At 42.6% G+C, this 55,837-nt stretch overlaps 2 protein-coding genes across 3 annotated transcripts; both read left to right on the top strand.

The window, feature by feature from the left end:
• The first annotated feature begins 7,465 nt into the window (after window positions 1-7,465).
• On the top strand, window positions 7,466-26,908 carry Cpa2 (carboxypeptidase A2). The gene is made up of 11 exons (XM_047561990.1): window positions 7,466-7,530; window positions 9,905-9,986; window positions 10,664-10,798; window positions 11,398-11,493; window positions 13,080-13,181; window positions 15,056-15,154; window positions 16,487-16,597; window positions 17,654-17,744; window positions 19,319-19,518; window positions 21,890-21,974; window positions 26,721-26,908. Exons 1-11 carry the CDS (start codon window positions 7,466-7,468, stop codon window positions 26,906-26,908), a joined length of 1,254 nt encoding a protein of 417 aa, XP_047417946.1.
• A 3,116-nt stretch (window positions 26,909-30,024) lies between these two features.
• On the top strand, window positions 30,025-54,190 carry Cpa4 (carboxypeptidase A4). 2 transcript variants are annotated; one of them, XM_047561524.1, is made up of 11 exons: window positions 30,025-30,095; window positions 35,075-35,156; window positions 35,575-35,709; window positions 37,125-37,223; window positions 39,926-40,027; window positions 41,256-41,357; window positions 42,091-42,201; window positions 43,273-43,363; window positions 45,094-45,293; window positions 46,334-46,418; window positions 52,703-54,190. In XM_047561524.1, the coding sequence occupies exons 1-11, from the start codon at window positions 30,028-30,030 to the stop codon at window positions 52,888-52,890; spliced, it is 1,263 nt and encodes a 420-aa protein (XP_047417480.1). In that variant the 5' UTR covers window positions 30,025-30,027; the 3' UTR covers window positions 52,891-54,190. The 2 variants fall into 2 exon arrangements, with proteins under 2 accessions (XP_047417480.1, XP_047417478.1); XM_047561522.1 differs by having other exon boundaries at window positions 45,091-45,293.
• The last annotated feature ends 1,647 nt before the right edge of the window (window positions 54,191-55,837 follow it).

The following is a 55,837-nucleotide window of genomic DNA, read 5'->3' as shown; positions in this document are numbered from 1 at the left end:
ATCAAACAACATTACCCTATGTAAATGTATGATTACACAAATGGTATGCCTCTACTCCATGTAAACAGAGAAACAACATGTATCCCATTTGTTTACAATAAAAATAAATTAAAGAAAAAAAGAAGGCCAAGCTGTGAACTGAAAAAAAAAAAAAAAAAGCAGTAGGATCTTCTTTATCATGGTGGCTTAGGTTGACTGGGTGCCTTCATACTGGTGGTCATGTATTTCCTTTTTTTTTTTTCTTTCTTTAAACTGACTTTCCTAAGTTGAGTTTGATTACATGGCACCTGGCATTAGTGACTCCATTCTGGTTTGGTCTGCTCTGTTGAGGACTGGTATGGGAGCTCAGTCCAAAGTAATGACTTCCCATAAATTTTATTTAGCAGTATGTACCCAAATATATACTGTTGAAATAGTGAAAAATCAGATGCCGTAAATAGGGAATTGGTTAAGTAAATTACAGTATATTCATATAATGGAATATAATTCAGCTTTCCTCAAAATACAGTATAATATCACACTTAGAAAAATAACCTTTTCTATAGATCAAACTGTTTATTAACTCTAGGGATATCTTATCTTTCTGAATTACTTTTGAGTTGCTTTAGTCATTAATAAGCAGCATGAATTACTTTTGAAATTGGGATAAAGGTTATTATTTAATGCAGGTTGAATTTTTTTTTTTTTTTTTTGTAGCTCTTGAGAAGCTACCTCACCCTATTATATCAGGTAAGTATACTGGTCAATTTTTATGCTTTAGACTTTGCTACACATTTCCAGGAACTTATTATGTATGATGTTAGGAGACTGTTTATTTAGACGTAATTTTTCTCCCTCTAGACTAGGGCTGTCCAATAGTGATGTATTGCAAGTCACGTGTGTAATTTAAAAATTTCTAGTAACTGGGTTGGGGAGATAGCTCAGCTGGTAGAGTGCTTGCCTTGCAAGCACAAGGCCCTGAGTTCGATCCCCAGTCCCGCAAAAAAAAAAAAAAAAAAAAAAAGAAGGAAATGAAAATTTCTAGTAACTATATTAAAGAAGGCAAAATTAACAGGTGTTAATAATAATATTTTTATTAACCCAGTATGTCCCAAATATTGTCATTTCTGCATGAAATGGATCCAAGAATTATTAAACTATTTCACATCTAATTTCCATACTAAGTACTTAAAATCTGGTGTGTATTTTCCATGTACAACATACTTCAATTTGAATGCTAAATTTTTAACAGTTAAAATGTTCGTTGCCCTGCCAAAACAATAAAGTGTGTTTAAAGGAAAGATATTTTACACTGTTTAAATTTTGAAACTTAAAATTAGTTAAGATCAAATTTTTAAAAAAATTAGTTGCTCAATCAGACTGGTCACAGTTTACGAACTCAATAGCCACACATGGTATAGAACATTTGCATTGAACAGTGCTGGTCTAGACATTAAGCTATAGGCAGAAAAAAATCTGTCTTAGTTCTCTTTGGAGCTCTGGGATTCTTACTGTCACACAGTAGGAATTTCACAAATGAGGACTGTATTCATGAGTCCTGAACAGGAGTCATCAAGAATGAGAAACTGATGAAGAAAGAGAAGGATGAAAAGATAGATCTTCACGACAGGGTATTGGGTGACCTTGTTTACCTCCTCCTAGGGTAGAACAAATGGTTACTTGTACATAAAGGTCTTTTGAGTTGGTCATTGCAAACAGCAAATGAGCAAATGATTTGTGGAAGGAATCTATTTGTTCTTCCCAACTGATTTAATATAAAAAAGAATTTGCATAATGGACTTTCCCCCCCATTTTATCTTTAATAACGTGGCAATAATTCAAAATATGAAAAAACGTGTTCCTTTTAAAGAGGATGCCACCATGATGGCCTCATACAAGCATGATCAAAGACAATGAGGAGACTGGATTCCAAAGGGCAAGGGTGGTAGGAAGGCTTCATGGCTCACAGATTGACGCGTTTGGTTACGGATTCTCCAAAACGGAGCAGGCGACAGAATAGACTTGAAATTTAAGGGACCCTCAGAGAACCGGGAGTGGTTGCTGGTCATGAGCACCTTGAAGCGTTTCGTGATGGATTCGGTATCGCCAGTATTTGTCGTCTGGGGAGAACATAGCAGGATGGGCTGAGCAGGTCTGTTGTCCCAGAAGGTCAAATTTCTTCAGTGTATACACCCGATCTCCCTGATCGTTGAGGTGACACCTGGGAAACATGATCATGCTCAAGCCCAAGGCTCCAATCCGTTGTAACTCGTTTTTGTCAATTTCCTTCCTGTGATGGACTTTTAAGTTTAAGCAATGACAAAGGTTGTCTTCAGAAGGCGAGAGCCCAGTGTAAACTGGGACCTCATGGATTGACAGTGGTTGTCTGCTGGTGGCAGAAGGGGGCAGCAGAGAGCTGCTAGGGTGGTAAACTCTGGGAGCCCCAAAGAATGGGTGGGTGGAAAAAGAGCCTTAGTGGGAACCCAAAGTAGGAACTCGGGGGTCAAAAGGAAAGCCAGGCTAGAAAGCACGATGTTAAAAGAGAAGCCTAACCAGGATAGGATCAAGGTCTAGGGAAGATGCTGAAATCTGTGGTTTCCAAATCACATCAGTAGAGGATCGCGTCTTTTTAATTTTTCTTTCTACTTAGATTATAAGCAAAATAAGAAAATGAAAATTATTGTTCACTACGTAGAAGTTTTGGAAATTTATGTAGCTGAATCACTGTGTTAATTTTTTAGTGTATTTCTTTCCAATATAATCATCATTTTGAATTCCTGTTTTGTAATGTAAGATGCTTTTAAAAAATCTTAATATTCTGTGAACCTTTTTGTGTGTCTTGATATTTTTATATACATCTTTATTTCTTTTGGTGCTGGAGATTGAATCCAGGGCCTCGAGCATGCTAAGCATATGTTCTATTCCTAAGCTATATCACCAGCCTGCATACATCATTTTTAATGGTCGTTTGGTTTTTGATTGGTGTGGATTTGCTCTGCCTGGTTTGTGCCATTTAGAAGACGCTGGGGTTTTTCTATTTTTTCATCATATTAAATAATAAAAATCCTAGATAAATCTTTATGTGTATCCATGATGATTTCCTTAAAATGAATTTCTGAAAAGTAGAATAGTGTCTGTAAATTTTTGGATTTGAATTGCCAAATGTCATTCTTTGAAGGGTTGTAACAATGTACGCTTTTCCCACAGAGCTCATTTTCTTAACTTTCACTGGGTAATATTTTATTTTTATTTTTAATTAATTTTTTTTTTTTTTCTCGGCACGGGATGTTGAACTCAGGGTTTTGTACATTCTAGGTAAGCGCTCTACCACCAAGTTACATCCCTAGGCCTGGGTAGTATTTTTTTAAGAAACCAAGTTATCACAGCAAAAAAATAAAAATAAAAATAAAACCAAACCAAACAAAACCCAATAACTTTGTTGATCTAATTGGTTAAAAAAAAAAAAAAGCATCTCATTTTAAAAAATAGGATTTGTTTGATTATTGTGGTTATTGACTTTTAAAATTTTTCTTTCTTTTTTCGTATATGCTGGGGATGTAACCCAGGACCTCATGCATGCCAGGTAAGCACTCTACCACTGAGCTACTCCCCTAGTCTCAAACTTATTTATTTTTTTTAAAGTTTGGTCCTATCTATGTGGGTATGTGGGTGTGTCCTGCCTATTTTCGCTATTATCCATTTTCTGCAAGGTGTTTTTCTATAGAGTTAGTGAGTACTCTTTACATAGTAAGGATATTAACTCTTTACCCATGCTGCAATTATTTCCCCTGTACATTGTTTGCCTTTTCATTGATTTTTGCAGGTGGTTTCCCAGAAAGTTTCATCCTTTTTAAATAAACTTTCTATTTGGGGTTCATATTTGAAATAATTTGAGATTTACAGAAAAGTTGCCAAGATAGTAGAGTCCTGCTGTATACCCATATACCTCACCCAGATTCTCCTGACATTAACAGCTTATGCAACCATGGTACATTTGTCGAAACCAAGAAATGCCATAAGGGTTTAAAGGTGTCTTGTTTTAAAGGTGCTGCAGAAAATCAAGCAATTTTGATAAAATCTTCATCTTCCTGTGATGGAAATTTTGCTTAGCGATTGGTTGATTGAAATTTGGAGCACACTTTCTCCCATCTCAGAAACCATGATTTTGTGTATTTCCCAGTCAAAGCACCAAAGTCTGTTTAATTCATAATGTTCTGAAAAGTCTCATTAATAATTTATTAACTGTGCTGTAGAATTCATTTTGCTATGAATAACCATGTTTCTGCAGGCAAAGACATCCATGGTTTTGGTTTTGAAGAGCTTTGGGGTCTGGAAGCTGTGCTGAAGGATTTAATTTAGAGTCATGTTGCCTCCAGTCCCATACAGCATCATTCTGGCCCTGCTGTTAGGCTATCTCACCTTCTGGGGTTAAAGGGCAAAAACCAAGAAGTGTGCCTAACATCATCCTCATAGGGAGTAACATGCCATTAGAGCACTTTTCCAAAGAGAGCTATCATCTTTCTCTTTCTAAATTACAGCTTCCCCAGAGACAGGTTGATAAAGAAGCATTTGGTCTAAAATGGTCTTTTCCTAGAGCCGAGTAGAATTACCTGGACTAATTGGGCACTGTAGAGTGTCAGCCGTCAGAGCCGGAACTAGGGTCTGAGGATGGAGCTCCTGGTGCCTGCTCTACCTCAGAACAGCCCTGGGGCTTTGTGTAAGCCCCTTGCCTCTTGGGGCCTCATTTCCTCATCTGCAATGCAAGGGCCCTTCAGTGATCCCTTTCCGGCTGGAGAGTGTCTCAGTGATTTTCAAAAACAGATTTTATTGGAAATGATGGATATGTGATATGTGATATTGATTGGGGTGATGGTTTCATCATGGGTGTATTACCTATGTCAAAACCTATCAAATTGCATATTTAAAATACATGCAGTTTATTATATATCACGTATGGCTCAATACAGTTGTTTAAAAAATAGATTTTACCCAACTTCTAGAATGATGAGAAGGTAAAAAGGACAATGCCCTTTTGTGCTATGGATCAGTTTATGTAGTCAGAAATAACAGTGCTTTCTGGAGAGTTCCCTACAACCTCCTCCGAAGGCTGTGCTTATTCAGCCACCAACTTCTTCTATTTATTTTTTAAATGACTGTTTTCATCCATTCTAGGGAATGCTCACTTTCCTCACTCTGCCTTACCCTCAGTGTTCTCTCCCCTTTGGACTCAGGAGTGAGGTGGGAGGGGTAAGGCTTGTAGGGCTAGGCCTGTCCCCACTATCCCTTCCAGAAAGAAGAGAGCTATCATGTCTCTAATACTTTTGAATTCATGTAGTAGATCAAATTCATTGGGTTGTTTGTGTCAGCAACACTTTCCCTTTGAAACACCAGTAGGAAAGATAATCAAAACAAATTCTTATAATGGAAACTCACATTGTGTGATAATTGGGTAGGGAGACGTTGCCGGGGGCAACTGATAAGAACATCCTTGGAAAACCAATAGCCAATAGCCCTTTCCGTTAGCATCCTTCTCAAAAGTAACCTTTCCCTGGCTTCTCCTATACTTAGCCAGGTACCAGTTACTCACCATGGGCTCAAAATTGTCCACTGAAAAACCTTTCTGAGCCCATCTTATCCAGCCCTGTTGCCACCACCCATTCCAAACACATCATCTTAAATCTGGATTTCTCTAGGAGGCTCCTTCTTGGCTCCCTGCTTAGAGGACCTCTGCCACAAGGGTCACCCATTCTCGGTGCTGCTCCCATCAATCACTTACCTCTCAGAACCCTTGCAAGGCTCTTGCTCCATCTGCTTATTTCATCAGGTGCAAGCTGCCCTCCTTGGACTGTGAGGCCCTCCACCACCTGGCTCCACCCTCTTGTATATTACCCTCCCCACCACTCCCAGGGACCAACCAGTTTTTGCTTCAGTGGAACAAGTTTCCTCCTTAACTCAGTGAAGTGCCTGGGTTTTCCCAGTTCTCCATCTAACTTGCTTTCTTTACCACCAGCAACCCAGCCCTTCTCATGCTTATTTTGGAAAATCCTTCCTGCCCTAATACCCAGCTTGATCTCCATCTTTTCCAGGAAACTTTGACTGGTTTTCCAAGTGTTTGCATATCAATTTATTGAGCTACTATTTATTGGACTGATTTTCCAAGTATTTTCATTTCAATTTATTGAGCCATTATTTATTTGATACTTGCTGGGGACATGAGGATGAATTATGGCCTCTACCTCTTGGCTTTAGTCTTCTCTCCAATTCTTAAGAGAAAGAAAACTCAAGCTAATCTGGTGATTTCTTCACCCGGAACCATGATATACAGACCTTTCCCCTTCAAGCAGTTACTTTGAGAATTCAAACCAGGGATTTAAAGTTTGTGCAGATGAAGAACTTGACACACAGAGAACACATGAAAATTTCTTTGCAGCTGTTTGTTTTTGCTAAACTGAGTAGAATGTGTGTCAACGACTCAAATGCAAGAAATTCTGGTTTCTAAAAGAAAATAGGTGTATTCTTATGCAATAAGAAACAGAGTCAGATTATTGTAGATCTATATTTGGGACAAGGAAGGAAAGATCACTTTTGTTTAAAATAAACTTTTGTTTAAGAAACAGTGTATGTGATACAGGCTAATCTTTAAGAAAAACCTCTAAAACAGCTAAATAAATTTAGAAAGATAGACACCAAATGGTCTTTTTTTTTTTTTTTTTTTTTTTTTTTCTTTTTTTTGGGTGGAAGAATTACGGGTGATTAAACAAAACACTTCCTTTTAATCAAAACTTTCTATAACAAGCAACTTCATTGTCATAATCAGAAAGACATTTTCATTTTGGGAAAAAGCACGGAAATAGGGATATCAATTTGGTGCAAATGTAGATGGATCACTTCAGAGACAGTGCAAGATTGAATATTAAAAGGCATTCTGTTTTGCTTTAATATAGAGTGAGGACTGAAATGGGCCACATCTACAGGGACCTTCAGCAGATGTGGACCTAGTGATTGCAGTGTTTCAGGGTAAACGTTGTAAAAATAAACAAATGAGCAAACTAATGGAATGTGATAGACAGGATGCCTGAGTAATTACTATAAATGCTCTGCCCTTTTTTTTTTTTTTCTTTTGTCGGAGACCCAGAAAGGACTTTAACCTCTAGGTCTATTAATCTGGCTTCTATCACTGGGCAGAGCAAATGGCACTTTATGTTCTAAATCATAAATGTATGATTTGCCCTTGGTATGCTCTGGCAATTTTGTTTTCTTTCCATCGAAGTTTGTTATCTCATGCCAGGAATGGAAAATATACAGATTGGTGATATCATACTGGTGGGTATCTACAACCTTGAAGATTTCACATGCAGGTGGGAATTTTACCATGTGGGAATTCACTTGTGTTCTCAGAGGGCCAACGGATCAGCCTCAGCTGTGCTCCCTATAAATAAAGTTCAGGAAGGACTCTGAATTCTGGACTCTGGGAAAAGCCTTGACCATGAGGTTGATCCTGTTATTTGGTGCCCTTTTTGGGCACATCTACTGTCAAGAAACATTTGTGGGGTAAGTTTTGTTTTCTGGTGCTTGTTTGAATTTTATTTACCTGATTCATGGAGTCTCTCATTGGATGATTACAGAATAATGGGTGTACATGTTCAGTGTTTCCAGAGTTCTCTTAGATCAGGGTGGGAGGGTAAGGGGGAAAAATAGGAGAGGGTGATAAAAAAAAAAAACCAAAAAACAGATGAATGACATGAAAAGAAAAACAGCAAGTGAAAACTGTCAAGGTCAAACAAAAATAATAGAGATGCATCTCCAATAAAGGAACTTTTATTCGAGAATAAATAAAAGCACTGAAATCCAGGACATGAATGCACAGCCCAAGGTGGTATAGTGTGTCTAGAGAACAAAGGAAAGGTCCAGGGATTTATTAGGATGGAGAAACCTGTGCAAATGATTTTGAATGAAAGTTCATTGGTAGTCTTGGTGCTTGTGGGAGCAGGCAAGTTCTGATTGGCAAGTAGGGGAAGTTAATACATAAAGTTAGTCTTCAGATCACAGTTGACAGTTCTTTCATAATTGGCTAAGTAAAAATAGTCTTCAAGATAGGGCAGCCTGTCTCATTGGATTGGTTCTGTGAGAGACATTCTGGAGCACGTGTCTGAGGCCTGTTTCCTTTCTTTCCAGTGTCCCCAACTCTGTTTTATGGGGTCATTTTGTGTGACAGGAATGGCTCCATTTTGTATAATAATATTTCACAAAATGGAACACAAATAACCCTCTTTCTCTCTGTCCTTACTCCTTTTCCCTTCCAATGATCAGAATGTGGGGATGACAGACAGCAGGAGAGATCAGGCCTGATTTGTCTCAGGTCACAATAAGTGTCAAGGTTACTCTCCTCTTTCCTTCCCATCTCTCTGAGCTTCATTCTCCATCAGCTCTTGTCCTCTCCTATCTTCATATTGAGAGTCTGGGTGCTGGAACCTCAGGAAGTGGAAGGCCAGGCCTGTTGTCTTCAGCCCAGCTCCTCTGTAGCTGTCAGACTCACCCTTGCTCTGAAGTGCTTTGGTTCTACAACTCAATGAAGGACTTTGGGCAGCATCTTTGGAGAGTGTTCCAGGGAAGTAAGGAAGCTGTCAAAAAAATTTGGTCTAAAAAAGTAGGTGGTCAAATAAATTTGGGAATCAGAGGGTTAAGTATAAAATTTCCAGGAACTTTGACTAAATTAGTGTGTATTATAAATCTTTAAGAGGGGATCAAGGTTGCAGCATGGAACCCAATTTTTTAAAAAAAGTCATCAACCTCCTCCCCCTTTATTTTTTTTTCGGAGTAACTCAAAGGACTACTGTTCCTTAGAACACACACCAGGAAATGTTAGCCTAATGTATTACTTTTCCAAGAGCCTTCTCAAATGAATGGAGGGCTCCTGAGAGTCCATGCATGAACCCGAAGTAATGAGATTCAAATGGAAGAATTTTCAGACCATTTGTGGCAGATGGATACTTGGAGGGAAAAGAGCCTTGAAGAGCATGTATTCTGTTGCTCGTGTATTCCACTTGAGTTTGTTGGAAATTGTGTGGGGTTTGGTTTCAGAACTGGATTCTGGTTCCTCTCTGTGGCTCATTGTATCTCATTGAATCTTCCCCACAGGATGGAAAGTCAGCCGGCTCACAGAAAGGGTTAAAAGAGGAAAAGGCTCTATCCCCATGGAAAACCTAAAAGAATCCAGCACATTTACCCAAACTCTTCTCTAAGAAGTTTTCTTGCTTTGGGGTTTCTCTTTTCTGACACAGTATCCCTGATATCCTTTATTTGCCATTAAAAGGGCTTTGTAAGTGGGTAAAGAAAGACACCGTGATTTGTTTGGGTTCCAGTTTTCCCTAACGATTTCCGGCTTTAGACCACATGAATGAGGTCTGGAGATGGAACCCTGAAACATTTTCCATTGCAAAAACAAAAACAAACAAACAAAAAGCAACCCCCTACCCAAACCCAGAAAACATTAGGTCTACCCAGATGTGAATCTGATTCCTCTGACAAGCACTTGATTAATCACCCCAGATTTTTTTGTTTAACTTTTTTTTCTAAGAAAACAGGGACACAAAAATTAAAAGCCAATGCTTTATGAGCAATAGGTGTTATTTGACAAATCCTCATTAGCTAAAGGAAAGATAACGTTAATAGCAAGCTTCATGGTAGGAGCAGGTACCCCTTTTAATTATTATTTAGATAACAGTTCCTTGGAGGAAATAAAGCCATTCTACCTCCTTCTTATTCTGGGTATGAGTCAGTATACTATTTATTAGTTTCTGGGTTGGTAGAGCGTTTATCGACTCTTGCATTCATCTCTTAGGTGAAGAGGCTGACAGGAGCTGAAAGCAACAGGAAGCAGTGTTCAAACCACTTTTAAGTTTATGTCTATGTTAATACTATTTAGAGACCAAGTTCTGGAGATTGTCCCAAGCAATGAAGAACAAATTAAAAATTTGGTGCAATTGGAGACCGAAGAACATCTCCAGGTACTTGTTCTAGTGAGGGCTTTTGTTTATCAGAATGAATACTCTACAGTCAGATACAATGATTGACATATATTTTGGACTGTATTTTGACTCTTCTGATATAATGTGGGATACTAACTCATGAAGCTGGAATTCCAAAAACTTGGGTACTAGTCGCAAGTACATGACATTAGACAAGTCACCTTCCTTTCCTGTGACTTATTTTACCATTCAGAAAAATGGGCATAAACATACCATTCTTCTATTCTTACAGGTATATTATAAGAATGAAAAAATAAAATCTGAAAATAAAAACTTTGGAAAAGTTATTAAACACTTTAAATGCATTAGTTCCCTTCTAAAATGATTTGTAGTATTGTGAAATGAATTGGATCACTTGAATGCCAGGTTGTTTAAAAAAAAAAAGAAACTGCCATAGTTTTAAATAATCTTTTCCTCTGCCAATTTTATTATCTGGCCATGTAGGGGAGGTGGACAATATAACACGTTTGCTGATGCTTGCATATTTAAAAACTCTTGTTGTCTTCTCATAGTGATTACAAAGTAATTCAGATTTTGTGGGTTCAAGATAAACTAGGCAACCCATTGACTGCTTGAAATTTATCAATGCTGAACTGTCCATTTTCCCCCCAGAATAACCCACTCATTTCCTTGGCTTGTCCTTTTATCCATTCTAGCTTGATTTTTGGAAATCACCCACCGCCCCAGGAGAGACAGCCCACATCCGAGTTCCCTTTGTCAGCATACCTGCAGTCAAAGTTTTCTTGGAGTCCCAGGGAATTACTTATTCCATCATGATTGAAGATGTTCAGGTACTTATGCTATAGAAGAGCTTTCCAGAGGCTTCCTGGTTCACATGAACTGAACACCCACATTCTTTTATCCTTGAGCCCTCTGGGCCAGGGAAGGCACCTGTGGGTTTTACTAGGATCTTCCAGCCATATGCAATACCCCTGCAGGTTGGGTAGGGAGGCATTGTCTCTTTCTTTTTTGCCTCTGGCACAAATGGAATATGATAACAAAGAATTAAAGGGTAAGGGCCAAAGACAGAGGAAGTATAAATATGAAGGGTGTCAATAAAATAGGGAAAAGCAAGCTGCTAGTCAATTAGCTTGTAATTAGAGGTTAACTCAGAAAGGCAGGGTGAGGCTTAAGACTACACCTCTGTGCTCTCCACATACCATTATCCTGTCTGTATCTGCAGGGTTAGGCTAGCCACTGTCTTGGTAATGTCCCATCCCCTTTCTGAGTGCTGCCAGAATAGGAGAAAGAAATGAACCAGAGAGATCATGTCCTGTAGAGGACAGGAAGAGGAAAGCTTGGCACTGGGAACTGAGAGTCATCATTTCCGTTACAATTATAAACTGAAATGCATCGCTATTAACTAAATCATAAAACTGGTTTATCTTAGGTTCTGTTGGACCAAGAGAAAGAAGAAATGCTGTTTAATCAGAGAAGAGAACGAAATGGTAACTTCAACTTTGGGGCCTACCACACCTTGGAAGAGGTACATGTTTCAAAATGTATATCCGAGTAATGGGCCACCCTCTTCTCTGATGAGGCCACTCATTCCATGTGGTGATACAATGACCTAGAAATTATTCTATGATTTTCTATCTTCTCCAAGTTTCCCTAGGATTGTATCAGTGTCACTGACTTAATGCAGGACCTGAATCCCACCTGCTCATCCCAACAACCACATAGTTATTTTGGAAGTGTTCAGAGTGTCTTAAGTGAGCTCACAAATAGCTCTCTTCCATGATTTTCCCCTCAACAGATTTTTGCCAATTTCGGACCCACTGAACCACTGGAGAGTTGTGCTTCCTTGCTGCCGTCATTGATAGAATCAGGAGACATTGACTCTTGATTTCCAGGCGAGGGCGGGGTCTCTCATTTTGTTCAGGGTTCCAAGACTGCATAGTTTGAACCTCTATGTAGTCTCTGAGGTTTTTTGAGTTTAGTTAGTCCCTTTCTCCATTTGGGTCGCATGCTATGTACCTGGGCAAGCTGCACTTATCTCTGTGACACAGAGCTCTTCTTGGGGCCCACAGGGATTTATCTGCACTGACTGACTTGGGAGTACTTGTTGGTAGAGGAGATGGCGGTTGCAGGGTTAAGGGATGAGGCGGAGAGTAGAAAAGATCCAGAGGAAGAGGTCTGAGTCTCCAAATTAATTTTAAAATGCAAACAGCTCTGAAAAATTTTTTTCCCTAATTTATTTCGTGGTAAATCTGACCTAAACTTAGTTGAGGGCGAAATGTAACCTGAACTCACTTGCTTTGTTTCAGTGACAGAATTATTAATGCACTCGAATATGGCGCGACGTCACAAGCGTGATATACAATCTATGCTTGCTATTACCTTTCTAACGTTCTCCCTCTCAAGGAAAAAAAAAAAAAAAAAAAGACTGATCTAGATATATAGCTGTATCTTAGTTTGATGTGAAGAAGAAAAGGAGTGGCAGCAACAAGATGTCTCTTCCCCGCTTTCTGGTGCCTGCAAACAACTGCTGGAGGGACCGTTTTCATTCCAGTAACCCCTGGACGCACAGGTCTCAGTCCCAGCAATGAATGCAGCCGGCTGCATGGAGAATGCATAGAATTTCAATGAACCCTGAAAACAGGGGCTGGAGTGGCCGGTGGCTTGAGCCGGTCTGCGGGTCGCGCCCCATTGTCCCCGGGCCTGCACTAGCCCGGCTGCCTTTTGTAGCACCAGCCTCCACATCCATCCCTTTGGATGCCACTATCATTTGTGTTTTTCTGCTAGTGAAGGCGAGAAGCTTCCTGGCCGGAAAATCTGCACCAGAGAGCTGGGTGGAGGAAACCTACAGGCAAACCAGACAAGGGCCATTTTGTTTTGCACAAAACTGGAAGGAGCCGGCTCTGCTGTGGCAAAATGGTTTCTCTTTTTCGAGAATGACTCATCATCCCTGAGCTAGGATTCAAACGCCCCCGATACCTCGGCGCGGTGGGCTGCGCTGCCCTCTCCATTTTGCCCCAGGGGATGGGCAGAGGGGGGAGAGAAAAGCCACTAATAGATGCATCCCAACATTCATTTACAAGTGTCTTTATTTATTCATTTGAAATATTTCAGATTTCCCAAGAAATGGATAACCTCGTGGGTGAGCACCCTGATCTGGTGAGGAAAGTGAATATCGGCTCTTCTTTTGAAAACCGGCCCATGAACGTGCTCAAGGTACACCGGGACGGCAGCGGTTTTTGCTCCCGATGCTTCTAGAATCCTGCCCCTCCCAAATCGGCCCGCAGAGCAGGTCTCTTTTTTTCCTCCTAACCGGTCCTTGCTGGTTTTGAGCATCCACCCTCCACCCTCCTCAGCCCCCCTTTCTTTTTCTTTTCCTGCGCAAGCTGACGCAGGTCTGCAGGAGAGAATTAATGCTCCTGTCGGGGTAGATGCGCTCGCGGGGAAGCGGGCGGCGCGCGCCAATAGGAACCGAGGAGGGGGAGGTGGCGGCGCGGGGGACAAGGAGGGGGCTGGGGAGCATTCTGTAATTAATCAAGGTGGGAGTTCTTTGCCCCTTTCTTCTTTTTCTTTCTTTCTTTTTTCTTTTCCTTTTCTTTTTTAAGCCAGTTTTTCCTTTTTTAAACACTAATTGCCTGAACCGCATAAAAACAAAAACACAAAAACCAAAACAGGAATTCCGCAGTATGCAGAAAGATGACAGAATTAAATCTCAAAGGCGAAAGCCCTGAAACAGCCATTTTTTTTTTTTTTTTTTTAGATGATAGCTGACAAATGTTCAGGTTTTACTGCAACTTGTTACTCCTGGAAGTCTTCGTACTGAGAGTTTGAAGCTTTTGCACCTTGCCCTGAAAAAGAGTGAAAATTATTTCCCCAGACTTCCTAGAAAGAGTTGCTTGGGTGGAAGGGGGTAAATGTCACAACTCCCTGCTAAATTTGGAAACATTATGGCTGGGAACCAATTGACTAACTGGGGCAGATGGAGTTCCCCAGAGCGGTTTTCCCAAAGCAGGCCTGGGAGGAGTGATTGCCTATTTTATGACACAGGGTACTGTTGCTAAAGTTTACTCTAACCCTCCTTTCTTTTTCGTTTTTCTACTCTGTTTCTTCAACTGGGTCAGGAAACCCCAGATTCTCTTCTGCCTTGGATTTTCTTGATCTTCCTTTTTCCAGGTGGTCCTGTTATGCCTTTTTGAAAGTTTACATTTGAGCCCTTTGAAAAAAAAGTCACAGAACACTTTCAGCTAAAACTCTGGAAACCTGTGAAATGTAATTTTTTAAAGCAAGGATTTGCATTTCTCATTTACCTTATCTGCTATGTTTAGGATGCTGCACAGAGATAGAAGTTGATGGTGCAAAAATAATCTTTTCCTTCCCATTTACTGATCCAATTGGCAAAGCCACTGTTCCAAATAAAACTAAGTCACTTAGATCATAAAATTTAAACTCTGGAAAGCACCTACAGAACCTGCCATCCTGATTTTATGAAGGACTCAAAAGGTTATCATGAGCATTTTCATAATACAATCCCTGCATATATTTGGAAAATACACACAAAAGGAAAAAAAAAATCCCTGTAATTCTACTTTCACAACTATGGAATTATGACTATAAACATTTTTTTCTATTTTTTTCCTTTCTTTTCTTTCCCTTTTTCTCTCCCTCTCCCCTCTTTTTTTTTCTCCTATGCATGTGTATGCACACATATTTATATGAACTAGTCTTTTTAAAAATAGAAATGATATACTATTGTGTAACCTGCTTTTTCCAATTTGCCACATATGAACCCATTTTCACATCATTATCTGCAACTACTTTTTTTACAAACATCAAGGGAGGAAGTCTAGAGCCCTCTTTTTAGCCTGCATTTAAGCTTATATCAAAAGAAGGGGACCAAAAAACCAAAACCAAACAAAAAAACCTTAAATGAGAAGAATTAATCCTCAGCGCACCATCTGCATCTCCTCCTCCTCTCTCTAGCACATCAATAACATCAAGGGGACAGAGAAGGAGGAGGCTGCAGGGGGAGCAGAGGGAATGAGGTGCCCAGAGCCGCAGAGCCATTCACATTGGCCACTCTTGTTTTGCAGTTCAGCACCGGAGGAGACAAGCCAGCCATCTGGCTAGACGCTGGAATCCATGCTCGAGAGTGGGTTACACAAGCTACTGCACTGTGGGTAGCAAATAAGGTCATTTTGCCTAAAATTCCTCACGTATTTTGATTTTCTGGGGTCAGGCCCACAAGCCAGTACACAACAGTCTCTGTGGTCCCTGCTTGTGCTCTCCTCGAGCCCTTCTCTTGCCACATGGACAGGAAACAGACCCATCCAACCTTTTTTGGGTATTATCCCATCCAGGGCCATAGCACCGTGTCCCCTGGGCCTACCATTATGCCCTCCTTAAAAGATACCGCAAACCAGAGGGAATCTAAGGGGTGGCCTGTAAGGGCTGGAGTTAGGTTTCAGCAAAAGAACAGATTAGAGAAAAATCGCTTTGCTGCTTCTTAAGGCTGAGGCTAGATGTGCTGGGGATGTTTAAAATCGTGAAAGGGGCTCAGACAGAAAATAGAAACAGGTGTAAGAAGAGTTGACTTTGACTTAGAGATCCAAATTGAAATTAGTTAAGCGTGTTTGCATTTGTTCTGAAAATTTCCCAAATCTGATTTTGAAGCCAGGATGTAGCAATATCTCTCTTCCACATGTTTGTTGGCATGAGAGTCAGGACTTGGGGCTGGGTGTGACCTAGTCTGGTATTTCTTAAGTAATTCAAAAATGACATGCTATAAATCAGAATGTTAATTCATGAGCAAAGGAAATCAATCCACATCAGATCATTCGAGCATGTGCAACCACGTGCATACCAATTGATACATTTTTCCCTTCAATTAAAATGCGGTTACCTTTAGGGTATTATGAAATGGATATTTAACAGTTGAATAATAATGCCTTAGGATGGCTGAGCACAGGAAATGAATAAATTTTAATCCCGCAGAAACTTCAACTCTACTGCAATTGATTGCAAGTAAAAATGTAATTCCCCAAATGAAATTTAACCGGTTCTCTGGATCTTTAACAAAGTTCCCACATATTTAAGTAATCTGATGTTGGTCCTGAGTTCTTTTGGAACGCTATACTGTGTGAGGACTAAGGAATATTTAAAATTTTTTCTTTGGTTCTTATCCACATAAGCCACATTTACCATTGCTAACTGTTGTAACATGCCTCACCAGAATTCATAGGAAGAACACTACTGCTTTTGAGGGAGAATGAACACATGATAACTGATTTTTACTTAATACAAGTAAATCATTCTGACCACAAATGAAAGTATAGACATGGGCATATTAAAACATATTAACACTGCAGGAAACTGGGCTGCAGTAGACTTGGGAAAATTCTCATTGGTCCACAGTGGTCCATAGGTCACATTTGGAAAAAAACATTGCCTTAATAGTCTGTCCCAAGGTCCCTGATCAAAAGGAAGGGACTGTGAGATTGACATGATACTTGTTCTCTGTTCAGATTGCCTCTGATTATGGAAATGATCCTTCCATCACCTCCATTTTGGACACCATGGACATCTTCCTGCTGCCAGTCACAAACCCGGATGGATATGTGTTCTCTCAAACCCAAGTAAGCCAGGACTTTTTATTCTTCTTCCACAAAGACTTTAAGGAGATGTGTAGGAACTTCGAAAAACCAAATAAAAATAATCTTTCTGTTCTTGATTTACTCCAAACAGAATGCCTAATCTCTCAGTAGTGGCCCTGAAAGGAGCACGGAAAAGTGTTTATAATCACTTCTTATTCCAACACATGATGTCTTCACTTGTCGCCTCAGCCAGAGCCCATTTCAGCCGTTAGCCTGGGCTATTAGAGCTCAGTGTTCGCCGTGAGTCACCTAGGAGATTTGTTCCAATTATCTCTGCGTTTTTTGTGGTGGGATTGATAGAAAAGAGAAGGCGGATGTTACCTGCTGACAATTAGATTGCCGTAAGATTTAGGTAGAAGTACAATGCATCCTAGCATTTTACTTACCATCTGTGGCAGAAATCCTCTGTAATATCACTAAAAGGAGTTTTGTAGGTTTTTTTCCCCTTGAAAATCTCATTACAAAACACCATTGTGGCAGTCGTGACCCCAGATACATTCAAAATGAATCAGAGCTTCCAGTTTATTCTTGTAGCGAGCTGATGACGGTGGTAGCGCTTTCAAAGAAACTCATCCTAGCAACTGGTACTCATCCCATGAGATATTGCAAGAATAAAGGGTTCCATGGGCTCGTCTAGGAAATACCGCCCACTATATCCTTTTCAGTGGTGCATATAAAACATTAAAGCATTAAAAACTCTTACAAGTTCTGAAGTAAATTTATTAACTTAGCCCCATCTTTTCCCCAAATATTTGATCACAGAACTCTCCTACCCTTGCTTTTTGTTATAGTGGTTGTTGCATTGAATAGAACTGGTGTTTTAGGAATGTGGTTTGGCAGATGTTTATTTGAGGACATGGGGGACTATCCAGAGTGGAACTATTCCCAACACCTCTGGGGCAAGAGAAATGAGAGCGTTTGCCCAGGGGCCTCCTGGGAGGGCGCAGTAGGAAAGAACTGCATTCTGAAGGGACCTTCTTATCTGGGTAAATGATCGGTTTTTCTTTTTTCTGTATCTTTTTTGGTCGGATTTTAAAGAATCGGATGTGGCGAAAGACCCGGTCCAAGGTCTCTGGAAGCCTCTGTGTCGGTGTAGATCCTAACCGGAACTGGGATGCAGGTTTTGGAGGTGAGCGCAGGGACTTGCCCCCAGGGATGGTCAGACTGCTGTCTGGCTAACTAGCTGGTTCGCAGGGCTCTGCAGTGCGTCAGCCTGCTACGCCCATTTAGGATTCAAGCCATTTAAAAACCTCTTCGAAAAACACTTTACTAAATTCCCTTCACAGGAGCGCAGTGCTGTCGCAGAGCTCTGAGCGGCATTTAATATATTTTGCCTCACATCTCGGTTTTCCCACAAGCTGTAGCCGGGTTCAGCTTCTGAGCTGCCAGAGCAAGACTTTGCACAATGGCGGGAGCTCAGGAAGCCCTGAACCAACCACTAGAGGGGGTTAGGATCTATTCCGAAGAGAAGCATTACATCATCTATGGATGCTTCGAGAAGGAAAACTTAAAAAGAAGTACAAATAGGATTAAGACATTGATTTTCAAAATAGATTCAAAGTAAAATATTAGCTTGTTGCTGGCTTGCAGCTCTTATGTTTTGGAGCTCAGTGGCAGGCTAGTTGGGGGCTCCTTTCTGCTTTCCAGCACTAGCTAAATCTCCTTATGTTTTTACTAATCACAGAATTGAAATTTGTTTGGTTTCTCCTCACTAGCCCACAGTAACAGTGAAGTTAGGAGCGCTGTCTCTTTCTCAGTAGTATTCCTAACACCTAGCACAGAGCTTGCCACATGGAAGGCAGTCGTTAAATATTTGTAAAAACAAATGAATTAATGAGAGTTATGGAAGCGAGACAGGACCCGCTAGGGGATTGTGACAGCATATGGATGAGTTGCAACTTCATTCATTGCTTTTACAATTTATTTATTCTTTTTTTTTTTTTTTTTTTGCATAGGGGGAAAATAATCAAAGCACCAGACCCAAAATATTGAACAATTCCCAGCAATCCAATGCCAGTTTTTTCCCCTGAAATGTTATTCTTATTAATAATTTTAACTCAAGATGACAGAGGTTATGTTTACGTTTTGTCCATATCACTTAACCTGGGGAATCTCAACCCTTACCTGCTCTCTGAGAGATTCTTTAGCATTTAGAGCCCCTGCTGGGCCTGCCATAACCACACCTCAGTGGGCTTGAGCAACACTGATTGCTGAGGGAGTTAAGGCCAAAGGTGGCCATGTTGTCAAATGTAGTTGTGATTTCCTCATGGCAGAAAGGGTGTCAGAGGTTTTTTGCATTTGTGGCTTTGTAACTTAGAAGTACAGATGCATAGAATCTTCTGCTCTTGGATTCTACAAATTGGAAAAGATCCCAGAAAAAGAACTTGCTAAAACTCCCACTCAATGCAGGAATTCCATCTATAATATTAAATCGAGCTTTTCTTCCAACAACTCCCACAGAGAGGAGATGATCTAATTTGATAGTTCTTTCTGCCATATAGAGGAGCCATATTTTTTAAAGAAGAGATACATGCAGTATCACCTCAGCTGGGCTTCCTGTCTATGCCCTTAGGAAGCGTCTTGATCAAACATAATGATTCTGGTTTCCAGAGGAGAAACTTAGTGATGTGCGTGGTCCCTTCCTCCCTGTGGTGTCTTCTTAAAGCTTGCTGTCCTCACTGGGCTTCTCCTACATCCCACCAGGACCTGGAGCCAGTAGCAATCCTTGCTCTGATTCATACCATGGACCCAGGGCCAACTCTGAAGTTGAAGTGAAATCCATAGTGGACTTCATCAAGAGTCATGGGGAATTTAAGGCCTTCATTACCCTCCACAGCTATTCCCAGCTGCTCATGTACCCTTATGGGTATAAATGTACCAAGTCAGATAACTTTGATGAGCTGGTGAGTTTTTTCAACTTCATTTTAGCTCAGCTACAACATCCGTTGTGTGGACAAATCAGTGTCAGTCATGAAGTGAGGCACTAAGGTGGAGGTGTACTAATGACAGGTTACAAAGATGATAGATGTAAATCCAGGCACTAAGAAGATTGTGATGCAACCAAAGGTTTAGCTTCCTAAACTAAGTTTCCTTGGAAAATAGAATTCGTGAAAATATTGTTGCCTTCATCTAGATGAACCAGAGCCTCATTTGACCATAGTTTGTGAGGATGTGCTTTCTATTGTTAAAAAACACTTGGAGTTATTATTTAAAAAATATTTTCTTTAGTTTTAGATGGACACAATATCTTTATTTTATTTATTTTTATATAGTGCTGAGAATTGAACCCAGTGCCTCACACATGCTAGGCGAGTACTGTACCACTGAGCCCCAGCCCCAGCCCTGGAGTTATTATTTATTTAATTTAGTACTGGACACTGAATCCAGGGATGCTTTACCGCTGAGTTACATCCCCAGTCCTTTTTATTTTATTTTTTACCTTGAGACAGGGTCTCACTAAGTTGCTGAAGACCTTGGCAAATTGCTGAGACTGGCCTTTGAACTTGGAATCCTCCTGCCTCAGCTTCCTGAGTTGCTGTGATTATAGGCATTCACCTTTGTGCCTGGCCAAAACCCACTTGAATTTAGATCTGAGGCTCTTGGACTGGTGAACAGATGCTCTGTGCTGAGCAATCTTGCTCCCCGAAACTGACCTCATATTTTCCTGGGGCCTTTGACTTTGTGAACTACCATGATGATGCACTGAGTTTAAAACATTCAATCCCTAACTTGATTCCTTCTGTCATCTTTCCTGTTTCAGGAATAAGCAAATTGGCGGCAGCCTTAGGTCAGATGCTGACATCTCAGGAGACTGTTTGCAATTGAGCAACAACTATCCCATGCTGAAGAGAATGTGCAGATATTTCCAATTTGGCTTTTAGACTTGGTTTTTGAAACCCATATGTTAGGGATAAGTCCAGAATTTGGACCTTTTGGACAAATTACCTTCAAATAGATTATTGTCAGCAACCCCAGGCAGAAATGGGATAGAGTCTTCCAATTCAGATGTATCTTTCATCTCATCAGTTGGATTTTAACTCTGTCAGGATTTTGATGGCGACTCTTACCATTCAAAATCATATCAGGGAAAAAGAATGTCGAGGTTGGAAGGAATCTAAAATGTACTTTTAATAGACCTAGATAACCTTAAATTATCCAAACCTGGCCCTCAAATCTCTACCAGATAGTCAGCTAGCCTAAACTTGGATGACTTCTTGCCTCCAAGGGAGCTGATTCCATGTTGGAAGCAGGTTTGATTGTTAAAGTTTTTCCTCATAGGGAAGGAAAACCTTCCTCTGTTTTCCCCCTACCAGCCCTGGTTTATCACTTGGCTTTATTGAGCAAGTTTATTTCCCTTTGGGAGGTGAATCCATTAATTACTTCAAGACCACTCTCCTCCTTTCTCTTAGGTCTGTAAGGTAGGGATAACCTCTGAAATAATTTCAGTTCTGTTAAGCACTCACAGTATGAGTGCCCTCATGTTTTCTGAACATGCTTTGGTTTGTCTGTGTTCTTCAAGGATAGCTCCTAGAAGTGAACTTGGGTTGCAGGTTAACCAGTGTGGAGCAGAGCATGGCCGGAACTGCTGTCATCTGGACCGTGCACTTCTGCTAATGCAGTTGAGGGTCACATTAGTTTTTTGGCAGTAACACTATGCAGTTGACTCATGTTGGGCTCTTTGACAGCTGAAACCCCCAGGCTCTCCCAGGCTTCAGCTGAGCCAGGTTTCCCCCATCTGGTAATTGTACAGTTGTTTTCCTGGACCCAAGTTCAAGACCTTACATTTATCCTTAGCAAGGACAGTAAAGCCTCAATCAGTCAAAATTGGAACCCTCAAGTAACGGAAAATATTTTGCTGAGCTCTACTTCTTGGAAAAAGAGACAATCACAGGGAAGTAAGCCAATGTAGAGATCCAGTAAGAAAAAAATCAACTTCCTGGGTACATTCTGGGGTCAGTATGCATTTTCTTTAGTCCCCTTACATGTACCTTATTTCCATATACACTCCTGAACGGGGTGAACTAGTGGCAAAATAATGAACCCTGGAGAATCGCAAAAACCTGTGTGACCAAGTAAACAATGAAGGTCTTCATGTTGCATTTCAAAGCCAACAGAAATACACTTGTGCTCACTTCTCAATGAAAACGGTCGAAGCAAAAAGGGCCTTTGCTTCTGCCTCAGTTAACCAGACCTCCCTGGTCTATTGGGCAACCAGTTTCCAAGAATGCAAGTGTTAGCCATTCACCTTTATTTGGTTCTATCTCTATGATGTAGGATGAACTGGCCCAAAGGGCTGCCCAGTCTGTGACAAGCCTGCATGGCACCAAGTACAAAGTGGGACCAATATGCTCAGTTATCTGTAAGTATCTGTTGTGCTGGAAGTTTATAAAAATGACCCACTAAGAGGGCAGGCACCATGTGAACTTGGGCCAAAGCTTTTAAATGCCTTAATGGGAAGGGGATAGGACTTCATGCATGGAACCCAACCATATCCAGTTTCCCTCAGTATGTCTGGTCTCCCCCAGACATACTATGAGATTCTTACTATGTGATATCTAGAATGGAGAACTCTCTAAGCATCTAAGTTTTTTTTGTCCCCTCCTACACTTGTCCAGTTCCTTACAGTTCAGTCTCATGCAGAATGAGGTGGAACACAGCAGCAATGTGGAGACCAGAGTGATGGTGAACCAAAACTAGGGAGGTCTCCTAGGGGGAGCAGGAGGAGTTCCTGAACTGGAGCCATTCTGCTGAGGATGGACAGGATTTGGGACAGGATCTTGTTGCTTATTGAATGTGGAGAGTTTCTCACTGAAGGTCATTGAGTGGCATCCAGGAGGGTGAAAGGGGGTGGGATGGGGCTAGAAAGATCATATGTTCAATTGTAGACATGTCAAGCTTAACATAGTTGTAGGTGATTCAGGTGGAGCTGTCCTGAGCAACATGGCCCGTGATTCTTCAGAGAGAGATTGGGGGAGGGGGCGGGATTGATTGATTTAGGAAGGGTTGACATAGAAAGGGTGGTTGGAAGAGGAAAATGGAGATGCTTAGAATGGGAAGAGAGCTGAGAGAAGGGGGAACAAGGTGTTAGCAGGAGGGCTAGGCAGAGAGGTTGAGAATCCTAGATTTCAGAAGCCAGGGAAGGAGCAAGAAAAGGAGGCAGTGGTTAAAATGAAAAAGGCCATGAAAAGGTCAATTCAGATGAGGACAGAACATTTTCCATTGGATTTTCATCACTAGTTTATTGGTGACCTTAACCAGAGCAATCTCAGAAGAATGGATGAGAAGGGAGGGGGGTGCGGAGAGAGAGAAGAATGGAAGGCTTCAGAAGCCTTTTTTTTTTTTCCTCCTCAGACAAGAAGTGTATTTATTGACTGTGGGGAAAGAACCAGTAAAGCAAGAGAGGTGGAAGACACAGGAGGGAGAAGAAATGACCTAGGCAGAATGGTTGCGTGAAGGGGCAAGCAGGGGACCAGCAGAGGCGCCCGGTGGTTGAGCAGGCTGGAGCAAGGGGAATAGTTGTAGTCATAGGGAGGGGTGGGGATCTGCAGGAATGCCCATTGCTACTTGTGAGTTTTTAAATTTTGTTTTTTTAAAAATTTTTTGTGGGACCCGGGCCTCGCACATGCTAGGCAAGTGCTCTACCCCTCAGCTACATCCCTAGTCCAGTCATGGTTCTTTTAATAGGAGTCTTGGAGAACAAAAGAGTCATATCATATTTATTAGATCCAGAGCCCTTCATGGAAATACAGAAACTACTGATTTGATAATATTACATGTCATGAAAGTTTCTCTCTCTCTCTCTCTCTCTCTCTCTCTCTCTCTCTCTCTCTTTTGGTACTAGGGATGGAATCCAGGGGCACTTTACCACTGAGCTACATCCCTAGCCCTTTTTATGTTTTATTTTGAGACAGCGTCTTGCTAAGTTGCTTAGGGCCTTGCTAAGTTGCTGAGGCTGGCTTTGAACTTGCAATCTTCCTGCCTCAGCCTCCAGAGTCCCTGGAATTACAGGCATGTACCACCATGCCTGGAGAAAGCTTCTCTTTTTTGAGTACTGTGAGTTTTTTTGTGTGTGTGGTTTATGATACATTTAAAAAAACTTTAATGGTTTTTTTTTTTTTTGGTCAACAAGCACAGATATATCTATCTAGTTGGAATCCATGTCTGCTGTATTTTGTGTTCAACTATTTAAAGTTAGCATTATTTCCTGTAGAATTTAATGTATTTACATTCTATGTTTTTGTTATTCCATTATATTGCTAAATCCTCGCTATTGGACCTTTGTTTTAACATTTTGTTAAATAGTGCTACCTGTTTTTTCAAACTCCTTATTTTATTACATATATTCCTGAACCAAGATTACCAAATCAAACAGAATGAACCAGCTTTGGAGCTTGTGTGTGTGTATGTGTGTGTGTGTGTGTGTGTGTGTGTGTGTGTGTGTGTGTGTTTTAGACTGTTTTCTGTGAAGACTGATCTGCAAAAGTTGCTGATACCTGTTTTGGGAGAAAGGGTCTCATTATGCTGTGCTGACCGATCTTCATCTCCTGGCTCAGTGACCTTTCTGCCTCCTTCTTCCAAGTAGCTGAAACTACAGCTGCACACCACCATGCCTGACTTGCTGAGACCTTTTTTAACCATGTCCCATGTGGGCTCGTTGTGACCTTTATCAGGCAACCTCCAGCGAGGAGTGCCCTCTGAGTGGTGGCAGTGGGCACAGAGAGGTGGATCTAGCTTGAGATGATGATGGCAACCTAAGACTGAGGAGCACATGCCTTTGTCGGTTGGCAGCCTCTGAATGAATGGAGGCTGAAGTTCAGAAGGTCAGCAGAATGATACCATTTTATTATAAGGAATATACTCTGGAAGTATTTACAAATAATGTAGACTTTGGAAGGCTGAGGTTTAGTGTGCTTTTCTTGGCGAGGACACAGATATTGCAGACATGTCTAGTAAACAAATATCAGACAAATAAAGGTTTTCTGTGTCATCGTGTCATCTTTGGAGACTGGATCATTATTCATGCAAGTTCTAGTTGCAGATTTGCCCAGGTATGGCTCTCTTGTCCTGCCTCATCCCAGCTTGAATAAACACTGCCTCTAAGAACTAGTCCCAGTTAAGTTCTTGCCTCCTGCCTTGGTTCACTCCTGGGCTGAACACCTGCTTCTCTCCGTTCAGGAGGTAGCTGCATGTCTGCACTGGGTGAGACATTTCCCGGGTAGCTTCCCAACTGGAAAGGACTTTGAAGAGCTGTGCTGTGATGGAGCTTCGTCCAGGAGAAGGTGTCCTTGAGTTATTTCCCAGGGAGGTGTAGGGGGAGAAACACAACCTGTGGGGACAGAAGCCTGGATCTGAGTTTAAACTGCCATTTTGGAACCAAGTCACCTCAGGCCAGTCACTCATCCTCCCTTGGCTTTTTAATCTGTGAAATGGATTGTTAAGAGACTGAAAAGATAGTATATGGAAGAAAAGTGCTCGCCAACTCTAAAGCAGTCACATACTGTCCTCCAGGTAGCTTTGATCCTTAATGTGGTCTAAGGTGACAAGATCCTACTCATTTATTGGTAATGACAGTTATGACTAACATTTATTGGATGCCTGTTCTACATACATTGTAACTCATTCTGAATCTCAATTTCATCATCTGTAAAACAGGATCAATGCTAGTACCTACTTCAGGACAGAGGTAGGGATTAAATGAACCAATTTAACACAATGCCTAATACATTTAGTGAGCACTCAGTGTTGTAATCTTATCACATTTAATTCTTGCTACCCTGTGAAATAAGGAGTATATCATCCTTATTTGACAGATGAAGCATCTTGGCCTTAGGTCACCAGCTGATCATTGAGGGTTAGGATTCAATTTGAAACCAGTACTCTATCCTCTATGAACCTCTTATGGGATGACTGTGTCATAGAGCCACATCAGAGGTACAGGTTAGGAATTTTGGTCCTCAGGGAAGAGTCAGTCCAAGCCAGCAACCATTAAGTATTTGTTATTCACTATGATAGCTTTGTGGCTGAAGATGAGTACACAAGAATTTCTCAGGATTATAGGTTGAGCATCTCTACTCTGAAAATCCCAAATCTAAAACTTTTTGAATATTAACCCGATGCTACAGAGGAAAACTCCACACCTGACCTCATGCGACAGATCTGAGTTAAAATTCAGATGCACTAAAAATAGTGTATAAAATCACCTTTATGTGACATGTTTAAGATATTTAAGAAACAAATGAATTTTGTGTTTAGACTTTGGCCTTATCTTCAAGATACTTCATTACATATATGAAATATTCCAAAATCCAAAACACTTCTGGTCCCAAGCATTTTGAATAAGGGATGTTCAACCTGCAATTCACAATATTAACATCTAGTCCTACTCTTTCCTGATTCAGTCTCCCTGATGTTCCCAGCTCTGTTCTTAGGGACTGGGTGGCTTCTTTCATCTTTGCCACAACCATGTCCTCCATTCACCCTCTACCTGCCCTCCCTGGGTGGGGCCTCAGGACCGGTACATTGCTCAGCTCTTCCGAGTCTGACTGCTTTGAGTCTTTCTAGGCTAATGCCACCCGCCTTCATCATCTGTCACGTCAGTGGCCACATGTATCTCAGGTGCATATTACTTAACCCATCAACAGGGAGGCTGTGCATGTGATTTGACACCAGAGCAGAGCCTGCTCCCTCCTTATGCTGAGAGTCTCCTGAGGTCAGGGACTAAATCTCTTACTCTGTAACCCCTCCTTTATCACTACAGGAAACGAGGCCTGCACCTTCTAAAGAAGGAAGTGGTGTGACCTCCCTAAGCTGGGGAAGATGCCAAGTAGGGCAACAGGCAGTATTCCAAATGGGTGGGGAAAGCCAGAGGCTCCTAAGAACACCAAAGGAAGGCTCAGTGCAGTGTTCATTGGAATGACACCTTTTGCTTTTCAAATTATTCTTGTGTATTCTGTAAATCTGAGCCTCTCCTAAATTGTGCCTGCTCCTGCAGCCCATGAGTATGGGGATCTGATTTACTTTTGATTGTGGTGGAACTTAATATAGAGGTTACGTGAGAGGCCAGTGGGAACAGCATAACCAGGCTTTATTCTTATTTGCCCTTCAGACCAAGCCAGTGGCGGAAGCATTGACTGGTCCTTTGACTCTGGCATCAAGTACTCGTTTGCCTTTGAACTGAGAGACACAGGCCACTATGGCTTCCTCCTGCCGGCCAAGCAGATCTTACCCACAGCTGAAGAAACCTGGCTTGGCTTGAAGACAATCATGGAGCACGTGCGAGACCACCCATATTAGGGCACTGTGGAATAGACAAACACCATTAAAATCTCTTTGGTTTAAAGCAGAACTGAGTTGGGACTATTCCTTTTTCTAATCCTAATGTGGGAACACCATTTCTTCCATTTCTTTTTCTGTTTGCTTTTTGTAGGCCTGGAGGTCAAATTCAGGGCCTTGCTCATGTTAGGCAAGTACTCTGCCACTGAGCCACATCCCTGGCCCCCCGGTTCTTCAGTTGTCTCTGCCCTAAAACACAGCAATCCACTACACTGCAAGCCCCTCGCCTTTGTCTTTTTCTTTAATCTATCCTGAAAGAAATGTTCCAAACATCCTTTAAGTTTTTTTATTGTGATAAGTTACATATAACAAAAAATTTAGTTTTGATTTTTTTTTTTTTTTTCCTGAGGTGCTGGGGTCTGAACCCAGGGCCTTGTGCTTTTGAGGAAAGTACTCTACCAACTGAGCTATAGCCCCAGCCCAGTTTTGATTATTTTTAAGGCTACAATTCTGTGGCGCTAAGTACATTTTCGATGTTATGCCTCTGGCACCACCATCCATCTCTAGAACTTTTTCATTATCCCAGACTGAAGCTCCGTACTCCTTAAACAGTGACTCCCCATTAATCTCTCTCTTCAGCCCCTCCTAATCACGATTTGACTTTCTGTTTCTACAAATTTGCCTGTTCTAGGAATCTCCTCACATCAAATTTGTAAGGACAAATCACAGTATTTTTCCTCTTGTGTCTGGCTTGTTTCACTTAGCACTAAGTTTCTAAGGTTCATCTGTGTCCTCGCATGTATCAACCCCTTCATCTTGGAGACTAGCAACAGACTTTTGAGCTCATTTTTTTCAATAAATACTAGTGAGGCAACTACAAAGTGCCAAGCAACGTGGTAGGTGCGTGTCCTCTGGGCCTAGGGTCGCACTTTGCATTCCCATTTCTGGCATATTGTGTTATAAAAACGGATGGGGACCCAAAGCGATGACACTCCTTTCCTTCTTTCCTGTTGCTCCATCAAGTTTGGGGCTGAACTTCCACACAATTTCTTTTCAGGTATTCACTTCCATTAAGGATTTAGAGTTTCTTTTTTTAAAAAAAATTTTTTTTTAGATGTTGATGAACCTTTGTTTTATTCATATATTTATATGTGGTACTGAGAATCAAACCCAGTGCCTCACACATGCCAGGCAAGTGCTCTACCACTGAGCTACAACCCCAGCCCCAAGAGTTTCTTCATGCTGATGGTTTTTCCTGGGAGACAAAAGTGGGAAATAAATTTCAGCTTGCTTAGTTTTTTAATTTTTTAAAAATTGTAAATGGACAGAATACTTTTATTTATTTATTTTTATGTGGTGCTAAGGATGGAACCCAGGGCCTCACACGTGCTAGGAAAACACTCTGCCACTGAACTACGGTCCCAATCCCTCAGTTTCTCTTGTTACTACCTTCAAAGTTGAACTCTATCTTGGTGAGGTATGAAGTCCAGCCCAGCCTCAGTTGTAGGCATAATGGATTAGGGAATTTAGTTAAGTGTTAGAAGGACACAAGAGCCCTGAGGGAGGCAGAGAAGATAGTTCCACAACCCCTGATGGAGGGTCTCTCATGGACCGTGCTTTAGATTCCATGTCCTCTTTTTTTAATTTTTTTTATTTTTAGTTGTAGACAGACACAATACCTTTATTTTATTTATTTATTTTTATGTAGTGCTGAGAATTGAACCCAGTGCCTCCCATGTGCTAGACAAGTGCTCTACCACTGAGCTACCACACCAACCCCTGGTGTCCTCTTTTTGTCTTGGGCCCTGTCAGAGTAAGTCTTAACAAAGACCCTGCTAAGTCATTCCCTGACTGTGATATCTGATCAAGATCTTTGATCTGCACTGTTGATGTGTAAGTCCATGGACTGCCATTAGCATGACTCTTTTTTTTTTTTTTTTTTACTTGTTGGTGGACATCTTTATGTATTTATTTATTTTTTTATGTGGTGCTGAAGATAGAACCCAGTGCTTCACTAGCGCTCCACCGCTGAGCCATAACCCTAGCCCCTTAGCGTGACTTCTGTTAGGCCACTTTCGCAAGAATCCCCCTGACTTGGTGTTTCCTCTTAGTGATTTTCCATCTACCAATCCCCTCACTCTGTTCTCTTTGCTGGGTTTGGACTTAAGCACGGTTAGCCTCTCCTATTGCAATATTCATGACCTCTTCTGCAATTATCTTGAATAAAGCTTTCCTTACCTTTTAAACAAGTGTCAGAATAATTTTCCTTTAAGGCTCCCAACCATCACCCTTGGTTATATCCACTGTCCTTGGGCAGATGCAGAAAGAATATAGCCCATGGGGATATGGGATGGGAAAGGCTTGTGAAAATTAGGAATCTAGGGACAGACCCAAAGGCCTGGGAGCCCATGAAGAAGTCATGCAGATTATGAGTGTCTTCCATTTATTCCACTGAGACTTGAAAGAAAGGATACCAGAGTCAAAGACTAACAAAACTTAAGAAAGTTTTATTATTAATAATTTCCTCAAACCTTATCTGTTGTTCAAATCCCAAGGAAAAGTGATAATTTATTCAGAATAACACATCCTCTCTATGCCATATACCACATATTCTTTCTATTTTCTCAAGGGACTCATAAGAATTAGGCCTCAGGTCTATAAAAGAGGTCACAAACTCTTCTCATTATGACATGCTCTGGTGAAATTTTCTGAAAGAACTTGTCAAGTGTGTGGTCTCAGAGCTGGCCTGGGTCACTTGATTTTCTTCACTTTTTAACTCTAGAGGTAACTCCATCCCAGGTTTACAATCTAGACTCTCCTGTCAGTATAAATTCCATTCACCACCGTGGGACTTTTTTATTTACTCAAAAATGTTCTTTAGATGCCAAGCGATGAGCAACATGGCACCCTTGGCCCAGACTTTTCCAGCCCGTGGAGCAAGTTTCTGACTTTGTAAATGAAGAGGCTCAGCCTTTATCACTCGAAAGGAATGGAGGAGGCATTGGTAGGAACCCGCCTGTCCCTGTCAGAGTTGCAAGGGTGCTTGGGAATCACATTAGCATTTTTGAGGATGTGAGTCTGCCCCAGGCTCCTTATAAATACAGCCTGACTCAGCCACTATGTGACTGTCACTTTGGGACATGAGGTGGATACTGTTCTTCGTGACCCTTATTGGGTCAAGCATCTGTGGCCGAGAAAAGTTTTTCGGGTAAGTTCCTTTTGGACTTATTATTTTATTTGGTTATTTCAGCAATATGAGGGCCAAATGAAATTAAAAATGAATAGCTTGTCATTATACTTCAGGAGGTGGGGGATTGGGGCAGGAGGACCTGGGCTTGTATCCCCGTTTCTCTGTGTCATACTGAACAAAGACTCTGAGGCCTGATTTCTTCTGAAGTCAGAATTACTGGTTTCTACAGTCCCTCTCCAACTCCCTAATCTGCTAATTCCTCTTCCTCCTACTTCTTATTTGTAAGGTCAGTTTCAGGCATCCTCTATTTTCTTATTCCTACACTGTTGATATTGTTGTTGTTGTTGTTGTTGTTATTTTGGTACTAGGAATTGAACCCAGAAGGGCTTAACCACTGAGCCACATCCCCAGCCCTGTTTATTTTTTTATTTTGAGACAGGGTCTTGCTAAGTTCCTTAGGACTTCTAAGTTGCTGAGGCTGGTTTTGAACTTTGCAATCCTCCTGCCTCAGCCTTATGAGCCACTGGGATTACAGATGTGTGCCGCCATGCCCCGCATTCTTACACTCTAATTACGAAGAATGACCAGAAATGATCTATTTCTAATTTCCACCATGCTTAAAAGGAAAACCTGGGTCTTAAGCTTTTTGGTCTCACCTCTCTGTTAACGGTGAAGGTTGTGTAGAGCTGGTGCTTTGGCATTAAAGGTTTAAGGGACTTTTCCCTAGCTACAGCTATGAAAATTGACATGCAGGTACACACACCTGTGTGATGTGTGTGAGTGTGTGTGCACATATGCTCAACATACTCCACGCACAATGCTTGGAGGTTTGCAGAGAGGAGATTTGGGAGGTAGGAGAGATGAAAGAGATGCCGTGGGGCCCTGCTAGAAGATTGCCTTATCATAACTCATTACTGCATAATGCAAAGAGCTTTCATGTACATTATCTTTTGGATCATGCAACAACTCTGCCAGGCAGGGGTGTTATTTTCCTCCATTTAAACATGAAAAACCTCAGCCTTAGAAAGGTTAAGGAACCCGCCCAAGGCCACTTAGCTGGTAAGCAGAGGAGCTGGAACTCGGCATGCAAAGCCCATACACTTTTTCTGTAACACTAGTTAATCTCCAAATAGAATCCTCTAGCTCACTGGTCTATCTGTAACTATTAGTTTACTTTCTATTATACTATCTGGTTAAAGAGACATTGGGGTTATTTACTGAAGCAATTACATATATGAGATTGAGTAATTTTCATGACTCTGTTCATACCTGTGTCTCTACTGCCAAGTAGCTTGGAGGGGTTAGACATAGCAGGTGGCCAGGGAAGGAGATTTTTCCACAGGCAACTCAGCAGTAGATGTGTCATTACTACACCTGCTGCTGTGTGGGCTGACGCATGGAGCTGTCAGGTTCCCACCGCAGCTATGTGTGTGGCTGGAAAATCTCTATTTCTCAGGATACATTCCTTCTTATGATGCAGTGGGCACCCGGGCTGAGATGGCAGGGCCTAGACTGCTCACTGCAGGAGTTTGGGCAGAAAGAGCTGTGTACCTGAGCTGGTTGCAGATGGTTTTAACCAATAGTGTTATCCTCACTCCATAGTAGGGAACCCAGAAAAGGAGCAGCCATCCTCCCTAGGGCCCAGTGACCTATCATGGTTACCCAGCTCAACCAACGTTCAGAGCACAGGCAAGCTGGTCTCCAAGCATTTGTGATTAGGAAGCCAGGACAGAGGTCGCCTGATGGCTGTGAGGATGATGGTTTCTCCCCATCATACCATCTTCTTCCTCCTCACTTGGCTCTCCTACCCGCCCAGTCTCTCTTGTACTGCTGTTATCTTATGTCCTGGTCTTTGGTCATCTTAAGTTTGGGACAAGAGCCAGGTTGCTGGGAAGTGTGGGCAGGGAGAGAACAGGAAGTAGTTGCAGAACTGGTTTGAGTAGCCTGCAGTAGCCTGCAGGCCTCTAAGAGTTTTGGGAAATTGTCTCCATATTGTTCATGGTGGCTGCTAAGCCTGGTTAGGGACATTGGTGAGAGACACACAAAGAATGAGCCACTTGACGGCCTGTTTGATAATAAGGGGAGGGATAGAAGCTCAGTCACCAATTCAGTTATTGACTGTCCAGAGCTTGGGAGAGGTGTGAGGGTCAGTGAGAGGACATCCTCAACATGGTGTTGGCAGCAGCTGGGTGGTAGTGGGTATTGAGGAGGTCTGTAGGAGCCATCAGAACACTGGTGTGGAGAAGGAGGGGTGGACATGGCAACCTGCAAATTGCAACATGTCCCCTCTCCCAGGAGAATCTTCCCTCCTCAGAAAGAGTTCACAGTAAAGGTTGAACGCCCTTCTAGGTAGCGGAGGATTCAACCATCTACACTCTCATGACCTGGAGTGGGCATTTTCCAAGTAGGGACAAGGATAACGAGGGCAAGAAAGTCTGTCCTTTGTGTGGCACACGCTCTGATTTTAGGTATTGATGCACTGACATTCATAAAGATGATGTTAAATCCTAATATCACTGCCAATTTTTAGCACTCTCTGAAGACTCTCCCTAACTTTGCCTCCTCTAGTTAGGGAAAGCTTCATGGGTAATATGAGTCGGTCTTAAAGACTAGGTGGGAGATTGCCAGAAAGGTAAGGAAAAGGAGTGGGATTGTGGGCAGGAGCGAGGTGTGCAGAGGTAGACCAGGGCAAGAGCACAGGGCAAAGGTGAGACTTCAGTGTGGCTGGAACCCAGAGGGTGGGGACAGCTGGAGGAGAGGCAGAGGGAGGGGACTTCATTCTGTGCCAGCCCTTCTGCCCCACCTCCTACACGCTACAGATGCTTCTTTAACCTCTGTGGCTTGGCTGATCAGGGCATGAGAAAATGGGCTGTGGACTCTTCTGTCCCTCTTTGTTTTCTCTGCTCATTCCTTCTCTAACCCCTCCTTCTTTGTGATTGCTCTAGCTAGTACTCTTTTATAAATGCCTAGTTTTGCCAATGCCCAGGCTTCTTCTAGAATTTTCACTTTGAAGACACCACTTTTTCTGGGGTATTGGGGGTAGGTTATGACAGGATATGAATTCAGCAGACTACTCTTAGCCCTCAATCAGGAGTAAGGATTTCCCTTCAGATTTAAATCTATCCTCCTTTCCCTGCAACCAAGGCTTCTTGCCTGTGTCAGGGAAATGCTGGTCTGACTCTCCATTTTCCCAGGACTGTAGTCCAACTCTTAGCAAACCTGATGGGTTCTGTATTAGTCCATTTTTTGTTGCTATAACAAAACACTCGAAACTGGGTAATGTGTAAAGAATAAAGAGGTCTATTTAGCTTATAGTGCTGGAGACTGATCGTCCAAGATGGGGTGACCTCATTTGTTCAGTCACTGGTAGAGTCCCTCTGTCTGCATCACAGCGGGGTGGACAGCATCATAGTTGGAGCATGTGTGAGAGGGAGTCACATGACCAGAGTTTTAGGGACCAGGGTCACTCATTTCATAGTAATTCGCTGCCTTGGGATTAACTCTGTAAGATCAACATTAAACCCTTTGGGGTACCCAGTAGGCCCCATCTCTTAAAACTCCTACTACCTACCAACATGGCTATAATGGGGACCAGTTTCTGAGCACTTGAACCCTTGAACACTCGGACCATATTCAAACCACAGCCTCTTCAGACGGAGAGCTGCCTAGCCAGGGCTTCTCCACCTGGGCCCTCAGCAGCAGTTAGCTGCCCACCTCCAGGACCCTGAGGGGACTGGCTTAGGTGGGAGGGGAAAAAAAGGCTGGGCACTGATATCTTCTCCAAACCAGCTACCTGCAGTGAGCCTTAACTCCTTGGGGCTGGCCAAGACCCTGTGCAGAGCCCTCGGAACTTTCCAGAACCAAGTGAAACCCTGAGGGTCCATCCAGACTGAACTGGTTTTCTGGTGCGGGGTTGCCACGTGAGGCTGCACATTTAGCTCCCTGTGACAGAGCCATTTATTCTGTCAACAGGTCCTTCAGCCCACAGCCCTCTCCAGCAGCTCTTCCCGCATTCACTCGTGTCAAAGGGATGACGCATGTGACAGCGTCGAGTGCGGATTCATTTGGTCCGTCACCTAGCAACGTCCTAATGGCTCCCCTGGCTCCCTGAGCAGGCCGAGAACACAAAGGCAGCTTTTCAGGCCTAGCCTTCTCCCACCCACGCAGGACTTTGGGGGCTCTTCTCCTCTGCTGCTGCAAAAGCTAAATAACATATACAAAATAAGTGCAGGAAAAACGGCAAAGGGGGCTGCGGCTCGCAGGCCCCTCCTGGGCCCTCTCTGGCCCCGTGGGCAGCAGTGAATCCCAAGTTCAGCCTCATACCTTGGGCTATGTTCAGTTTCCTTCCCAATGGAGGTTTGTGTTGGACTCTGAGACTGAAGGGAACGGCGAGCACCCAGCCTCTCCCTTCTTCTCTAAGTGGACAGAAGGCTGGCTTCCCAGGATGGAGGGTCTGCTCCCTCATCCAGTCTTTCCCAGCCTGGAGATTCCACCAGGGTTTCAGCCCTCACCCTGACAGTGAAGAAGGGCTTCTTTATGTCTCGAGTTAGCTTTGCATGTAACTCAGGAACATTCCTTTCTGTAAAAATATATATGTTTTTCATTATAAAGTAATATGACCACATTACAGAAAACAGATACAAGGGAAAAAAAGTAAGTCATCCATAATCCCACGACCCGAACTTGAGCGCTGTCAGCATTTGGGATATTTCCGTTGTCTGTTTTTCTTCCAGTGCATCTGCTTTTTCCATACTTGCAGTCATGGCACACATACAATTTTGTGTCCTGTTCTTTCACTTAATATTTCCCTTAAAGTTATACCATAAGCATTTTCTTATATCTGCCACGTAGTCTTATTTTTAATGGCTATACATTATAACCAAAGACTAGACCATTTCCTCTCGTTCGGCCCAGTTCTGTCTGGGATAGTGGGCTTGGGGTTTATTTGCCAACTGAAAGCTCCCCATTATCTTTTGCTTTTCCCCCCACTTCTCCAGGGACCAAGTTTTTAGGATTAATGTCAGAAATGGAGACGAGGTCAGCAAACTGACTTGGCTAGTGCATTCGGACAACTTTAAGGTATGTGCTGCTTCTTAGTCCTCTTGACTATTTTGACTTTGGTGGGAGAGGAATCTTGTACTATTGGCAATGTTATTTTTATTCTGGAAGATTCTCTGTGTACAATCTTGAATTAGTAAACAGGCCATTTAAACAATCAAGAAGGTTGAATGGGGAAGAAGAGTTATAGATGATAGCAGTGTGGTCCGGGGAGATAGGAGGCCTGAGTTGTGGTCTCCTTCCTTCTAGCTGCCATTGACTTACTATTTCTTGAACTCTACCAGGTACTGTTGATTGAGTGGATCTGACCTGCTACAATTGTGATGTGGGCAGAATTCTGCCCCTTGAGGATTACCTTCCCGTGGTGCTAGAAGAATGAACTTACTGTGTGTTTTATTGGAATTGTCCTTGAATCTGGTTTCATTTCTGTTCTCTTCAGCTCAACTTCTGGAAATCTCCCTCCACCTTGGGCCGGCCTGTGGATGTCTTGGTCCCGTCTATCAGTCTGCAGCCAGTCAAATCCTTCCTGAAGTCCCAGGGCTTGGAGTATTCAGTGACAATTGATGATCTACAGGTAGGTAGAACATGGCCTTTCACTGGTCTTGCATAGGACCAAGTGGCCAGTCCAGAATGGACCTGAGAGATTTTCAAGGTCTTGTGTTGTCTTTCATCATTTCAAAGATGAAGAAGCTGAGGTAAATAGAAGCAAATTGCAGTGACTTGTTAGAGGAACAGCATTGTAAGTAGACAGGGAAACAGAGATCTGGCCCCAGATTCCAATTCTGCTAACTACTAGTGCTGTGTTTTTGGACAAGTTTTTACACTCTCAAGCCTCCATTTACTCATCAGTAGAATGGTAATAATGATACTTAACTTCATGGAGTTCACTTGGAAGATTCTTTAGTTAAATGTATGCAAAATGTCTGACAGTATCTGGCACGCCATAGAAAGTAATCAGTCCCTCTCCTTTTTCTTATTTGAAGTTAGGAGCCAGGGGTGGGGTGTCGGGGGTATTGGAGACCAGTCATAAGAAATGCCCTTTTGAGAAAGCAAGGAAGTCCCCAATAGTCCCCGGTGGAGGGAACATCACCATCCAGCCCCACGACCTGTATCGAACAGCAGGACAGTGTCTGGCTCATGCTCTCTCCTTCACCGAGGTGGGTTATGGACTAATTGGTGATTTGGCCCGGGAGTTTCCTGATGGCGTGAGCAGCTGTGAGCTTATTAATCATCCTCACATGTCACAGGCATCTGCCAGGAACCTTCAAAGTATGAGTGGTTATAAGAATTTCTTTGTTTCTGAATGGTTTCCCAAGCTGTGCATTTCAGAGGCACTGGATACCAGATGCAGGCTGATGTCTCGAGATTTCATACTGGAGAAAAACCCAGTAGCTCATATGTTGCTTCCAAGGAGTAAGTGGGTTTTCAATGGGGTGGCTTAAATTGGACACCGAGAAGTAAAGTTTGATAGATATTTTAAAGAAATCTGACCCCCCTTTATTTTACTTTTGGTGCAAAGGGCAGGATAGTTCATTTTTTAAAATTGTACCACACGCATCATGATGCCCAGCATACACATGATGATGGCTTTTTCTCCTGGCATTGATGTTGCAGTATTTTTGTATACCGAAATGTTTCAACAGAACCAAGAATATTAGGGAATGAAGATCTCGATGAAACGAACACTGGTCATTCTGTTGTCCCACCCTTGTGGAATGCATTTTCACCCTTTAGAAATACGGTCTTATCATGTGATGTAGTGATGAAGTACAAAAGTTCTTTAAGAAGTAGGCAGCCTGAACTTATATTTCCCTGTGCTTTAATCTTCCCTTTGTATAGTTTAAGTGATGTGATCCCCTTTTAAACCTTGACATTTGTGCTGCTTGGAGTGCGGAAGGAGGCCTCATCTTGGCCAGCCTGTGTACCAAGATACAGCAGGAGAAACACGATCCATGGATCACGTCACCATTTTGCTGTGTCTGTTTTCAGGCCCTTTTAGATAATGAAGATGAAGAAATGCAACACAATGAAGGGCAAGAACGGAGCAATAACACCTTCAACTATGGGGCTTACCATTCTCTGGAAGCTGTAAGTGTTTCAGAGCAGGTTTAAGGCCTAGGTCTTCTGACTCCTGAATTTTGTAACTTCTCTTCTTAGGAGGTATTAGTCTTCATCACAATATCACTTCACTGAGGGGCTATCATTTCCAGTCCTTGCATACTTTAATTCCTTTCTAATTCATGGGCTGTTTAACTCCTAGCAGCACCTAAGGACCTGGTGAAACACAAAATGGACCTTATTTTCCACATGTGTCCTTCTTTTCTCAAGCAATCTCTTAGAGAAAACCATGAAATAATTGCAATCATTTCCAGTCCTTGTAATTCAACCTTCTTCTCCCCCATCATAATCCCTCACCCAGAATGAAATGTTACTTATTCCAGGCAAGTAGACAAGTGGTTATTTCCAAGGTTAACCAAATATTTCCACTCATTTATCATGACTACTTATAATGTATATTTGTTCCATAATGTATTTTGGTGCTATGTTTAGTTAGAAACCACTTTATATAGATGTCTGACTTTCAAGGTAAGCCAAACTTTCAAATGAAAAACTTGGAGCAGAATAATTTCATATGATATTGGAACTTAAGAAATCAAGAGGGACTATGGAATGGAACTGAATGAATGGTGTAGTTCTTTAGGGTCCTCTTGTATCTCTCTCTCTCTCTCTTTTTTTTTTTTTTTCATGGTGCTGGGAATTGAATCCAGGGCCTTGTGCAGGTGAGGCGAGCACTCTACCAACTGAGCTATATCCCCAGCCCTCCCCAGTATCTCCTTCATTAGTCTGCAAACTTTGCTAGCTCAGGCACGTACCCCATATCGAAATTGTTCTTCTCCTTCATCCACCTTAATAAGTATCATTCTTTATATATAGACATGGTGTTCCTGGCATGCTTTTCCCAAGACAAATACTTTAAGTTGTTTTTCTTCTAGATGAGGGATTATTTCGAAGGTTGACCAGCTATTTCCACTTCTTTCCCATGATTGTCAGTAGCTTTGTTTATTGTGTACACTTCCAACCACACTGCCCCTTGATCCCTCTTGTGACCAATGACATACATCTGCAAAACAGCTGGATAAAGTTAGGAGTTCAGTCTCAGGCCATGGACAAAAGCAGAGCTCAGGGCCCACTCAGGGATCAAACCCATGACGTGAGCCTCATTAACGTGGGGCCTCTCTAGCCCCACTAACCAGTTGCAAATGTCATCCAGGGATCCAGAGGGACCATCCCCTCACCTGCTGGAGGCCAGGGCTCCACTTTCTCAACCACTTGCCTGTGGTTTCTCTAACTTTAGGTGCCCTGTAGTCTGGCTTCCAGCTATTCTTGCTCCCTGGGAGGGCTTTTGCTGTGGATAGGTTTGCCATAGCCTTCCTGTTTCAATTCTTTCAAAAAACATCTTTGAAAAGCTCATATCCTACAACCACACGGCTTTCTTAGGTCTCTGGTGGGAATTTCACTTTTGTTTCTGCCAGGCATTCCGGTTCCAGATCCTTTGTGTGTGTTGTGCTGGTGGTTGGCAGTGTGAATTTGGATTCCACATCTGGAACATCTTGTTGTAACTTTTCCTGGGTGAATCTCTTTCCTCTCATGCCCAGGGCAGCCCCTCTGCTTTTCCTCTGCTCTCTAGGGAAAGAGTTTCCAAGCCCTTTTTGTGACCACATATGCCCATCTCCAGCTTCAAGTTCCAGCTCCTTGTCCCATGCTGGGTCCTAAGCCCTCTGCTTCTCTTCCTCGTTGACTGTGAACCCCCAGAACCCGAAACCTCCTCTCCTCTCTTCCACCCTGGTAGTGAATTCCCTCTTCATCTCTGACACCTGCAATTTCCCCTCTGTAAGCTTTCAAACTGGCTGCAAATCACCTTCCCTGTACTTTCTCTGGCTTGCCTGTGTGTTTGGAGGGCGGATTCTTGCTTCTGCAAAATTTACCATTTACTGCCTGTCCACAAACCCTGTAATACTGTTTTTATTCAATACTGATTGAACATTTTGCTCCTATGTATAGCTCCTTCTTCCAATCTTATGGACTAAACAGATTTGTTTGTTTCCTTTCTTTGGGCCTTCAAATGATTTGAGAAACTAAAATGAATAAACTCCCTTTAAAATAAACTTCTTTTCCCTCCTGCAAGTCATGTATTCTTAGACACTATTTACAGCTCTCTATCTCTTGCTCTGGTGAAGTCTTTAGAGAAAGCATCTCCAAAGCCTATTCCACAGTAAGCAAGATGGCCTATTAGGATGGAGGAGAAATTATTACAACCTCTGTGTCTTTAAAGATAATGCATATAACATATTGTGTTGTATGCATGAACATGGTACATGCTAAATTGATTGTTTCGTTGGTGGAGAAAGTGATTGCATGTTTGGTGAGGTCTTCTATGAAGAACCTTGACCAGATAGGGCTGCTCTGATGTTCCAATCCAGACGGCACAGAGTAGCGGTGACCTACCCACACTTTGTAGTGGTAGCTGTTAATCTGAGCCTCTCCACTCTAGGTGGGTGGGCTACTATTTTGTGGACAAATGAAATGTGTTATTCTCTAGAAAATTGTAGAAAGGGACTCTTTAAGCAGTTCCCTATATAAGCATTCCCTGTCGATTATATGGTCGACCCCAAGGTTAGGGGCCCAGAAGAAATCCCGAAGACGGTGATAAGATAAAGTTCACAGATTTGTTCTCTGAGAGCTGAATACATTCTAAAAATGTCCTTGGGTGCACTTTTCCTACACTTCAGATTTACCGTGAGATGGACAGCATTGCCACAGATTTTCCTGACCTGGCCAGTAGGGTGAAGATTGGACAGTCATTTGAAAACCGGCCGATGTATGTCCTAAAGGTGAGGTGCCCATACCCTTCAAAGCGTCCTGACTGGCTCCTCATGTCCTCATGTCCAGGACTTGCCTTTGGGTCCCTGAGAGAGACAGCTCTTTAGACCTTGACTTCAAGGAGGAGAGTGAGGCTAGGAGACTTCCGGGGCTAGAATCCGATCTGACAGAGTCACATGCTTTTGTGAGGCAGGTAGAAAGGAGCACACCCCTTTTTAAGTTTTGACAGAAAGAGTCAGAGGAGAGAGGTTAGCATTCCAGAAAGCTCTCAGAAAGGCCATGGCCTTGCCTTCAACCCCACCTTCTGTAAACAGCAAGATAAGTTGGGTTAGGCCTACGAATGCTAGTCTGCTTTTAGGGCTACTTATTGGAAAAGCAACCAAGGAAGCTAATTTTAGGGTTGATGTAATTTTAAGCCCCGGCTCTGATCCTTGGCTGCACAAAGCCTAGTTTCCAGATATTTCTAACAGATTCAGGTCTGTATTGGCAAAGAAGGTAGAGAACTACGACAATGCCATAAATTACATAAATAATCTAGTTGAATGAATAAAAAGGAATTTGGGCATATAAACCATGGAACAACTGATGGTGCTCAGAATTGCCAAACCCTTAGCTTCATATAAGCCCCAAAGAACCCAGGTTTTTAGCAAGTTATCTATCAGTGGGAGGGGAGACCTGCCACTGAGCTGGTTTCTTTAAAATAATTACAATTGGATTATTTGCCTGGTCTGATGGAGATCCTGGCTTCGTTAGTACCAAGCTACGACCCACAGGGCCCCCACACTATGGCAAAGGCAGGAGCCAGAATTCATTACTGTCATTTACAAAGAGCCATAGTGAAGCCCTCTTCTTCCTAATTTAAAACCGAATTCATTTATTGCATCAGCAAAACAGCCTGGTTCATGCACCCTTGTGTCTCTCTCTGTTGGGATACCATTTGAGGTCTTTCGAGAGACATACTATTATCTCTAATCGCACCGGCATTCTAATCCACAATAACAATTGTTTCTCTTTCCATTTGCTCCCAATGCTGGGGAGGTTCAGGCTGCCCGGAGCTGCAGCCAACCAATTAAGCTCCCTGGTCACGGATAAGCCCAATAAATAGACAGTGCCCTCAGGAACATTTGGTCTCTGAATTATCTTAAATGAATTAAATGAATAGGAGCGAGTTGGGGAGAGGAGAGGTGAGTGGAGACGCGGGCAGGCGGGTCATTTTCTGGTCTCTTTTCCCTTCTGCAGTTTAGCACAGGAGGCGAGCAGCGGCCGGCCATTTGGCTCAATGCAGGCATCCATTCCCGCGAGTGGATCTCACAGGCCACTGCCATCTGGACGGCAAGGAAGGTTATGTCGCCTGGTATTAGCCAAGGATTCTGGCGGGCCCCAGGGGCCCCTGCAACATCCCACATGGCTGGGCCCTGGGGATGAGGTGGGAAGGCGCTCTGGTCACCCCAGTAGCCTGGGCCTTTTCAGATTGGAGAAGTAAATGGTCAAAGCCCTGTTGCCAGCTGAGTGTGGCTGAGTGACAGAATGGTAGCGAGCAAGCTGATGGAACCACAGAGAGGGGCCTGGGACACTGACCCTCAGCGGCCCTGTGAGGGGAGCAGAGAAGCACTCAGTACTAGTCAGATGAGCTTTGCCTTTGGCCCCCTCCAAGTCCCACAGGCCCTCAGCAGGGACCTTAAGCTGCCTCCAGGCCCTTCCAGAAAGTGTTTTAAGCCTGTGTTGGTAGGGAACAGTGTTTTAAACCTGTATGTGGAGGTCATATCTTCCCTACTCCTTCACTGGGGGCTCAAATTCTTAAAAGATATTGTGTGATTCCCCCGACTCTTGGAGGGAATGAACAAAACAAGCACCCCAGGATTCACTGCAGTTGATGCTGTCATGCAGTCATGTCCCCAGGTCTTGAGGAGCTCGGAGGGCTTTTACAGACAGCCATGGGGATGAGCTTCAGAGGGCGGACAATGTTCTAGAAGCATCCATTCTTGGTGGGCACTGGGCATCTCATGAACATGCCGTTAGACCTAGCAACCCAGCCTGCTGGGGTGTAGCTGACAAATGCCTTGTCTCTGCTTAGATTGTGTCTGATTATGGGAAGGATCCAGCTGTCACCTCCATCTTGGAGAAAGTGGATATTTTCTTGTTGCCTGTGGCCAATCCTGATGGATATGTGTACACACACACTCAAGTGAGTAACCCCGAATGGGCTGAACTTGGAGTGAAACTTGCCTATCAAGTTTCTAGCTTTGCCAGTACCCTTGGAGAGAACTTCCACTAATGTGCATGTTATGAACTTCCTTGGGATTTCATATTCTAGTCATTCTCAGAGCTGAGAATCACAAGGGAATTTTTTTTTTAGAGAGAGAATAGTTTAAGGAACTCCCTATTATGAGCCTTGATCAATTATCAACATTTTCTCAATCTTTTATTCATCTTTTTTCTCTCCCACACAATTTTTTCTTGATGTAATTTAAAGCAAATCCCAGACATCATGTTATTTTACCCACAACTACCTTAGTGTGCATCTCTAGGTGATGATGATAATAATAATAAAAAATCCGAAAGCCACAACATTGCTGTCACCTTTAAAAAATTAATGGAAGTTCTTTAATATCATCTAACACCCCCAATTATCTTTAAAATGTCTCTTAGGAGTCAATTTGTTGAAGTCAGGATCCAACAAGGTCTGCACATTGCATCTGCATGTTGCTGCAGTTTCTTTTATTCTCCATCAGCATCCCCACTCATCTTTTAAAAATGTCATTCATTTGTTGGAGAAACCGAGTAATTTCCTGTATAATGTCTCACATTCTGAATTTGGCTGATGGCATCTTTGTTGTGTTTAACTTACTCCCTTATTCCCCAACCCAGAGGGAGTCTGATGGACTTTTAAAGCATGAATGAAATAGGTGTAGGTAATCGTCCAGGCACGTCATGGCCCCGAGTCTCATTTCTGCTGAAGCCAGTATTTATTCATTGCATTCAGAAGGCATCAACTTGGTTCTTGCACATATAATTCTTATTAGGGGATTTTTGGGGGCATTCCTTCTTTGAAGGCAAAAGTGCAAACTCTTCTCTCTCTGAGGGAATGAGCGCAAACTGCCCCATCAGCGAGGACTGGACTCGGATCCTCCCTCCCCCAGGCACAGCTGCAAGCAGCTCATCCCATCTCTGGTGCTCATCTCCAGTGTAGCCCCCCAGAAACCTTTCACTGCTTCCCTAGACTGACCTGCCTCTGGGTGTTTGGTGGCTTTTTCAGAACCGATTATGGAGGAAGACACGGTCCCTGAATCCTGGAAGCCGCTGCATTGGCACTGATCCAAATAGAAACTGGAATGCAAGTTTTGCAGGTAGGTGGGAGAGACAGTTTCAAATCCCACCACCATTGGCGGAGCCTGTCCCACTGGTGTCCTGAGCTGGTGGTGAGGGAGCCTGTTCCCACTCTGGTTCCATTGCTCCGTTCACTGGGAGACTCAGGGCATCCCTGAGGGTCTCCTGGAGGATGTGTTCTATTTGTTTTGTTTTAAAATTTTTTATTGTTGTAATTTTGAAAGGGAATAGCTGAGTAATTTTTGTCTTCCTGGGAAGACAGTGGGACAGAGTATATCTTTGCATTGTGATTACAATTATGCTATTTTTTTTTTTTTTTTTTTTTTTGGTGCTGGGGCTGAACCCAGGGCCTGTGTATGGTAGGCAGTGCTTTACCACAGAGCTACACCTGATATACTGATATTTTAAAACTATTCTCATCTTAGATGTATGAATCCAAGGGAGCAATTAGCACTGTTACCCTAATAGACCCGATCATGTTGTGAAAATTAAATTCCAGCAGTTATTCTTAACATGTAAATATGAACCTCAGCTGCTTGCTGTCATGGAGAGAGAATGAGAATTGGTGACCTGGGTTCTGAGCTCCAGCTATTTAAAAACCATCCTCTACAAAATACCAACTATGTGCCAAGTACTTTAACATATATCTTGGTTTTAGCCTAGTGGGTGGATTTACTACCTGAAATAAGACAACTGAAGCTCAGAGACAATCTCAGGATCGTATGGCTGATAAGAATTAGGATCTAAGGGAGTGTGTTGTGGCTCAGTGGCAGAGTGCTTGCCTAGCATAGCATGCATGAGGCACTGTGTTTAATCCTTAGCACCACATAACAAAATAAAGGTTTTCTGTCTATGTACAATTCCCCCCCCACCCGCAGCCACCGAAAGGAAGGAAGGAAGGAAGGAAGGAAGAAACGAAGGAAGGAAGGAATAAATAATAAATAAATAAATAAATAAATAAATAAGGAAATCCAGTTGGGTATCTTTTACTATTCCATAGCTGTACTGATGTTTTGTTTTTAATGGATTTCATTTACTTGCATAGAAACGCCCCAAAAATCACTGGGGAAAAGTGAAAGGGGCTGATACCAATGTGGGAACTGAGGGCATGAAAGCTAAGCCAGATATTCCCATAACTGGGGTGTTACACACACATGTGCTCTCTCTCTCTCTCTCTCTCTCTCTCTCTCTCTCTCTCTCTCTCTTTCTCTCTCTCATACACACACACACACCAGATACCTCAGGGAGCTGTGTTGTGAAGCAATACAGAAGGCAATATTTCTAAGTACCTGTCAAATAACCAGGAGATTTTAGCCACAACAATAGATTATTTTTGGCAGCAGTTGGCTATTAAGATCTGAACCAAGAGAATAAGTTGACACCAGAATAAATGGAGTCATTTTCATTATTTATTGGTATTCATATTAATTATCTAGAATACTTATTAATTACAACTCATTCTCAAGCATGATATTAATTATTTATGACAACTGCTATTGGCACAATATAAGGTCAACTCTATCCATTTAAAGAAGTCCCAACAATTTTCCTCAGCCATGGTGGATGTAATACCCTCCCCCGCCCTCCCGGCCTCCTCCTTGCAGTCTGCACATACTATGGACTAGTTCTTTGGGGTGTCTGGCAGTGGTCTGCCCAGTGCCAATACCTCCCGCCCCTCTTTGGGGTTTAGCACCCTCGTTCTATTTTCGTGACCTGTGGGTCATTATTTTTGGTTGGCTGTCCCCAGCAGGAGAGGGAGCCAGTGATAACCCTTGCTCCGAAGTGTACCATGGCCCCCATGCCAATTCTGAAGTGGAGGTGAAATCGGTGGTAGATTTCATTCAAAAACACGGAAATTTCAGATGCTTCATCGACCTGCACAGCTACTCACAGCTGCTAATGTACCCCTATGGATACACTGTCAAGAAGGCCCCAGATGCTGAGGAACTGGTGAGTGATGGCTGGCTTCCACTTGACCCTGGGCCTGCTTGACCCTTTGGGTGCTGCCAAGGTGACTGATCTACAGCTTTAGAGGGAAAGTCCGGGAGCCTGGGTGGCTTCATTAAGAGCTTAGACTTCTCTCCCTGCCCTTTGGGATGTGCCATCAGACCTACAGGAGACAGGAGAAAGCCCCTCTTACTCCTGGGCGTGCTGTGAGCTCCAAGAACAGCCCCTGACGCTGCCTCGCCTTCTCACTTGCTTTTCTGACTGGAGGGTGCATCCCCACTGCCTGCCGTGGACTGTGGTCACCACTGTGGTGTGCAGGCGGGGAGATGCCCTTACTCTGGTTAATGAAGAAGTGAAGGAGGGTGTGTATCACAGCTAGTGGTGCTCTGTGCCACACCCAGTGACTCACCCCAGAATTGGGGGAGGACACTTTGGGAGGGATTGGCAGGAGCAGGGCTGGCATCTACACACCACTGCCTCTGTGCTGGTCTGATTGACCACACCCCTCTGCCCAGGCTACTGCCAACCTGCTAGCCTCCGGGCTGAGGATGCCCCACCCGGGCTTAGGGCAGGATGTGGATTAGATTCTGGTCCTCTTTATATAGAACAGCCCTATCTCCTCCTCCACTCTAAAGCAGCCAGTACTTCAAGGGTTTTCTCTTGAAACACTTGGCATTCCCCTCCCTCAGGATATGGCAAGGTGGTGGTACCTTTACTGGATTTCTCACCAGGGGCTGAGCTTGAATGCAGCTTTCCAGTTATCCATGCTTTCAGAGTGATTATGGATCTTCCACCTCCATCTTTCTTTACCTCCTTTCCCAGACTGGATGGAAGAACTGAAGATGTGGTGGAGAAGGATTGGGGGAACCAAGTCTCTTCCTTCAGTTGATAGTCCAGCCTTGGGTCTGGTTTGTGAGAGAGAAGAGACCAGAAGGGGAAAGTGGGGGAGGGCTGAGACTCTTCCAAACAATGCAGTGCAGGACAGCGGGGCAACCCTGGGCCTCAGGATCCATTCTAACCCACTTTGCTGATTCCTTTCCCAGGACGATGTGGCAAGGCGTGCAGCCGAAGCTCTGGCTTCTCTATCGGGCACTAAGTACCAAGTGGGCCCAATCTGCACCACTGTGTGTGAGTACTGGCTGTGCAGATGAGCTGTTCAGAGTGCTCTGAGAGGAACAGGGAATGGAGGGGAGGGCGCTGCCAGCTAGCCTGCCTGTGTTGCTGACTGGTTTTTTTGGGTAGTGATAGAATGACTTTCTGTCAAGCCCATGTGACAGCCATCGTGGGCAGTCACCTTCATCAACCTCACCACCATGCTCTGGTATTTATCATGTGCCCTTGATGAGTTAGGTCCTGTGGGCTGGTAGAATCTGCATTCCTCATCTGACCCAGCTTATCAAAAATTCCTCAAACCCATCCTTCCATTTTCAAAGGAAACCCATCTTTGTATTGGCAGACAGATGGCGGTCCTGGTAGCGGTGCAGGGAAGACCCCCTCCCCTCATTAGAAATGAACATGGGTGGTTCTCCCAACAATGCATAGCATCTAGCCCAAAACAAAACAAAACAAACAACAACAGAAGGCCAAGTCCCCAAACCTGGTGTTGAGGCTCATTACCTACAGTCTCATTTTGAAGAAATAACCTTGTTCTGGTTTCTCTTGAGTGGGCAATTCACTCAATTCCTGCTGAGAATCCACCAGTTCCCTTATTTGGTGAGTCTGTTTTCAAATGTTCCTGTTGGAAAAAATATCATAGTCCAAGACCCCAGCTGTAAACAGAAAATGTCAATGTGAGCATAAACAGGGGAAGTAGAACTCTGATCCCTTTTAAGGTAGTGTCCCTTTGGTCCCCTCTATTGCCTTCTCTGTAAGCAGCGTTCCAACCATTGGTCCCCTTCAGAGTCCCGAGAAACACATGCTGGTTTATTTGTTTTCCTCTTGGGGCGTGGAACTCACTGTCCCACCTTACCTGATGCACTCTCCTGGGGTCCCTTGAGACCTCCTGTTCTGGGAAGTGCTCCATCCCACCCGCTGGGCCCCACTCTGGACTGGAATCTTAGCACCCTAGTCTCTATTTCATATGCCACCAGCAGCATGAAGCAGTTAGCAGGAGGCTGGTGTTTATGTTGCTAATTGCAGCAACAATCCATTAATTATTCATGGTTTATTGTTATTAGTGTTGTTAAATGGGAACTCTTCAGAGTACACATCTGGGAGACTTTCTTCACCCTCTGCTTAATTAGTCAGAACTCAGCCAGGGACTGAAGAGACTTAAGGAGATTTGCTAGCAGCCTGATGAAGAGGTCTTCTCAAAGAGCTTCGTAGGTCAACAGGGTTCTGGTTTTTGAGTCAGACACCAGTTTAAATCATGGCTTGTCCTCCCACATCAAACACATACTTTTCCCTAGCCTGAGTGGTGCCCAAGCCTAGGGAGAGTCACCAGATGCCTCCCACAGAAGAGGAAGAAGGCTCTCCTGAGCAAGTCCAGGAGCTGTAACATTTACCACCTCTTTCAAGAGCCTATCTTCTGTATTCTTTGTGGGCCTTCTCTGCCCTCCTTGCTTTCCAAAAAGCAATCAGTTTTTGTATAATAACACTCTAACCCCAAGGGTTCTGGCATGTACTACATAAATAGTTGGCATTAATTTCTTCAAGTGCTGGGCCTTTTCTTAGACTAACCATTTTAAGGGAAAATAATTCTAAAATGGACTTTGTACTTGCCCACTTTCTTAAACTAGGCATGTGGCAGAGACCTAAGCCCCTTTCTTCAGATTGAGTGGTTTCCTGAACATTAGTTATTATGTTCTGTAGACCTACTATGCCATTTTGGAATGATAATTTTCCTCTGCCTGTTGGGCTTGTCTAATTCTTCTTTTTTGTTTTAAAGTTTGTTCTATTTAGTTATACATGACAGCAGAATGCATTTTGATTCATTGTACACAAATGGAGTATAACTTTTCATTTTTCTGGTTGTACATGATGTAGAGTCACACCATTTGTGTATTCATGCTTATACATAGGGTAATGATGTTTGTCTCATTCCACCATCTTTCCTTCCTCTGGCTCCCTCCCCTCATTTCTCTCTACACAATCCAAAGTTCTTCCATTCTTCCCTTACCGCCCCCACCCCCTGGTTATATATCAGCATCCACTTATCAGAGAAAACATTTGACCTTTGGTTTTTGGGGATTGGCTTATCTCACTTAGCATGATATTCTCCAACTCCATTCATTTACCTGCACATGCCATAATTTTATTCTTCTTTATAGCTGAATAATATTCCACTGTGTATATATATCAGTTTATTTATCCATTCATCTATTGAAGGGCATCTAGGTTGGTTCCAAAATCTAGCTATTGTGACTTGAGCTACTACAAACATTGACATGACTGCGTTACTGTAGTATGCTGATTTTAAGTCCTTTGGGTATAGGCCAAGGAGTGGGATAGTGGGTCAAATGGTGGTTCCATTCCAAGTTTTCTAAGGAATTTCCATACTGCTTTCCAGAGTGGCTGCACCAATTTTCAATCCTACCAGCAATATATGAGTGTCCCTTTTCCCCCCACATCCTCGCCAACACCTATTGTTGCTTGTATTCTTGATAATAGCCATTCTAATTGGAGTAAGATGAAATCTTAGGGTAGTTTTGATTTGCATTTGTCTAATTATTAGAGATGTTGAACATTTTTTCATGTATTTATTGATTGTTGTATATCTTCTTCTGTGAAGTGTCTGCTCTATTCCTTAACCCATTTATTGATTGGGTTATTTGTAATTTTGGTATTAAGTTTTTGGAGTTCTTTGTAAATTCTGGAGATTAGTGTTCTATGTGAAGTGCATGTGGTAAAGATTTTCTCCCACTCTGTAGGCTGTCTCTTCAAATTATTGATTGTTTCCTTTGCTGAGAAAAGGCTTTTTGTTTTGACTCCATCCCATTTATTGATTATTATTTTTATTTCTTGCACTTTTGGGAGTCTTGTTAAGGAAGTCAGGTTCTAAACTGACATGATGAAGATTTGGACTTACTTTTTCTTCTGTTTGGTGCAGGGGCTCTGGTCTAATTCCTAGGTCCTTAATCCATTTTGAACTGAGTTTTGTGAAGGGTGAGAGATAGGGGTTTAATTTCATTCAATTGCATATGGATTTCCAGTTTTCCCAGCAGCATTTGTTGAAGAGGTTATCTTTTCTCTATTGTATGTTTTTGGTCTAGTATAAGATAACTGTATTTATGTGGGTTTGTCTCTGTGTCTTCTATTGTGTACCATTGGTCTGCCTGTCTACTTTGGTGCCAATACCATGCCATTTTTGTTACTATTGCTCTGTAGTATAGTTTAAGGTCTGATATTGTGATACCTCCTCCTTTGCTCTTCCTGCTAAGGATTGATTTAGCTATTCTGGGTCTCTTATTTTTCCAAATCAATTTCATGATTGCTTTCTCTATTTCTATGAGGTACATCACTGGGATTTTAATTGGAATTGCATTGACTCTGTATACTGCTTTTGGTAGTATGGCCATTTTGATAATATTAATTCTGCCTATCCAAGAACATGGGAGATCTTTCCATCTTCTTAAGGTCTTCTTCAATTTCTTCAGTGTTCTGTAGTTTTCATTGTAAGGGTCTTTCACCTCTTTTGTTAGATTGATTCCCAAGTATTTTATTTATTTATTTTTTGAAGCTATTGTGTGAATGGGTAGTTTTCCTAATTTCTCTTTCAGAGGAGTCATCACTTATGAATAGACATGCATTGGATTTATGAGTGTCAATTTCATATCCTGCTACTTTGCTGAGTTCATTTATTAGTTCTAGAAGTTTTCTGATGGAATATTTTGGCTCCTCTAAGTATAGGATCATGTTGTCTGCAAATAGTGATAGTTTGAGTTCTTTGCCTATTTGTATCCCTTTAATTTCTTTGGTTTAATTGCTCTGGCTAGAGTCCCAAGGACAATGTTGAATAGAAGTGGTAAAAGAGGGCATCCCTGTCTTGTTCCAGTATTTAGAGGGAATGCTTTCAGTTTTTCTCCATTTAGAATGATGTTGGCTTTAGGCTTTGCATAGATAGCCTTTCCAATGTTCAGGTATGTTCCTACTGTCCCTATTTTTTCTAATGTTTTGAGCATGAGGAGGTGCTGTACTTTATCAAATGCTTTTTCTGTATCTATTGAAATGATCATATGATTCTTAACTTTAAGTCTATTGATGTGATGAATGACATTTATTGATTTCCGTATGTTGAACCAACCTTGCATCCCTGGGATGAACCCCACTTGATCGTGGTGCACTATCTTTTTAATAGGTTTGTGTATACGATTTGACAGAATTTTGTTAAGAATTTTTGCATCTAAGTTTATCAGGGATACTGGTCTGAAGTTTTCTTTCCTCAATGTGTCTTTGTCTGGATTTGATATCAGCTTCACATTGTCTAATTCTTATGTCTGCTTTTTAGAGTTTGTAACGTCTCCTTCCTTCTGTCTGGCTTGCACTGCTGTGGGGCCAGCTGCCTCCAGCAGTCCTTTGCTTCTCTTCACTTATTCTGATCTACTAAAGGCTTGGAAACAAGTTCTGACTCACAGGTAACTTATAAGTGTTAAGAATTATTTATCATCACAAATTACTGGTAAACATCTCAACTGTCCATCAGGAGCATGCCAGATAAAAGCATGTTTGGTATATTCATATGATGAAATGCTATGAAGTGGATCTATGTGTGCTAATAGGGAATAATCTTTAATTACTAGTTGAAAAGCACAGCATACAGAACAATGTTAGTAGTATGTTCCCATGTGTGTCTGGAAAAATGAGATAGGAGGTGAACATTGAGCAGGGAATAAAGTGAAGCTTATGACCTTGATCACTTTGACCTCTGAGCAGATGCTTTTTTGCCTCATTACAGAATCTTCAATGCATTCTGAAATACTTGAGCTTTCCATATAAAGAAACTCTAGAAGCTTCTGGGATTATCATCTATTTTTGCTGAAGCATTTTCTCAGGGTAGAAAATCTGTGGGAACCACAGAAGGACTTCTGAGAGTGGAGCGCAGCCTGTTTGTACCCTTAGGGAATGCGTAATGTCCGTGCGGGCAGTGTCTCTAGAAAAATTGCACATGCCATCTTGAGAAACAACTCACGGAAATAATAGGAAGGCAAAAGAACCATATTTTCATTTAACAGACATTTATATTTTCATTTAATGTTAATAAAGCATATGAACCTGAAGTCGGTTGAAGAAAGCATGGGCTTTATCATTAGATGGACCTGGGCTTACATTCCAGAGCTACCATTTTCCATTCATATTTTCTTAGATGAATTACCCTTCTTGAGCCTGGATTCCCTCATCTGTAAAATAAGGACAGCAATACCTTCCTCACTGGTTTTTAAAGATTGCAAGATCATAAATGTCAAGTTTCCAACATAATGACTGGCTCATGCTGAATAAATAATAGCTGCTATTGACATCATTATTTTATTATTCAAGATCATCTACCTTTTGCACTTTTAACTGATTTCTGCTCTGGTAGAGTTTGGGAAGAAGCAGAAAAACAGGCCTCCTGTCTCTCTCAGGCCTTTTGGCAAAGGGAATTTTCAAGGAATGTTCTTCCTGTCTCTGTATCAGTTATCTCTTGCTGTATATATAAAAAAAATCGTAAAACTTAGCAGCTTAATACAATAAACATTTATTTTCTTACACTGTTTCTGTGGGTCAGGAATTTAAGAACAGCTTAGCTGGGTGGTTCTGGCTCAGAGTCTTGGATGGATTAAGATATCTTCCAGGGCGGCAGTTGACTAAAGTCTCGATAGGGCTGGAGAATCTGCTGGTAGGGTAACTCACTTGGGTGCCTGGTGAGTTAGTGCTGAGTATTGCTAGGAGTTTGTGGTTCTTTACCACATTAACCTCTTGATTGGGCTTCTTATATTATGGCAGCTGTTTTTCCCCAGAGCAAGGGACCCAAGAGAGGGCAGGACAAGCTGCAGTGTCTTTCACGACCGTTTCGTTTTTGCCATATTCTGGTAGTGGCACAAGTGAAGCCAGCCCTATTCCATGTGGAGGAGGACAACACGAGGACACAATTTCCAGGAGACCAGGGTTGTTAGGGCTACCCTGGGTGCTGCTGACCCCGCCCCCTCTCTGTAAAGCCTGGTTTTGAGTGACCTGCAGGACCGAACACAGTGAGTTCGTGACAGGTGGGGTGTAAGGATCTCCTATCTCTTGATTTGAGACTAGCATAGAACTTCATGATACAGGACATTCTAAGACCTATGGCTGGAGCCAGAGGTTAGGTGTCATCGGCCTGATGACTTGTAGAAAGAGCTCTGGATCCCGAAAGGACTCCAGGCAGGCAGAACTCCTGGCCCTTTCCTGTGGAATCCTGAAGGAAACCGGGTTTCACTGGTGTTTGTTCTTTTGACTTCCAGATCCAGCTAGCGGGAGCAGCATCGACTGGGCATATGACAATGGCATCAAGTATGCATTCACATTTGAGTTGAGAGATACAGGACACTACGGCTTCCTCCTGCCGGCCAACCAGATCATCCCTACTGCAGAGGAGACCTGGCTGGGGCTGAAGACCATCATGAAGCACGTGCGGGACAAGCTCTACTAGACAAGGAGCCCCCGTCTACACTTCTGTGTACCCATAAGCACAGCAACTGAGGCCACTCTTAAAGGAGCCCATTCCTTCACGTTGAGTCAGGGCGCTCTGGCTCCGTACAGAACACAGGCCAGCCCTCTGCAGCCCTGCTCCTTGGAGTTCACGCCTCCCGTGATGTACCTGGGAGAAGCACCTCTGCTAACCTGCTGTGCCTAGACCTGCTGTTTGGCTGAGCTTTTGGCTGTACCTTCCTTCCACATGGCTGATTGAGCAGGCCGCGTGCAGGGCAGCATACCTCTACCTCATTTCTAGAGCTAAAGAACATCTCTGGTGATTCTCTAGCTCCTTCACATCTAGCCAAACCAGGCACCTGACTCTGGTGGGTGTCCCACAGGAGTGCTATGGGAGACAATGCTTGTTTTCAGTTGGGTCTCAAAGATGACATAGAGCTTCCTTGAATTTCTCTCAGTCCTTCCAAAACATTCTTCTCTTCTTCCCCCTCTCCTTCTCCTTCTCCTTCTTTCTCCTTCTTCTTCTTTGAGATAAAGTCTTATTATGTTGCCTAGGCTGGCCTTAAGTTCCTGGGTTCAAATGATTCTCCTGTCTTAGCCTCTTGAGTAACTGGGACTACAGGCACACCCACCATGCCCAGCTTAGGAACATATCTTTCTTTGAGCAACAAATCCTATAAGGTCCCCCCTCCCTCTTATTTGGCCTGAATACAAAGCAGAGACTCTCTTCCCGTCACTAGATAAGAATTTCCAGATACTGCAGTTCTTATCACTTTCTTCTCTTTACTGGGATCCCAGAAGGGGATCCGTGTCACTATAGGTGCCACTCACCCAGGATCATGGATGAAGTGGTGGACTAAATTGCAGGATTGCTCAATTATCTCCATCTGTCCTAACAGACTCATCTCCACTTTGCCTTTTGAACTTACTTCAAAGATCTTGCCCTCAGCCTTCACATCCTAAATCATTCCTCTGGCCTGGATAATCTCACGGCCTCAGTGCTTTCCTGTTTGTGCTCTGGTGTACCCTGCGTTTCCTTCTGTTTTCTTTTACTTTGGTCTTTAAAGTTGCCTTCTTCTGTTGTGTATCCTAGACCACAAGTACCTACGTGGAACAAGAATTTATCAGTCAGATGCCTCTTGTTCCATCTCCTCAGCACGTACCATCTGTCCTTTTTTTGTTTTGTTTTGTTTATGTTTTTGCTATTTTCAAACATGTCTGTAAATCTCAACCTTCTGCCTAGGATTTGTGCAGCATCTGGTGTGTGCTCAGAAGCCAATAAATATTCAATATGAGTCTCATGATCATCCCCTATTCTTCGCCTTCACCTGAATGGAACCGAGCCACGGTTTTGAATATGCAGCCCTTTATAATGTCAAACGTCAATTTTAATCCCTGTCCGTATCGCATGACATGTAGGAAAGCCTCCTTCATCAGGCCGAGGGGCCTCCAGGGCAATGTTACCTTGGTGATTTCACTCAGGTCTGGGGTTGGTTCTTAGTTTTTCAGCCCAGAAGCTTGATGTTCTTAGTGTCCATGTTGATTAGACCCGGGGATGCTGACTCACGCCTTCGGAGCCCAGATGAGGCAGATGATAAAATCAGAATATGAATTTATTAATTTACATCATGGCATGTAACTGTTTAATGGATTGGATCCTCACGTCGGCCTGAACAGTACATTCTCAGTACATTCTCTCCCTGTAGGCAAGATACATGGGAAGCCAAATGATAATCAGAAGGTTGCTTAGTGAGTGGGCGTCAGAGCAAGGAAAGTTAATTACAGTCTATGATTAGAATTTTTAATGGCATCCAGCTCTAATAGCATGATATATCTAATTCTATAACCAGAACACACCTGCCAGCCAGCCAGCTGGTCACTTGTGCTTGCTAGTCAGGGCTCTCTCAGATGGGACGGTGCCTTGGGAGGCACGACTGTGCTGGCTTCTGTGATCTGCCTGTACCCTGGTTCTGTTTGTGACCTCCGCCCTTGGATTGAGACTGTCCTTCCGAGTCCTTAAGGGAGAGATTTCTCAAACAAGACATAAAAAGCCATAAAAAGAGAAGAAACAATACTTGTGACTATAATAAAATCAAGATCAGTAAAAGACACCGTCCACAAGGTGAGAAAACAAGTTAAAATGTACAAGAAGATATCTACAGTATTCATAATACACACAGCAAAGAACGTGTGACAAACAAAAAAATCAATAAGCACAAAAAAACCAATAGAAAAGCGGGTAAAATATACGAGGAAACATTTTGAATAAGAGGAAGCAGATACTCTGATGAACATAGGAAAGGATGATTAGTGACTGAAGATGCAAAGAACAAGACTGCAATGAGATGCCATTTTATACTCATTTAATTTACAAAAATCAAAAAGTTGGAAAGGATGTAGATGGCAGGATCTCAGGCATTATTAGTGGGCAGGTGAATTAGTATAACACTGTCTTCTAAAGTTTACACCTTATGATCTGGCTATTTCCATCCCAGAAATAAACCCAAGAACTTCTTGGATTTATCCAATAGGAGACATATATAGAATAGTAACACTGTTCATAGTAGTGAAAACCTAGAAATAACTCAGAAGACCATCAGTGGGAGAATGGGTGAATAACGTGTGGTATAGTCACCTACTAAAATATTATATGCCAGTCAAAACAAAATGCAATGTGATTGATTTCCTTTCTAGAAAGTTCCAAACAACTGAACACACACACACACACACACACACACACACACACACACATACACAGTTTTAAGGACTACATACATGTTTTGATTAAACTATGTAAAAAGGAGAGCAAGACGTCATGGACATGCCCAGACTGCCTCTTCCTGGTCCAGGGCACTGATCCCCAGGTACTGTGAGTGAGTGTCGGTTGCCAACCATCCAAGGCTTCATCCTTTTCTAGAGAACTGCCCTTGGTCAGATGGGGTTGCTCA

Source organism: Sciurus carolinensis, chromosome 8, assembly GCF_902686445.1.
Source record: "Sciurus carolinensis chromosome 8, mSciCar1.2, whole genome shotgun sequence".
NCBI lineage: Eukaryota > Metazoa > Chordata > Mammalia > Rodentia > Sciuridae > Sciurus > Sciurus carolinensis.
The sequence above is the reverse complement of the archived record's forward strand: the minus strand, read 5'-3'. Positions and strand labels throughout refer to the sequence as shown.

Coding starts and splice junctions, on each gene's coding strand:
- Cpa2 (XM_047561990.1), top strand. CDS start 7,466: ATGAGGTTGATCCTGTTATTTGGTGCCCTTTTTGGGCACATCTACTGT. Junction 7,531..9,904: donor TGTCAAGAAACATTTGTGGG/GTAAGTTTTGTT, acceptor AATACTATTTAG/AGACCAAGTTCTGGAGATTG. Junction 11,494..13,079: donor CCTACCACACCTTGGAAGAG/GTACATGTTTCA, acceptor GAAATATTTCAG/ATTTCCCAAGAAATGGATAA.
- Cpa4 (XM_047561522.1), top strand. CDS start 30,028: ATGAGGTGGATACTGTTCTTCGTGACCCTTATTGGGTCAAGCATCTGT. Junction 30,096..35,074: donor GGCCGAGAAAAGTTTTTCGG/GTAAGTTCCTTT, acceptor CCACTTCTCCAG/GGACCAAGTTTTTAGGATTA. Junction 45,294..46,333: donor CCCCAGATGCTGAGGAACTG/GTGAGTGATGGC, acceptor TTCCTTTCCCAG/GACGATGTGGCAAGGCGTGC.